This window comes from Setaria viridis, chromosome 9 (assembly GCF_005286985.2).
Source record: "Setaria viridis chromosome 9, Setaria_viridis_v4.0, whole genome shotgun sequence".
In the NCBI taxonomy this organism is placed as follows: Eukaryota; Viridiplantae; Streptophyta; class Magnoliopsida; order Poales; family Poaceae; genus Setaria; species Setaria viridis.
In genome coordinates, this window is record NC_048271.2 from 44,340,738 (window position 1) to 44,407,041 (window position 66,304).

The following is a 66,304-nucleotide window of genomic DNA, read 5'->3' on the forward strand; positions in this document are numbered from 1 at the left end:
GTTGAGAACCCTCAAGATGACATAAATCAAAGTATGACATGGATGAAGACTTACAAGCTCAAGTGGATGATATTGTGTTTATATTTGTTTTTAAGTATAGTATGCCTTACAAGAGGGTTGCAACATTAGCCTATTGACAACACCAAAAGTGCTCTTAGCTGACCTAAGTGAGAATAGCCTAAGAAAACCCTCGAATATGCTAACTGTCCCAGCTCAGCTAACAATGGTCGTTTCAACCAGTGGGTGGACCGAGAGTGAGTGTTTGAGAGTTTTTGGGCTAACATAGCCAAACCGGTCTGACCAGTTAGGCAGACCAGTCTGACCGGTCTAGGAGTTCAGGGAGCTAACAGCTAACTCAGCTAAACACCGGTCTGGTGAAGCCCAAGCCGATCGGCCTAGGGTCTTCTGGCCTCCTCCGATGCTCATTTTTGGCAAGCACTCCTCCAAGATTACTTAAGGGCTAAGTTTGTGAAGGTATCATAAGATCACTTCAGGATCAAAGAGGAATCAAAGAGGATCAAGCGGAGATTTAGAAAGTTATTGAAGATCAATCTCATCCCGAAGCTACCGATGTGCTAGGCCCACATGCAAGTGAAAATAAGACTCCAGGATACCTAAGAGGACTTGGGGATGAAGGAGGGCGCGAGAGACCACAAGGAAGGGCCAGATTGATCATCTTGGACCTCCTAGGCCGATCGGCCTGGGGCTTTCCTTACTCTTCTCACCTTCCAATTTCTGCCACATGCTCTCAAGACTATAAATACTCCGATATTTCATCGAGCACGCAAATCAATCCACCAGAGCTGGACGAAATCTAGGGCATTCACCAGAGGGAGGTGACGGTCACCGCAAGTCTTCAGAGTTGTCTACGAGATGGCTTAGGCCAGACCTAGCTGCCATGGCCTCCTTGCGCAGTTGTGCCATGGTATAGATCAGGAGCAGGAGTAGATTATCAATGATATATACTCGAAAGTGATGATCTAAATACATCTATTATGTGAGCAATGTTCTTCATATCATCCGATCTGTTAGCGACTCAATACCCCCTTTTATGCTTTCTTTCTATCATGGTGGATATGTTTGATTCTTAGTCTAATTCCAGATTAGACTATCTAGCATTCCAGATTCTTAGTCGATCCTTCATGATAGCTAGACATGTTCACTTGTGTTTGTGTCCTTAAACTGTCTGCGCCGATAGAGAGGATCGTGACAGGATCTAGCTTGTGTAAGGTGGGGGTTTTCAGGAGGTTGACTAGAGGTAGTAGTTTAAATATTGCTTTGGATGAGATGCATGATTTGCTTGCTTATTAGCTAGATCTACAACTAGAAAGCGATAGGCTCTTGTTACCCTTGGTATGCTATCTCATATGTATATGTGGATGTGATCAATCTACACTCTATCATTCATATGTATTAGGTTTACCCTTATATGCAATCGATGCTTCATGTTAGGACTAATTCATTAGATTAGATGGAAATCCCTAGTTAGTTCGCTACCGATCCATAGATTGATAAACCTTAGATGGAATACTCTAAGGGAAAAGCTACGATGATCCATGCGCTTGCGGTTCACAACTTGGCATGTTAACTATCGTCAACAAGTTTTTCTAGCGCTGTTGCCGGGGATCGGCAACTCGAACCCTGGGGCGATCTATCTAATTTTTTGAACTAACCCTAATTTTTCTATTGCATATATCCTATTTTTCTTGTTTGTGTCCTTGAAAGCAGGTAAATGCTAGACGCCGGATGATCGAATATGGACTTTCATCAAGTCTAGATTCACTCCGATAAGATGATAACAACATCAAACTCGACTCTTTAGCAGTAGGTGCTAACTTTGTTAGTGGCACAACATCTGCTATTGAGTCCACACCAATGAAGATAATACAAATGTTGATAATTAAGGTATACCACTGTGTCAATTAAGTTATAAGACTAATTTTTCTTGGAGATTTGTTTGTTCAAGTAACAGGTGTTGGAAGCAACCATGTCAAGCAAAGAGGAAAAATTGTAGGACCTCTCTGCACAGAAGGTGACGATTTGGATTTGATCAATATTGGAGGCAACAATATTAGAAGTACCATGGCACTACCAATTTTCTCCAGTGGGATCTCAAGAGCTTCTAATTGAGTGATGCAATCAAGAAAGAAAACTACTCAGATTGTCGACACAAAGCGCAAGAGCCTCCTCTGATCCTGGCACCTTGGCTAAAGCAAGAATTATGGAGAAGAAGCATCATTGCCACCATGCTACTCGCAGGTGCAGCAATGGTGATGACCTTGAAGCTATAGGATGTGTGACATAATGTCCCAAAGACCATAAGATTAAAATCATCAACATCTCCGAATCAATTCATGAGAAGCTACTGTTGTCATCAAGATTTTTGCTCGACCTTGGAAGAAAACAACATAATAGTTTTGGATCTTCAGAAGCCCCATAAAGTCTATGTTCCAACGAATCAAGAATCAAGGAAATTGGAGATTCCTACAAGTGGGTATGGCCAAATCATCTAACATCGCGTGTCCTGAAATCAGTCTGGACAACACATAGTGTTAAAATAAAACGTGCATAACTCTCTCATTTGAACTCCATTTAAGATGAATGACTACTCGTTGGAAACTTAATTTCATAAACTTTTCAATAGATCTATATTTCGGCATATGTTATATTCTAGATATTGTGGAAAATCCATGAAGAAGAGGCAACAACAAGTGATGAGAACAAGACGAAGGAGATGAAGATGACAACAGTGAAGAGGAGCTTAAGCAATACTTTCATCATGGTGATTAGATGTAGTATGTTGATTCTTCATGATAGCTTGATATGTTCACTTGTGTTCATGTCCTTAAACTGCCTGCGCCGATTGAGAGGATCGTGACACGATCTGGCTTGATTTGGGAGGTTGACCGGAGGTAGTAGTTTAAAGATTGATTTGGATGAGATGCATGAGTTGCTTGCTTATTAGCTAGATCTACAACTAGAAGGTGATAGACTCTTGTTACCCTTGGTATGCTATATCATATGTATCTATGGATGTGATCAACCTATGCTCTATCATTCATATCTATTAGGTTTACCCTTATATGCAATCGATGCTTCATGTTATGACTAATCTGTTAGATTAGATGGAAATCCCTAGTCAGTTCCTTCCTGATCCATGGATTGATAAACCTTAGATGAAATAATCTATAGGAAAAGCTACGATGATCTGTGCACTTGCGGTTCTCAGCTTGGCGTGTTAACTACCGTCAACATGGTTACACACACCTTTGACATCTTCTAGTGACCAGAAAAGCTCTCCCTAATCTCTCTTTGTGAGAGTTTAGTGATTCTTGAGAAATCTTTGAGTTAGGTTGAGAGAGTGATCTTGTGTGAGCATTAGAGAGCTGAGAAGAGTAATCCATAGCTTGAGCACTTGTGGTTCGTGTCGAGAAAGCCTTTGAAGCATTTTTTTACCCTTAGAGGTGTGCCTCCTAGACAGCTAGGCGTCGCCGGCTAGCTCCCAAGGTGTGGTGAGCATCGGTAAGTTTTTGAGGGCTGCGATCTTGCCTCCGCGAGGAAAAAGATTAACTAGTGGAGACGAGGAAAGTGGTTGAATGAGACCCGGCTTGTTGGAAGGGAGTTGAAATAGACTCGTATTCCTGTAGGGTCCTCAACGGAGATGTAGAATTCATTGCAGTAAATCTGAACATCGGAGAAACAAATTCTCATGTCTTCATTTGGTTTGGTTCACTTGTTGATTTCTAGCAATTTACTTGTGCTTCCGCTTCGATCTACTTGGATGATCTTGTCTTGTGTGCAGGGACTACTTTACTTTGCTAGGCATCATCTACAAAAGCCACTCTCCAAGTTCAGTTGGTGCTAGAAGTAAAGGAGGAACTCGAGCAGCACTTGGTGTGCTCACTGCCTTGGACTGGTCTAACCGGTCTGGGAAACCGGTCTAACCGGTTGGCCCCGGTAGTGCTGCTGAGTGGAGTGAATTTTGAAGAATTAGTCAACTCGCCTATTCACCCCCCCTCTAGGCGACATCAAAGTCCTTTCATACAAGCTCGCGAAAAAAAAGATTTATACAATTGCTGTGTTTGAGAATAACTATTGAACTATTCACTTCAAAAAAGAATAATTATTGAACTATGGAACAAAATGAATATGCATGGGCCGAACAAACAAACATGGGCTAAAATAATAAGAGAATAACCGGGTTGCATTGTCTGAGTGTGAGAAAGGAAGAATTCGGCCTATAACCAGTGGACCGAGCAAATTTGGCTAGTAATGGAGAATGAGGTGAACATAATATATCCGTACCTATGTATATATTCATCAGTTGAACTATATAATTATACATGTGATTTAAGTCATAGTATGATCGTTTTTCTTATTCTGACATGCCGAACATCTCATGGTGCAGGACACAAGATAGATGACCCAGAGGTACTGGCCTGTTGATGGCAGTTAGCGTGCCAATTCGTGAACCGCAAGCATATGGATCAGTTGTAACTTTTCCCTTAGAGTATTCCCTCATGGTTTATCAATCCGTGGAACAAGTGGATTGCTGGCTCTCACTTTTTACCAAACTTGCTAATGAAATTGAGTGCATGTATTGTGTAGAGAGGCAAACTAAACTAATAACAGAGATTGAGGCAATATAGCAAAGGTTAACACAAGATAGGAGATAGAGATAGATATAAGTGTTCCCTCCCTAGGATCTAGGTTCACAAGATTATGCATCTACTACATAGATGGATGCTGCCCTCACTAGCTATCACAGTGGTTACGTGCTCGCTCGGCCTTTTCCCCACTGCATACTATCACTACGTAGGGATAATCAATCACCTCGCTCACACACACTGCATCGAAGCATCTGCAGAGTTAAGCTAATCACCACGATTACTGGAAACTCTACTAAGAACATATGTTGTACAGGATAGAGATCTCACATATGTAAATGAAGCATTGCAACAACATAGACCATGGTGCATTAATGGGCATAACGAATATATAACAGTTACATATCAAGGACCATATCAACCCTAGGATGAACAGAGAATTTACTCCCATGATCCTACACATGTTGACGAATAAAGGGGGTAAGGAGCACCTGGAGAACACCCTGATAGAAGACGAAGATGAGGGGAGGCACGAGGGCCTCAGGCGGATTGGCTTGGGGCACCCTCCTCTGGAGGTCCCCTTCGATGACAAATCTCCTGATTAGATCTAAATCCCTATTTCTTCTCTTGTAGTGGCAGCGGCTAGGTGTAAACTTGTCGAGATCCTCCTCGTTTAATGTCTTGGGTATTTATAGTTGGCGGTGTCGGTTGGGGTGCCTTCGAGGCCAAGTATCTAGAAAATAAACCTAGAAACATCATGGGCAACCTCCTGGTGAAAGGGCGCGACGATCGGGGACGAAAACGGGCCAGACCGATCGGCCTGGACCCTCTGTGCCGATCAGCCTGCCCTGTTTTGGGCTACAATGCCTGAGTGCTTCATACGAAAGTTGTAGATCTCGTCGAGCTATGCAATTTTTCGTGTAAATTCGGCTCAATCAGAGTTCAAATGAGGAAGATATGACCCGTGCAAGTTTCAGCTCCTCCTGCGGGCCTGCAGTTCAATGTTCATGTTTGGGCCTTCCAATATCCAAAGTCCTGGCCCAATTACAACTTGTAGAAAAACCCTTCATTTATATTGTATTTCCTGTGATTTTGCAATATGGCCCAAAACACAATACATATGCAAATATGGGGTTATTTTAGGTACCAAGTGGCGGGTTAGTATAAGAATATGATTGAAAACACTAGTTAAATGACATTAAAAGTGTGTCAATAACGAGCGTCAACATGACCCTAAAGTGATGGACTCTTTAGGGCAAGTACATCACTACACCTCAGCGTCTCATATGGTGCCACGTAGGATTTTTGATGATGTGGAGGAGAGAGAAAGATGTCGTTGCTTCATGTCATTAATGCATGAGGACCCTATAAGACCACATCAATGTACTTGCCCTTACATTTGTGCTTGTGCGGTGCCGTCTAAAAGGACAGTCCACCAGACCACCACTATGAAAGGGCACACCAAAAGCGGAGATGTTTTTTCCCTGTAAATTTCCTCCTTTGCTCATTGGTTGGAAAAAGTCAATACTACTCTTATAGCACTATGCCAGAAATGATTTGTGCTGGCACAGGCAAATTAGCGTCTGACGGGTGTGATTGGCACCCGTCAGCACAAAGCTTCCTTGGCTGACGGGGGAGCGCCCACCAGCATAGTGGCCACTGTGCTGGTGGGCAACGCAAGCACCCGCTAGCACAGATGCACCCCATCTGTGCTGGCGGTGGGCTTATGTCGCCCGCCAGCACAGCGCTCGCTATAAGTGCTCCTGTTCATCTTCTTCCCGAGGCAACCTTCCATTTGGATCTTGCTCGAGAGGAGCTTTGAAAAGCTCCAAAAACACCAAATCTAAGGGGGAAGGTTTTGCTCTTAATTTCTTTGGAGGAGGTGGCTATATAAGGTGAGTTTGTGCTATTCCAACCTTCTTTTTTAACTTCTATTCATCATTTCTAGCTTCATTAGCTTATCATCTAGATCTAGATCTAGAACTAGGAGAGAGAGGTGGGAAGAGAGAGAAAAAACTAGAAATGGATTATTTTTGTAAATAAAATTCTATGGTCATATTATAACCATTACAATGCTATGTTTGTTATTTTAATGTAATATAAAATTAAGTTTGATTATATTTTTCCTACTTATTAATTATTACATCTATAGTTTTAATTAATGAAGTTGATTATCTCAATATATAATTGAGTTTGATTTTTTCCCTTCTTCTTATGAATTATTACATCCATGGTTCAATTGATTCTCATTTAGGGTAATATAGAATTGGTTTTTATTAAATTTTTCCTACTTATTAATTATTACATTCATAGTTTTAATTAATGAAATTGATTGAATTAATATATAATTGAGTTAATTTTTTTTCCTTCTTCTTATTAATTATTACATCCAAGGTTTAACTGCTCGGGAAAAGCTCAAAAAAGACCAAATATAAGGGGAAGGTTTTGCTCTTGATTTCTTTGGAGAAGGTGGCTATATAAGGTGAGTTTGTGTAAGTACAACCTTCCTTTTCAACTTCTATCCATCATTTCTAACTTCATTAGCTTGTCATCTAGATCTAGATCTAGATCTAGAACTAGGAGAGAGAGGAGGGAAAGAGGAAAAAAAATCTAGAAATGGATTATTTTTGTAAATAAAATTATATGATCATATTATAACCATTTCAATGCTATGTTTGTCATTTTTAAGTAATATAGAATTGAGTTTAATTTTTTTCCTCCTTATTAATTATTACATCCATAATTTTAATTAATGAAGTTGATTATCTTAATATATAATAGAGTTTGATTTTTTGCCTTCTTCTTATTAATTATTACATCCAAGGTTTAATTGAGTTTCATTTAGGGAAATATAGAATTGTTTTTATTAAATTTCTTCCTACTTATTAGTTACTACATGCATAATTTAATTTAGTTTATGGAATAGCTCTTTAAATTAGTTAATGTAACATAGAATTCTTCTCATAGGTTGTTAAAGATGGATCATAGAGCATGGATGTATGGCATATGGAGACATTCACTTACTTTCATCTCGGAGGTATCGAAGTTTGTGGAGGCTGCGAAGAAGCACGCTCGCATTTGCAAGACAAAGCAAATACATTGTTCGTGTTTTGACTGTAGCAACAATATTGTATGGGAGGACACTAATATCATCAAGAGGCATTTAATAAAGCGAGATTTTGTGGATGGATACACAATTTGGTCCCACCATGGTGAGGCAGGAGGTACTTCTAACAACACAGACATCGATACTGGCTGTGATGAAGTGGGTGGTGATGATGCAAACGACAATGATCATGTTATGATGGATGATATTACGATCGTGGAGATAAAAATGGTGATCAAACAGATGTGCGTGTGGAACCACAAGTGGACGAGGAACGTGATGTTGATATGAAAGACATGTTGCGCCACATTGAACCGGAAGTGTTGCTAGGGAGTGCTAAAGGGTTAGAGAATTTTGAGACACTCAAGAAAGCAGCAAAGTACCATATGCATATGGGATGTAGGAAGGGGTGGATAGTGCTGCGTTTCGTCCTTCATCTTCTGTTCCTGAAGGCTAAATTCGGCTGGTCAGACAATAGTTTCAATGATCTCCTTACTCTGCTGAGAAATTTGCTCCCGAAGTCTAAGTTTGTGCCAAAAAAAATCATACGAAGCAAAGAAGATTATCAATCCATTGAAGATACGTGTGCAGGAACCACTGCATATTGTACCGCTGTGAGTACGCGGCATTGGAAAAGTGTCCAAATTGCGATGCTAGCCATTACAAAAGTAATGCCAATTACTGTGAGGACTGTGCCGGTTCCTCCATCAAGAATAAGAGTAAGAAGGTTGCAAAGAAAAGTGCTGGTGCTCAAGTGGAGGACGAGTCCTGTATAGGTACTGACACGACGACTCAGTGCAGAGTCCCTACCTTGGTGATGTGGTACTTGCCGGTGGTGGAACATCTGAAACGTTTGTTCTCAAACCCAAATACCGCTAAAATGATGACTTGGCATGATGAGTAAAGGATGACGAAAAACTTTAACAACCTTCCGATGCTCGCCAGTGGAGGACCTTCGATGCCAATCATCTAGAGTTTTCATATGAAAAAAGAAATATACAGTTCACGTTGAGTACAGACGGTATGAATCTATTTGGTGAAAGAAGCAGCACACACAACACATAGCTAGTGCTGATGACCATATACAACCTTCCTCCATGGCTATGTCACAAGAGAAAGTTCCTTCTGCTAATCATTCTCGTACAAGGCCCGAAGCAGCCTAGCCTTGACATAGATGTTTTCCTTGAGCCATTGATGGAAGATATGCAGAAGCTTTGGGAAGATGGGGTTCGGATGTGGGATGAGTACAGACACGAGCACTTCACACTAAGGGCCATTATCTTTGTTACCATCAATGATTATCCCACCCTATTTGCCCTGACAGGTCAGGTAAAAGGTAATAAAACATGCGTAGTTTGTTTGGATGGAACATCATGTGTGTACCTTAAGGGATCTATGAAGACAGTGTTCATGCAGCATAGGCGCTTCTTATTGAAGACGCACAAATACTGCAGGATAAAGGACCTTTTTTATGGCACCAATGAGAATGACTTTGCTCCAAAACTAGCTATTGGTAAAATAGTATTTGAAATGTGCGTGAAGATCAAGTTCAAACTTGGTAAGAAGTTATTAGGTGGTGCTGATAATTTGAAAAGGGGAAGGAAGCAGGCTGAAACTACAGACGTCGCAGACGTGCCATTTAAGAATATGTCAATCTTATTTAAGTATTTGTCATACTGGCGAGAGTTGGTGGTGCACCATGCCATTGATGGGATCCCCGTCTTTTGGTGCCAATGGGTCAAACACCCGAATGACGTTACAGATGACAATTATGGGTTGACACTTGTAGACCTAGCCAATGTAGGTTACAAAGATGACCCATGGGTACTCGCTGAGCGTGTCGCATAGGTATTCTACATAACTGACCCTATGAATGCAAAGAAGCACATTGTCGTCTCTAGAAAACAAAGGATCCTTGGAGTTGAAGGTGTAGGGGACATTGAGTATTACAATCAATATGAGGAATTGGACCTTTTCAAAAACCATGAACGAAGAATCAAGTGTGTTGAAGCAAACATTGATAAATCCCTGAAGCTATGGTTATGTACTGTACTGACTGTGAAGGAAGAATTGTGAAAGAATAAATTACATTTATTTTCTCTTATGTTAAGACTAATTAATATTCTTGTAAGACTTATTAATTATCTTGTAAAACTTTATTAATGTGGATTAGACTTTATTATCTTGTAATTGACTGCCAGTATAAGAAAAGGGTAGTCCATGCCACAATACAATATAACCAGTTCTGATAATAGTGCAAGTTATTACATCAATAATTAAATGTCCTAGAGAGAACAAGTTCAAATGCATAAGAAAAGGACAGCGGTACAACCATGAATGTTACATATTTCATACTTCGGCTCACCTCCTTAGATATGGAATATAGTTAAGGTCTCCAATCGTCCAGCCAAGAACTTCATCAAAATAAGTTAGAGCACGGATGAGTGCACTCTCCTTCGCTTCACATGGACGACCACATACATTACTATAAACGGAGAACATAGTAGATATTAACTGATGTGGCCTATAGAAAGTGAGTTGAGCCTGGAACTTAAAATATGGTGTGAACATCGGGTTTCGACCCATGTAAGTCAAATGAAGACTTTCCATAACTTGATCCAGAATCGCACGAAGGCTCGCTTCGGCAATGGTAGTACCATTTATATCCTAAAAAAGATGATTAGAGCATGATGAAAGTTAAAAGAGGTAACACTACTGAAGTTAAAAGAATGATAAAAGAATATTCCATACCATGTCATGAAGCTGAGAAAGCCTCTCAGTAGTCACAATCACATTGTTGTCTCCCTTCTCGAGCCATCTAATTCGAAAATATCACAATCACATTGTTGTCTCCCTTCTCGAGCCATCTAATTCGAAAATATGAGAAGTCTGGCACAAAGTACCCATGATCCTTAAGCTGCTCTAGGCAAGCCTCCACGACGGTCCTGTCAATAGTTACCCTAGATGGTGCTTTGCTACCCCATGCGGCAATTGAAACCATCAGGATGGGCTGTCCTAGTGACAACGAGGTGAAATCTGGATCTCGAACAGGTACTTGAAAAGAAAGATGCTTTCTTTCCATATTTGGTTCACCTACGTCCTCAGTTGGCACCACAGGAGAAGTACTACCTAAAACTTCGACAACATCTTTGAGCCATCTAATATTATTGATAACCTGCCATGGAATTGAAGAATATTACTATATTGGGAATTGTTCCTCTGCTTTGATCGTCAAATGGCAAGTCAATGGCGCCATGGAATTGAAGTCCTGGAAGACTAGCGGGAGTGTCATCGTGCCCGAAATGTCCCATGCCACCTCCACGGCTGCCACCACCACGGCAGCCACCTCCACGGCCGCCGCCACCACGGGAAAAAGAACCACCACTTGCCATAGTTAGTCCAAACTATCCACATAAAATTTACAAAATGCTCAGAATAAAAGATTATCCAAAATAATGGAAGAAATTTATAATTGTTGGTTTAGATCTCATGAACAATGTTATAACTAATCATAACATATTTATTATCATTTTGCAATTGTATGGAATAAAAAAAGGTAGAATGTAACAACTTTTATTTTCTCACACAATCCTTATGTAAACAAAATTTACACTGTCTATATGAAAAAATAATATATAGTGGAAGCAAATAATTTAGAAGCAATAACGCAAAACTTATTTGAACAACATATACAACTAAACGATTTACACTAGAACTAGCAAATTATAGCAATTGCAATGTAAGTAAAATTCATATAAATAACCATATATATGTGGATAGAATTTCAATCAAATAATCAGATCTACTTGAAAAATAGGAAAAAAATGGAAAAAAAACATCAACCGGCCGGTGAGGAGGATGGCGATGCTCGGAGGACGCGGCGAAGGAGTCTCGGGCGAGGAGGAGGGTCCGCGGCGATGACGGACGGGTAGGACGGCGGCCTGGCGGAGGGGAGCACAATGCCGGGCCGGGCGGACAATGCCTCGGGCGGCCAAGCAGACGCCCGGCGGCGGCGCTCGGGGAAGAGAATGACGGCACTCAGGGATGAGGACGGCAGCACGAGGGAGGCGCGGCGGAATCCGGCAGCTTGACTGCATGTGTTGCAAAACCGCTGAGAGTTAGAAAAATTTGGTCCCCCGGCCTGGGTTTATGTGTGGACGCGGCAGTGCTGGCGGGTGCTAACGCGGCCCGCCATCACAGCTCCTCTGCGCTGGTGGGAGCGACGCCGCCCAGCGCTGAGCCTCTGTGTTAGCGCCCGCCAGCGTAGAGGAGCACTACTGGCGGGCCACATTAGTGCCCACCAGCGCAGTGGTGTCAAGAAATTTTCAACCGATTTAAATACTTGATAAATGATTTCAAAATTGTTTCAAACTTTTACACATGAACATAAATATTATTTAGTGAATGTAAAAAATATAATTTCATGCATAATATAATGAGAATGACTAGTTAGTTCACTTGTCACTATAGGTTGAAACACCTCATGAGTTATAAGGTGATCATGACTTGCATATAAAATTATCGGACAATCATGATATTTGGTATATAACCACTTTAGCAGTGAACCAATATGGATCAAAAATATTAACACAATTTTGAGATAGTTTAGCAGTGCGTCCTTCCCAAATGGATATCAAGTCATTTTGCTAAACCATCGTCACTACGCACGTCATTATTGCCATGTAAGAAAAGATGTACATTGACACCTCAAGTCAGACAGGTAATCCTCGCTGAGGCGAGCGAGGTTAGTAAGCTTTTCGCTCGCTACCAATAAACATGCATGCAATACTACGCAGCGCTGAGCAAAGGCACGTGCCAACTTTTCAGCACCGGGGATTAACGGCATCGGCAGCAGCTGCCAGCCTGCGCTGCCATGCATTCATCATCCATCCCGTGCCGCCACCACGGGCAATTAAGCACATGCATGCATATCTACACACACGTCAAGTGGGCAAAGCAAAATTTGTCGCATATAATTAAAGCACTTGTGCGTATAAAACCAATGGATCTGCATGCACCAATTTAATTAATTTGTCATGCTGTGCACATCGATCTAATTAAGTTATAGTACAAGTAGCTAGGAGTACATGTACGAGTACATACTGGTCGCTATCGGTGTCTTCTTCATGATCAGACCATCATTTGGCTTCCACTGCATTCTGTTCTTCCTGCTAGCTTTAAGTCGTAAGAGACATCATCTGTAAATTTCCTTTGTAAGATCACGGCAGCACACCACAGCAGCTCGGTTGCATGGTGTCGTAGTTGTAAACTTAATTTTTTCTTCTTAATATAAAATACATGTTCAGACACGTTCTCCAAAAAAAATTTGACAACGGCACCAATATTTAAAGTTTTGTTAATACTTTTAAAGTACCAGTATATTTTCCTTTCTTATCCTTATTGTCAAAAAAGAATTAAATAAATTTACACATAATTAAAAAGTATCATAGTAATTTCTTACTATTTTTTACTTCTTCCCACCAAATTAGTACTTCTTGATACTTCTCTTTTGATATTTTATGGTACTTTCTTTTCTTTATTTTCACCGTTGGATTTTGCTGGATGGACGACTTAGATTTTGCTGGATGGACGGCTCTCTTTCTTTTTGTTTTTGAGCACTCTACAATTCCTCCAATATTTTTTTCCCGAACACGACGGCATCAAGATTTGCGTGGTCGATGGCCGATAGAGTGGGCGTTGCCTTGCTGCCCCCTCGTTGGTGCTATATATACCCGCCACCACCGAGGGAGCTAGCAGCACCAAGCAAGCAAGCAGTACAAGACTACTAGCAAGCACTAGCCGGGAGGTGTAGCCATGGACGAGTACTTGTACCAGTCGCTGCTCCTCTCCGTGGTCGCCGTGGCGCTGCTGCAGCTGGCGAAGCTGGCCCTGAAGAAGCCGGGGGCGGCGGCGCCGCCGCTGCCGCCGGGCCCCTGGAAGCTGCCGGTGGTCGGCAGCATGCACCACCTCGTGAACGTGCTGCCCCACCGCGCGCTGCGGGACCTGGCGGCGGCCCACGGCCCGCTGATGCTGCTGCAGCTGGGCCAGACGCCGCTCGTGGTGGCGTCGTCCAGGGAGGCGGCGCGCGCCGTGCTCAAGACCCACGACGCCAACTTCGCCACCCGGCCCAAGCTCCTCGCCGGGGAGATCGTCGGCTACGAGTGGGCCGACATCCTCTTCGCCCCCTCCGGCGACTACTGGCGCTGTGGCGCAAGCTCCGCCAGCTCTGCGCCGCCGAGATCCTCAGCCCCAAGCGCGTCCTCTCCTTCCGACACATCAGGGAGGACGAGGTGAGCACTAAGCAGCAATGTCCATGCATTGCGGCGTAATAATTAACAAATGCATGGTTGCATAATAGGGAACAGAAAAAATTGCCACAAATAGAACTATAATTATGATGATGACTGCACAGTCACCAAACACGGGTTGTACGTAATGATTCTGACGTGGACAGACTAAAGTACATCAAACAAAAGTGACTTTTCAATTTAAAGGCGAAAGGAAACAGATAAAGAAACAGGATAATGAATGAAGAACAGGAACTGCAGTAATTTTGCTGTAGTATGCATTATGCAGACGTGTTCACGCCCATGCATATATACTATATGCAGGTGATGCGGAAGGTGGAGGCGATCCGCGCGGCGGGGCCGTCGGCGCCGGTGAACCTGAGCGCCATGTTCCACAGCATCACCAACAGCGTCGTGTCCCGGGCCGCGTTCGGGAAGAAGCGGGAGAACGCGGCGGAGTTCCTGGCGGCGACCATGGCCGTCGTGGGCCTCTCCAGCGGCTTCAACATCCCGGACCTGTTCCCGACGTGCACCACCGTGCTGGCCAGGCTCACCGGCATGACGCGCAGCCTCAAGGAGATCCACAGGACCGTGGACACCATCCTCCAGCCTCCAGGAGATCATCGAGGAGCGCAGGCCGCCCGCGACGTGAAGATCGAGAGCGGCGCCGCCGCCAAGGACGTCGACGTGCTCATCGGCCTTCAGGAGAAGGGCGGCTTCAGCTTCCATCTCACCAACAGCGTCATCAAGGCCATCATACTGGACATGTTCGCGGGTCGGACGGGGACGTCGGGGTCGACCATGGAGTGGGGTATGTCGGAGCTGATGCGGAACCCGGCGGTGATGGAGAAGCTGAAGGGGCAGATCAGGAGGCGTTCCGGGGGAAGGCGGCGGTGACGGAGGGAGACCTGCAGGCGAGCAACCTCCGGTACATGAAGCTGGTGATCAAGGAGGCGCTGCGGCTGCACCCGCCGACGCCGCTGCTGGTGCCCCGGGAGACCATCGAGGCGTGCGAGCTGGGCGGCTACACGATCCCGCGTGGGCTATCGGCCGCGACCCCGAAGGACGTCGGTGAGTTGGTGACCCAAAATCTGCACGCTTCTGCATCGAACAACACGGATGATATGGGAGCTTTGTTTAACTAGTGCAGGCTCCAAATCGACTCGCGACTGGTGCAAGGCGCGCCAGTCAATTTGATCTGAAAATTGACAAGGTAAACATTAAATTCCTGAACCGATCGGCGGCGAAGCCTTTCGAACTCATGGGTAGGTGTTCTTGAAATAAACATTATAACAGATAGATATTTATATAAGTATTTGGTGTAAATAAAATATTAATGGCATGTACCATCGGCTATGTCAGCCGACGGAAAAAGATAAAGCATTGTAACACAACAGCCATAGAAGGGGAGCTCTTGTTAACCACATGCTTATCAAATAAGCTAACAGATCTAGCCAATATCTTTATAAGTGTATTGAACTCAGACAAGGCAACACGAATGAGAGACCATTAGCATAAATTTACTAACTTAAAAGATTACAACATAGCAACAAGGACCAGCCGATGCTGACTGTAAACAAGCCAGATACATTATCACATCTTAATTAATATCTTGACAAGTGTATTGAATTTAGACAAGATAACACGAATGAGAGGGCATTAACCTCGATCTGATAACAAAAAAGACTAGAGCACAATCACCAAAAACCTCTTGCCTACCGCTTATAAGCCTATTAAGGTAACAAAGTCTAATCAATATCTTGACCGTGTAATTGAACTTAGACAAGGTAACATAGTGAGAGGGTATTAACTTTAACCCGTTAATCTTAACAGACAGGCTCGCGGCAGCAAGGCCTCGCATGCGCCCCTATCGGCTCAATGATGTCACCATACTTCCGTCAGATACGAATAAGACCCGACCGAAGCATCAGCTCTCAATGGTAGCACGCTAACATCAAAGGTCTAACAGTTAACAATACGAGGGGCGGGGTAAAGATCTATCAAACCTAGAATATATAAAGCAGTAAAAGCATGCAAAATCTACCAGCCGATACGATCTGATAACTATGAACGTTTAAACAAGACAAGGGAGCCGATCGATAACTTGAGCAACATCAAAAATAAGCAAAATATTGGACAAAGCCTAGAAAGTTCTACTTGCAATCTAAGATAACTCGATAACTAGCCACACAACAATATCAGAATATAAGACTTAACTTAGAAAGTTCTGATAGAGGTTGTAATGACTGGGTGACGGTACTTACAAGCTCGCCTAAGATTAAAGCCGATGCAACCTTGCGTGCTAGAAGGAACTCATCAAATCTACTCTACTCCTACTCCTAGGGTTTTGGTGGCGTGGCGCTGAAAGGTTGTATTGATTGATTGATTGATTTTACAAGGCTCACGAATTTATACTTGGAGCAAGCTAAAATCCTACTCGATTATGACATGACTATTATAACTATTCCTAAAAACTACTAAATATAAATCTCCACGCTTTATTTTATTTGGTGGAGTTGATTCTACTTCGGACTAGGCCCGTTAGTCTTCCATTGGTTCCCGAAATCATGGTCAACAGCGGTCAGTCTTGGTCAACGTGGCTTCATCGGTGGCCCTTTTCTCTCTCCTTCATCGGCTGTTAGAATCTTATCCACAGCGGTTGACTCTGGTCAAAAACTGATGTCAACACGAGTTCATGCCAAAGCGGTTTGAGGACGGCGGGGCGACTTCACCAGCTGCAATTACAAGTTCCTGGCCTTCAGCTCCGGCTGCCGGATGTGCCCCGGCTTCAACTACGGGCTCACCAGCATGGAGCTCGCCCTCGTCGGGCTTCTCTACCACTTCAACTTGTCGCTGCCGGAGGACGTCAAGAAGGTCGACATGGAGGAGGCGCCTGTGCTCGGCATCCACCGCCACACGCCGCTGGTGCTCTGCGCCACCCCGTACATCCCTCATGTTGCCACCTAGCAAGCTACATCGTATAGTTTGGCCATAAGGCACGAGGCCCGTGGGCCGGCCCACGTCATGAAAATTTAGCCTTGTACAAGTTCGGCCGGCACGGCCTTCTCCGTGCCCATGGTGGCTCGACTCGTGCTTAGTACCAGGCCTAGGCCGCTGCGTCAGCCCGTGGACTTGCTTGGCCCAACACGATTAATGGGCAGCCCGCTAAGGCTCGCTAGAGGTACATTTAACGGCCTAGCCCATTACGGCCCGCAAGTCTTTTGAATGTATTCGTGAATGCTTTTCATAATCTAGTTGTATTTTTGTATATGCTAAATATATATGTATATGTGTTTGTATAATGACTCTAATTTTTTGCCTTTGAAAATCTAATTTGGTAAAGGTTTTTTTATGGTTGAGCCGGATTGGCTGTGCCATGGTGTACCTTCGGGCCACAGGAAGGCCCGGCACGACTAATAGCCCTTAGTGCTGAGCGTGAGCTACTGTGTTAGCCCGTGGGCTAGTCCGTCCTGACATTATTACGCTTCGTGCTTCACCGGACGGGGTCTAAACATGCTGAGCCAAACCGTGCATGGGCAGGCCGGCCACTGCATGCGAAAAATCAATTCCCCGGTCGTTATTCAACCGGCTTATCAGCCATCAAACAGTATTTTCCTCTCACAACAAATCAGCCGTTTCAGCTTTTCAGCCGGCTTATAAGCTGAAGCGAACAGGCCTTCTCACCCACCTTCTCACATGCGCCCTCCTTTATTCTTCCATGTGCTCCGACGCTCCTCCGACGACAAATTTGTGCATGCAACTCTCTCTCTCCCCAAAAAATCAGCTCCACATGTACATGCACACACACGAGTTATCATGGCCATTGATCCTCCTCCTGCTGCACGGATCTTGATGCATGAATATTCAATCTACCATGATTCTTTCCACCTACCTCACTAATCTCAACGCAAGTTGAACTGTGTATGGCCACATGCACATGTGATTTTTCCATGTTGCTCTCCCTCTCCCTCTAATGTAAAGCACGCACGAATTTTGTCGAACTCTAAAACGTTTAGCCAACAACGGTCATTATATTGGTGATTAAACTAAAAAAACTATATTGGTGATTTGGTGATACAAGAAAGCTGCAGCTTAATTCGCGTTCTAATGTACATTTCTTATGGTCATGATTCTGTAGCCAATAACTAACATAAAAAAAATTGCGCAGATCACTCACCGAACAAAACTCTACCTCAGGTATGCCGATGCTTCGTACTCGTTGCTAGTAGGATTCCGAGTAGCACACGTTAGTGCGGAAGATGCAATTGCGACTCGAATAACGAAAGAAACTCGTTTGATCTCAGTATAGAAGACGAGGACTGGGCCGTTCCTTGGCCCAAAGACATCTCAAATGTCAGACTCCTATGAGGTGGGCCTTTAACAGATTCTGGAATTCGTTATGAATTTCAACTATTGAGATATAAAGGACCCTACGCTCTCAAGATATAAAGGACCCTACGCATAACCTTGATCAAACATCCAGTTTGCTACAAAGGCATTTGGACACGTAAAGTTCGTTGTTCAGCCCAAATCAAACCGACCAGAATTCTTTTCCTTACTGTTTCACTAAACTCTGTTACTGTAAGCAGGAAGGCAACAGTGCAAGTACAACACAGTTCCATAGTATTACACCACAAAAATTTTATCCATAAGACCACAGCAGCTCAGATGCGTTTAGAGGTTCACCATCACGTATAACAGAACAGAGGTTGGTTCTACACTAGTAGGACTGCATTGATGCAACCATCATTCTCTGGATTGTTAGTAACTTGAGCGTATTTACCTGCACCATGGCAAACAGCGATTATCGAAGCTGACAAGGTAACGCAAAAAATAAACAGATCACAGCAAATGATATCTTACCCCAGACAACTTTTCCAGCAGGAGTCACAAGACCAAGTTCACTCACATTAACCTGAAAGTTGATTCTGTAAGCTAGGCATGTGCAACTAAAGAACAATTGTAACACCATGATTTAGTGCAATGCTGATCCATGAACTAAGCAAAATGCACGACATACCTCAATGATGGTACCCCTTGTCATAACACCAAGAGATGTATACATTGGACCATTAGGATTTTTCTTTACTGAGATAATGTCAAGATTAAACGTGCACTTCAATTCAGGATGGGTCACATGAGCTTTGGTGAAACGCAAGCCAGTTGGCCGGATGAACCGCTCATACTTTGGGGGCTTCCTTGTAAATCCAGATCCAACAAATGTTGCTTTTGTGACCATTCTCTTCCACTGCTTAGCTGTACATGAAAATAGGTTCACAAACATTATTTAGTTTTCCATTACCATAGTTTCAAAATCATCATATTTTCTTTGAGTTTTCATGTTGGTTCAGCATGGCAGAGTCCAAATGAAAATTGGTTGCAGGGTTACAACTCTAGAAATGATAGTGCTTACTAATAGTTTCGGGAAGAGATGATCGCCTACCATGTTTAGTGTAGATATTACAGGCCAAGTGAGCATGCGTTATTGTTAATTTAGCTAGTCGAGATTAATATTCACCCATAGGAATTTTTCCCCTTCCAGAATGCACTTTGTTGTGGAAGGAAATGATATGGAAACCATACAGATGCTCAAAAAGATTACAAGAAAACTTCATAAAAGTTACTCGACACATGATTAATCTTTTGCAGACATTAGCAAAGTTCATCAGCCATCAGCCATACGAAGTTAAGAATAATTCTTCCAATACAGCAATACTTACTTTTCCGTTTGCCAGTCCGAAGAACTTTGAACATCTCTTCTTCTGCCACAGGTCTAACCTGAAGAGACATTAGATTAAATTGCCGTTAGTCAATAAAGGAATTGCAGGCTGCTTGTATTCTTTTAACTATCTAGATGCTTCATTGCTTTAAGATTTTGCACAAGACTATCTTGGTCATTGAAAAGTAGGTGGTGCTCTTTAGAAAACTGACCTTTGGCAAAGGAACATCCCATTTACCAGCTTTCTCCTTCCTCTTTTGCTTAATAGTGTTACTAAGAACCTGCATGCCATAAAATAGAAGTGGTCAGGTATACTTCTTAAAAGTGAATGCAAGAGTAATACAAGGATGATGCAATTACCTTTGCTCGTTGTGTCTGATCACGATCAAGTAGATATGGTGGGAGAGCTCCTTCCTGAACATCCTCAACCTTATCTCTATTAGTTGACTCATCGTGCATTTTCAGACTGCAGAAATTTGTCACCAATAAGCACATCATATAGCCAGCATTGTGAGTTACATCATTTTAAAGTAGAAACACGCCATATAATTTACACAATCAGAAACAACATAAAAAAGCAACCTATCTCTGCAGCCTAAATACTGCGCACATACAAATTAGTACCTACAGATAATGAGTCTAGGTCCACAATTACAGTTTGAGTTTCCAAACAGAATATGAAATCATCAATCACGTTTAAATTCCAGTAATCAGGAGCACCTACGCAAAACTAGAAGTATATATGTATTCAAATGACATGTGCTTTAGGTGCACATTGAATTTAATGGATTAAACATTTTGGAAATTGCTGCGCAGAAACTTAATGCTCATCTTAGTAATCCCTCTTAGGTTTCACTCCCTATTCATATTTAGGGGAGAAGATAGGAGGACCACTTACGTCTTCTTCATCTGCGCCTTCTCGGCATACCGCTTCTTAGCAAACCTCTTGCCCTTGGCACCAAGCAGCTGTACCACCACGAAATTAAACAAACACAAGCGCGAGCATCAGCAACACAATCCCAGTAAAAAACAGAATACCAAAAGAATGACAGAAGAGTGGCACAATTCCTCCGATTGGGGCCCACCCGCTACCCACCTTCTGGGCCTGCTTCGAGTTCTTGTGCACCTCGCGCGCCTGGCGCTTGCGCTTCCGCTCCTCATAGTCAGGCCGCCGCCCATGGCGCTTCTGATGCAGCTCTATGTAGTCTCCCTGCGGCTGCAGCGCGATCCCCAGCACAGGAAAATTCAGCAAAATATCGGGAAAAATCAACCAAAAAATTGAGAGGAACCAATGCATTCATCATGTTTCGGGGCGGATTGGAGCGGAAACTGGGAGGATTTCGGCCCCAGGTAAAGAGGACGGGACTTCGCACTTACCATGGCGGCGAAACCCTAGCGGCGCCCGGTGCAGAGGAGGGGGAAGGGAAAAAGGGAACGAGCCGTTGCGGCGTGGCTATTTATACGTGCCCGCTCCATCCGGTGGTGCGCGATCGGCACGTGAGAGTCACGTGAGGCTATACATGGGCCGGGCCTAACGGGCCGTGAAGCAAAAACTTTCTTCTCACCTCTCGGTCGAGGATCTATTTGCAATTTCTCAATCTCTTCGAGGGAAAAGGACTAAAGGATCATCGGGCCGCCGTCCCCTCCGTTCCTCCCCCCCCCCCCACCCCCCCCCCCCCCCACCCCGCCCCGCCGGTCGCCTTCTCCCCTCCCCTCCCCCGCGAGCTCAAACCAAACCAAACCCCTGCTAGGGTTTGCGCTCCGGGCATGCTCCCCTCGTAGCCACCACCTCCTATGGCCATAGCCCCCTCCTCCCTGCCATGAACCCCGCCACTCCCGACCTCTTACCCGAGCGCCGCAAACGCCGCTTCGACGCCTCCCCCCTGCCCCGCCGCTTCGACGCCCCACAGAGCCACGGCCGCCCAAGTCAGCGCCGCCGCCGCTGGCCCTTCTCCCCGCTCCTGCCAGAGAATTTCTTCGCATTTGACATGGGCAACTTTATTTCCGGCCTCTTCGGCGGCCGGCGGCCCAAGGACGATGGGTTGGGGTTTTACAAGGGATGGTGCGATGCGCGGTCGCGGGATCTCACGGTGATTACGGATGAGGAGACCGGGACGGGGCAGCACTTGCTGGGCCGGACGACTAAGGATTGGTCGAGGAAGGCCGCCTTGGAGGCGGTGAAGGGTTCACAGCGGCAGAAGAGCGAGCCGTTCTACAAGAAGGCGCTGGGGGAGGCGAGACGGAATGACAATAGGTTGGAGGAGAGAGGGATCAAGGTGAGGCTCGAAGAGGAAAGGCTTGCTGACATACGGAAGCCATACAAGGCTGCTGAGGAGGTAATTTGATCCTTTCTTTATCTTCCTCTTCTTTGCTATTATCATGCTCGGTGGATTGGAGAAAAATCAGGGATCAAGTTTGCGTCTTGCACTGAATTAATAGGGCTTTCATGGAATCTGTGCTCTGGAACAGAATATTCTTAAGCGGGTTGTTTTCAAATTGTGTCGAGTTGGAAACTTCAACATTCCTGCCTTGCATTAGCATTTTGGCTCTGCTAACTTCACCCAATTTTAAAAAGGGGTCGTTTTGAATTATGTACAGTACAGGGGCAGAATTTATTAGCGCTTTTTTCACCAAAACAACACCAAATTTACTATATAGTGATATTTGAGATATTTGCAGGTCAGAGGAAAAAATAAGAACATTTATATAGCGAACTACATATAAAAGGGATTAAGCCATCTTTTAAGAAATTTTAATTGACAAAAAACTTAGTAGAGGCACGGGTGTTTTTTAAGAAAAAACTGGGATAAAAGCTACATGCCTGTCCAAAGAGCTACTTTCCCATTTTATGCACATGTTTAATGACCACCCTGCACCAATTTTCTAGGCTCTATCTAACTGTTGGTTTGTTGCGTTCATCTTTCACTATTCTAGGATTTATCTGAACTATTTAAACCTCTCACTGATGAGGAGGAAAAGGAAGTTCGTGACTGTTTCCATGCTAGAGGTCCAAGGTACTTTTGACTGCCCTGCTTGCATGTCATTAAAGCTTTCTATATACCATATAAGCTTAATTGAGCGCCTTGTTTTCCCGTATCAGTAGCAAAGTCCTAGTGCTGCATGAACCATCGAACATTGAGGTTAGCAAAGAGAAATTCCAGTGCTTGATACCCGGTCGCTGGTTAAATGATGAGGTAATACTCTTGCTGAGTATGCTAAACAGACTTCGCTGATTCTATCTTTTACAAAGGTCAGTTACTACATTTTTGCGTACATGATGATGATAAATATTTCTCTTGTAGGTTATTAACCTCTACCTTGAATTGTTGAAGGAGAGGGAAAAAAGAGAGCCGAAAAGGTTTCTGAAATGCCATTTCTTTAATACATTCTTTTATAAGAAGGTTAGATTGTATGCTTCTTTATTCTTCAACTATTGCATCTGCAGGATGTTCACATCGCTTTTCTGTACTAAAATTTTGTCCTTTTTGCATATATTCTCCCTGAAGCAGTTCTTTTGTTTTGTTTCTTTAGTAACTAGTCAATGTTGATTTGGATTTTCTGCATTGGGTCTTGTAAGAAATTTATATGTTATGATGAACATTTGAATGATACTTTAGTTCTGTAGTAGTTTATGTTCATGTATCACGTCGAGCATTTGTTTATGTGTGAATATTGTAGCACTGCTAATCCTGTATAATTCTATATCAGTTAATACATACTATGGCAGTACTCTTTAGGCAAATAAATTTACTGCTACAATTTTAATGCGATCAGTCTGCAATGGTATATTGTAATTACAATTGGCAAAATTTGATTGCATGACATACGTTTGTAGACACCAGAATTAGCTACTGCACTCCTTCATTTCTGTGGAGTTTGTTTTCTTGGTTCCCGTAGATTGTATTATTTTTTTCAAACACCTTAGGTTGTATTATTACTTGATTTGCACCTTAGTGTGCTAATGTTTACATATATATTTGACCGACTCTGTTCATGCTATTCTCACTTCATTTCATTTTCTTTCTTTTTGTTAGTTGGGTGTAGCCTAATTGTATGTAGTGAAATTAGTGTCTTTGCTACCTTTTCACTGACAGACGCGGACTTTAGTGTTGCATTTATGCCTTTGGTTTTCATTTACAAGAAAAATAATTATTACCATATGAACATCCTCATTGACTTCCTGAATTGTTGCTCAGCTTGCTTGCGGAAAAAATGGTTATGACTACAAATCTGTCAAAAGGTGGACTACCCGTAGGAAGTTGGGATATGACCTCATTGAATGCAATAAAGTAAAGTGAATGTTGCATTCTTTATTCTTTATATCGTTAGCTGTTTCCATCCTTTTCTCTTTGGCTTTGCTTTTTCTCAAGGTGCTTTCTTAATTTCATTGTAGATCTTTGTCCCGGTGCATAAAGATGTGCACTGGTGTTTAGCAATTATAAACATGAAGAAAAATACATTTCAGTACCTTGATTCTCTTGGCGGCATGGATCATAATGTACTAAACATGCTGGTAAGTATATGTGATGTGTCCAGAGTAAAAGTTGACCTAAAAAAAAATTAAATTCCAGCTTTGGCAGCTAGAAAACTATGGCCATTTGCTCTTATTTTTGCATGCTAACTTTTTAGAAACGTTGTTAACTGCAGAACTATTTACTCCTTTTATGTGAGCATGTATTTTTATTGATATACCTTTCCAATTCTCGTTAGGATTGGTGAAATACAAAACTAGATGAATGTGGACTTTGGCATATATGTTCTGCACTTTCACATGGTCCTTGGGACCTCTAGTCCTTGTTCTCTAACCCAGTCTACTCTAAATGAAAGCAAACAATTAGAATTAGCTGGGTATGTTGGTAGGTTGTTTAATATCGTAAGTGCAGATGCTTTTACATTAAATGGGACTTAATGAGTTAATGGTGATATACATGTGTTTTCCACATGCAGGCTCGATATATTGCAGAGGAAGTGAAAGACAAAAGTAACGAAGTAATTGACACTAGTTCGTGGCAAGAAGATATAGTTGATGATATTCCTTTACAACAGAATGGGTATGCCTTGTTTATACTAATAATTTTCCTTCGCAAATCATGTACCAATCAGTGGACTAGTTAGTATGTGGCTCCCCCACTTAGATAACTCCTACTATATAGACCCCTACATACAATTCTTATGAATCCACCTGCATCTAATGGAGATATGGAAACTGATAAGTTTTGGCCCAAAATCAACATAAAAGTTGTTGATGCAGTCAGGAGTTTTTCTCACCCTTTAGACATTAACTTTACGGTCATATGTGTTAGAAGCAACAAGAAGGTTAGTTTTAAGTGAATAAAACCTTTTCCCCTTTTGGGTTTTACTTTTGCTTTATCATTTTTGAGAAATTCTCATTTTTAGTATTGTCCACATAAATTGTTTGAACTTGAAGTGGTTTCTCTTTTTTTTTCTTTTTTGCATGGCTGAGTAAACTTTGAGGTGCATGTGCCTCTATGTTTTATTCCTGAATTTGTTAAATAGTAAGTTCAGTGCCACTGGTACGCCAAAATGTTTCCCTACCTCTGCAGAATGTGTTTTTCACGAGACATGCAGCTTTGTTCTGAATCTTCTTTTAGATGGATGGTCATAGGCAGTGTTTTTTCTGTAACCCAAGTACTAATAGGGAAATTTATGGTGATTGATAGAAGACCCAATAATATAATTATAGCTTGCTCAAGCATTTATTTTTAATTGTAACAAGTGACGAAAATGTATGTGACAGAAGCGTCTTTTTGTTGTAACAGGTGGGACTGTGGTATGTTTATGCTCAAGTACATTGATTTCCACAGCAGAGGATTGAGCTTATCTTTTCGTCAGGTGGGTATGCATGCTTAGGCTAGGCTGCTAGGGTTTAGCTATGTGCTCTTTTGCCTGCCTGAAGCTGCTTGTTTTAGTCATCAGCATTGAAGAATGATGTGTTTGTTTTGGTGTGATTACCCATAATGATACTTATCCAAAAGAATTGCTTCTTTTGCAGAAAGACATGGAATATTTTAGGAAGAGAACAGCAAAGGAAATCTTAAAATTAAGAGCTGACTGATGGATACACATCCTTCTCTTTTTCAAATAGAAGCTGACTTCTTGTACTGTGTTTTGGGAACTAGAATAGAAGCTGATTGCAACGTCACTGTGCATGTTGAGGGTAATTCAAACCTGTAAATCCTTGTTGGATTTTTGTCGCGTGACACAGAAGCGTTCGGCGCTGGCGTCCAATGATGTAAAGGCTACCGATTTTCTGTAGAGCGATTTGAGTGGGAAAAACAGTGAAGTAAAGTTAGATGTAGCTACACTGATATCTGTCTGGTTATAGTTATTTTGTGCTAGGATAATTCTTTTTTTTGGTCATGTTTGTAAGTCTGAATTTAATACCTCTGTGGCATCTGTTGATTGCGAATCTTTCATCGCTCCTCGAATTGAGCTGAACTGACGAAGCGAAAAAAAAATAGAATTACATGGGAAATGCATGGCGAAGTGGAAAAACAATTGAAAACAAACAGAATCAGATGGAAAATGCATGGCCGAGCGCAACGATCAAACGAAGTACATGACGAAAATGAGCGCACGAAAAAGGATATCAAAAATGGAGATGCGGGGTATCGATCCCCGTACCTCTCGTCCGAGCTACATCCCCTTTGTGCTCTGGATGCTTTGTGCAAATCCTCGTATTTATTAAAGTTTCGATGATTTCCTATTGATGTCCATCACTATTCAGTACGGAGTATATACCATGTTCCCGTCTCCTCTATTCAGTGCAGACCATGCTATGCTGAATACCACGTCATGAGTTGATGCATTGACGTTGCGCGCGCTTCCTGTCAAGGTTCGCGGATCACTGCGACCCGTCCCGAGCCCGCGTAGCCCAGCGCCGCCCTGGCACGGCGAGCATGCCGAGGGGACACGCGCCTGCGCCGCACCCAGCTCGGGCGGGTGCCGGGTCGGGGGTCGGGGTGGTACGTTGCGGCGTCTGTCTACACACACAACAAAACTAACTTCCGAAGGCATGGATTTCTCCACTTTTTCTTTGCTTCATGCGACATTTCCAAGACGGTGTGCAACGGAATCTGTGTGGTTTTCTCACAGCCCGGGGGACACGGGTGCTGCCGTCACGCTGCTCACAAGTCGCACAATCCTGCCGGTGCACAGGAACAGCCTGCGTCATGCCTTCCTAGCACTAGAAGATCTTCAGTACTGCGATATCAGATCGATCGGCGCCATTACATTTGCTTCTTGCCTCGCCATTTCGGTTACCCGGCGGCGCAAGCGTGAAGTGAAGGAGTACGTTCGCGCGGCGGCGATGGCCGGAGACCGCGAGCTCACCCTCACCCAGGTGGGGGACCTCCCGGAGGTCTGCCTGGCGCACGCCATCGCGCTCACGTCCCCGCGCGACGCCTGCCGCTGCGCCGCGGTCTCCCCGGCCTTCCGCGCCGCCGCGGACTCCGACCACGTCTGGCGCCGCTTCCTCCCGCCCGGCCACCGCGGCGCCACCGTCCTCCTCCCGCAGGGACCACCGGCCAAGTCGACGGAGACAAGCAAGGACGCCTACCTCCGCCTCTGCGACGCCGCCGTCATCGTCGACGGCGAAGGCAACGGCAGCATGGTAATTGTTTATTCGGATGTTTTAATCATTTCACGTGCTGGCTTCTTGCCTTCTTGGTACGCAACAATGAGCTAGACCTCGTGCACTGCAGAGGATGTGGCTGGACAAGGCGAGCGGCGCCAAGTGCTACATGCTTTCGGCGAGGGCGCTGAGCCTGCCATGGGACGACGGCGAGTTCAGCTGGAGGTGGACGCCACACCCGCTCTCCAGGTTCTTCTCGTCGATCACTCCTCCCTTCCTAGCTAGACTAGATCCAGCGGAAAGATTTTGGTTATTTGCTGGTACAATCTTCTCGGAAGTCTATGAAGAATGGAAACATAATACAATTGTGAAAAATCACAGAGAGAGAATCAAATACCAGAAGAAATAAAAAACCAACATAAGCATGAGCCAGGCGATCTGAGTTCTTTTTTTTAGCTTCGTGATACAGTGCGGCACAGTGATATTACAGTAGCCGTGTCAGTGATATCACATTCTTGTTCATGCGGTCCTTGTACGGCGATCTGAGTGATGTACGGCGAGTAGACATGCAGTACTGCTGAACTGCTGAGTTTGCCTGTAAACCCTGCTTCCATGTCTGTCCTTGACTAGTCGCATGCAAAGTCTGCAATGTTCTTTCAGCGGATCCAGTGCAGGAGAAATTACAAAACCGTGTAGGAATCAGGGCAACGCCGGGTAATCGCAGCTGCTGCGATAACAGGTGGAAGCCACGCACGGCACGGTGCTTCGTGCAGGTCAACTTCCAGGACGGACGGTTACTTAGCTTGTACTGCCCATGAGTCATCTCACCCTGAGCTCGATAGCGGCCGGCAGATATCGATTGATCCGTGCTGCTGCTTAGATGCCAAGATGTCACTGGTGGTAAAAGTCTTTTCATACTCAAGATTTTCTCGTCGAAGACGTTGACATCAATGTCATATCATTGCATCTCTATCAATAAATAATTCTTTTATTTCTTTGCCAGCTCCTGTACTCTTCTTCTCTGTCAATGAAATATGTACTGCTAATCTTTCATCCGTCCTGATTTCGCTGATTTGGCAGCCATGTTGTAATCAGCGTTGCGATCGTTTACAGGTTCGGTGACGTGGCCGAGCTGGTGGAGTGCTCGTCCCTGGACATCTACGGCCGGCTCCCGGCCGCCGAGCTCACGCCGGCGACCTCCTACGCCGCGTACCTGGTCTACGGCGTGGCGGAGGGGCACCGCGGCCTGAGCTACCCGGACCAGGAGACGACCGTGGCGCTGGGCGGGGGCCTCGTGGCGGCGGCGCGGGCGCGTCACGCCGTGTGCCTCCACCCCGCCGAGGAGGCCGAGGCGCGCAAGTTCAGGGCCGTGTCCCGCGGCGCCGGCGAGGACTCGCCGAGGCGGCCGAGGCTGCGGGAAGACGGGTGGTCGGAGATGGAGATGGGGCGGCTGCGCACGCCCAGCGACGGCGGCGGGCAGGAGGCCGACCAGGAGGTGGTGGTGAGCTTCGAGGTGCTGGGGTGGTACCCGAAGCGCGGGCTCATTGTCGAGGGCGTCGAGTTTAGGCCCGTCAACTGATGTCGGCCTTTCTAGCTTGTCGTCTTCGACTCTTCGTGTAACGCTTGGTTGAAGGGAAATTTATGTAATATATGCCCCTGATTAATTTGGCAAACAGGTAACATGCTCTTGTCCGCAATAGTAAAATTAGTGGTATTTTCAGGACAACTTTCTCAAATCAATGTTATTTCCATGTGAAATTTTTTTCCAGATCGGTGATCTAAGATTGGGCAATTAGTTATTTGCGAACTACTTATAAAAAAAAAATTTGTTCTCGATGTCTCAATGGAACACGAGGTCTATATGTGTTCCTGACAATGACAAACAAGAGGTCGTGCAAAATTACGGGATATCAGAACACACTATGATACCACCTAATGGTATATAACGAATAAAATTAACGTTTAAAAAGAATAAACAAATTTGTGCATCTAATGTAAGCATCAAGGTGCTCTAGGAAATGTAAAACCTTTTTAGAACCTACTTTCTCTACTTATATCTAACAATCCATCCATATGTTAATGATGATGTTATTAGTAGGCCAGGCTCAATGGGGAGTTTCATGTCATTAAATTCAATGGTATATCAGCAAAATTACTGACTTGGCAAGGTAATTAATAGAGAGAGTTTCATCCGATGAAAGAGAAATTTCATCCCCATGACACTGATCTGGTACAGTTACCCAGTTCTCAATCCAGGTACCTGTACAATAAAACTATACACTAAGACTAACCTTACATTATACCTATACAAGACTAACCTTACATTATATCTATACATTAGTAGTAGTTGATCCTTAAGTCCTAATAAACTAGGCCGACGTAGTCGAGCTCCACTGATCCCAGCCATAGCTGGCCGTCCTTTTCGGCAACATCGCTAAGCGTGACGCCATTGGCCGCCGTAAGCTCCTCCACCTCCACGCCGTCCGACCCGAGCCGGACGCCCACCAAGTGCTTCACGGGAGCCGCCGCGTCGAACCGCGCCTTCTCCTGGTTGAGCGCCACCCAGTAGCCTCCCTTAGCGTCGCGCCTCACATTATCCGGGTACCCCGGCAGGTCCGCCATGAGCTCATACTGCCCGGCCTTGGAGCCCTTGAGCCAGTACCTGAACGCCTGGCACGGCACCGTGTGCGCTACCACCACGTGTGTCCTGTCCCCGCTCACTGCCACGCCGTTCGGGTACGGCAAGCCGGCCCGGAGCACGGTCACCTGCTTCGCCCGCGCGTCGTACTTTAGCAGCCGCCCCGTCGCATCGGCATTCATCATTATCTCCGTGTTGAACCGGCGCGGGTACGTGATACTGCTGTCGGTGAAGTAGACGTCGCCGGTAGCCTGGTCGACGTCCAACCCGTTGACGAAGTGGAATGGCACGCCGTCGGCCTGGGTCGCCAATACCTCCGCCTCGCCGCCATCGGGCCCAACCTTCATCAGCCCGTGGTACGCGTCGGCGATGTAGAGGTCGCCGGTCTTGGCGAAGAACTGGAGCCCCAGCGGACGCCCGCAGATACTCTCCGTCTCCTCCGACGGCACCACGGACGCCGTGCACAGCGGGATCTTCCGGTAGTTGGGGCTGTGCGCGAACGTGGTCCAGCCGAGGGTGCTGCCGCCCCACTTGAGGACGCGACCGTCGGAGACGCCAGCGTAGGGCCCCTGGCCCCGGCGGTCGAAGGCGAGGCTCTCGGCGCCGGTGACGCCGTTGGGCAGCGGAAGATGGAAGCTCCAGAGCGTGGGCGTGGTCTTGATCGGCTGGGCGGCGGAGAACGACGACGTGAGAAGGAGCGCGAGGGCGACGGCACGCAGGAGCGCCGCCACCAGGTTCTTAATGCGCGCCATCTCGATCTCGATTACGCTGAGAGCAGCTTTGGTTTGATGGGACGGCGTGGTGGGCAGGTAGCTGCCGTTTTATTGGCCAGGCCGAGTATGCCGGCGACGGACTCGGACGCGGACTCGAGCTCTTCTTCTTTCCTGTGTCCGGTGCGCTGTCCGAGCCCAGCTCGGGTTCGTTTTGGTCGGTGTCCCGTGTCCGACTCGGCGACTCGCCCGGGATTCGCCTCTGCTTGCAACGTTTCGGCGCCGCAAACCGGGAGGAGTCCGTCGCGCGTCTTCGCCCTTTCAGGTGTCTCTCTTCTGACGGAGTGGGTCTTGTGCACGTCAAGCGGTTTTGGATTTGGCGAAATTTTGCGTTCCGCTGTTGCTTCGGTTTGATCGTTCCTCGCCGGTGTTAGCACCACAGGTAGCACAGCAAGTCAGCAACAGGATATAGGAACAGAGAATTGAATTGGAGATAGGAAGAACAGAGCAAGGGTAGGAGAACATAAAGGAAAATGAATTCCCGTTACAATGCTACTACTTCGTAGTACATTGTAGATTCAGTTTACATATTGGACCTAGTTTATTCTGGACCTCACTTCGACATTGGCTTGCCTGGCCCGTTCACCTCGGCGACGGCGAGGCCCGTTTGCTTCCACTCGTTTTCTCTTTCTCTATAGGCAGTAACGATGGGTTGGTTCTTGGTGATGGCAGCTGGCGCGCCAGAACAAGTTTTATCTGTGACTCAGACCCTAACAAATGTCCTGGTAACCGGGGATCTGCGTTTGAAGTTCCTCGCTCACGAAGTCACGATTGTACTCATATTGAGTGATAGTATATCAAATTTTTTGGTCAAGTTTAAGAGGGAAAAAAAAGAGAACACTTGACCTAGTTAACTAGTACTACCTCCAGATCAAAATGTTTGACGTTGCTTAGTTCATCCCAACATCCAGGCTACCCATTTTTTAAACCCAGCACCTGTAGTCTTACGCTCCTTCTGTTCTTCTGCCGACCAAGTCGCATTGACTGCGTTAACAACTGAAAATCGCCACGGCCGCCATTGTTCCTGATAAAGTTCAGGCCAAACCAGGCTTCCACAGTTTGGTTTTTCTTTTTAGGCAATTTGGTTTGGTGGGAAATGGGCTGCGAAGGCTATTGGTTTGGTTGGATTGACTCGATTTTGTTCAAGGAGGGAGGTGGACTACTCAATTTTTTTAGCAAAATGGACTAAAATCTATTAGAGATAATTCAGTATATCAGTCAGCTACTTTGTGCATATTAATGCGGCTGAGTCAATTTAGACCCTACTTTAAAAGGTAGACCCTATAAGTAAAGCACTGCATTCACGTCATAAATTTTAGCAAAATTAACTGGGTTTTGTTATCATTGAAGGGAGAAAGAAGAGAGCGAACTTTAGAAGTTTGAAACACTGGTGTATACCGTCATCTTGATTATGCTCTGCTAGCTGATTACGAAGTTTGATACTTTATATATGTTCTTGGATAGATACGGGATGATGCCTTACCTCAAAGCAAGACTTTCACCTCCATATCCTTCCAGCGATATCATCAGTGGCTGCTAAAATAATGCTATGTAATGTGATTTATTGTTGCCGCACGGAAGGCGTAGAGGATGTATAAAACTAAAACGATAATAGCCAACTTGGAACACTTCAGCGGCTCAAGATCTTTTTAGAAAGATGTTTGATTATAGTTTGGTTTGTAACCGAACGTGCACTTGTGTGTACATTAACTCCACACGCCCGAGAGTCAGAGACACTACTGGAGATTGGAGAACCTGCATTCTGTACCTGTTGGCACCCCAGGTGATTTGCAAGCGGTACAGGAGACATGCATGGCTGATACCAAAGAGGAATCTTTGGTACCGGTTGCGATGCATAAAAACCTTTTAGCACCGGTCGAAATTCATGTGCACGCTGATGCATGGGAACTCCTTTAACATATACTAAGGGGTCCTATTTTATTTTTTATTACTTATTTTACGTTGCACCACTACGTGTATGCAACATGCGTACCACATATCCGTCTTGCACTATTATACGTTCATATATATTGTTATCGATCGAGTTGAGAACGTATAAAACTAACTAACATCATGTAATTAAGGGCATTTCATATATCCCTATATAATATACAATATATTATATACATATGCACAATATATTATGCATTTACTACTATTTTGCTTAAGAAGACGATTGTGGTAGATGAAGAGGATGGCTTGTAGTGGAATTCTCTTGTGGTACTCATGACCTCATCCATGAGAAATCCATGTACTTGAATTGTGGAGATCCTATCCGACATAAGGAGTTCTTTCTTCATCTTCACCATTTGCAAAATATGAATAAATTAAATCAACGCTTGAACACACTGAGAAATAATATATTGTTATTGGTGTTTACGTACTTGGATATCTGAATTCATTACCTTATCACCTACAGAATTGTGAATGAACTCACAAACATAGCATATGTTCCCCACTTCCTATCTCAAACACTTTAACATGAAAAGAAATTATGAAATATTAGTAGCATAGAACAAATAAGATGTGCAACCTCTATACATACCGGAAAGTCCATCTTAACAACAAGTGTTTCCTTAAATTCACCGCATACATTTAGACGAAACCGTACCCATGTTTACTTAAGGAAGTATAAGAGAATTTGAAAACTTTCCTTTAGTTTCCTCAATTAGTGATCACATTAGTACCAATAGTGTTACCAACCGGTACTAATGTGTGTTGCACGATATTCCTGTACTAACATATGCAGCCGTTAGTACCAGTACTGATGCAACCAGCAGGATCGGATCTATAGTCGTATATATCACGGATGGAATTTCACAGTTCGCTCATAGTGAGAGGTCCAACAGCAACTGCAGGCATGGGTAAGGAATCCACCTCGGCAAGCATGATGACACGTTCTCGTTATTGTAGCTGCTCTAAGCAGGTCCGGCTGGAGGAGGCTTGGAAGCCGACTGGAGAGAAAGAAAACAGCAGCGCCGAAGGGAGAAAGAAGAGAGCGAATTTTACAAGTCAGAACGACTAATGTAATTCCTCCAGTTATTTTGATTTTTCTAGGTGCATAGTTTTTGCTATGCACTTAGATGTAGTATATGTCTAGACGCATAATAATATATATGAACTTAGAAAAATCAAAACGACCTACAATTTGAAATGGAGGGAGTATACATAATCTTTAAGGGCGGATCTGCAGGTGTAATATTAGGCAAGTCCTCATGCACATAAGACATGACGCTAGCTGAAGTGCAAGTCTCAGCACCCCTTTGAACTGATCCTAGTTCCGCACCTTATCATCTTGCTTATACTCGGCTGATTACGAAGTTGATACTTTATATATGTTCTTGGATAAATACAGGATGATGCTCATCTCAAAGCAAGACTTTCACCTCCATATTCTTCTGGCGATATCATTAGTGATTCAGTGGCTGCTAAAGTAAAGCATGCTATGTATTCTGGTTCATTGTTGCCGCACGGAAGGCGTGGAGGATGTATATGACACTAACAATGACAGTCAAACTTTGAACACTTAAACTGCTCAAGATTTTTAAAAAAATACGTTTGAATACAGTTTAGTTCATGACCTAGCGTGCTCTAACGTCCATTTAACTCCGCGCGCCAGAGAGAGTCCGAGAGCACCAACAGCAACTGCAGCCATGGAGGAGGAATCCACCGCCTGGTCCACCTCGCCGCTGCTCCTCCTCGGCACCCTCCTCTCCCTTGTTGCCTCGCTTCTCTTCTTGCTTCGCCGTGCCCATGGCTGCAGGAACGCAACGCCAGCAAGCAAGGGGCAGCTCCCTCCCGGCCCGCCGGCGCTGGTCTTCCTCGCCAAATTCTTGGCGCTCCGACGATCGATCTTCGACCTCGGCCCGATCCTCCGCGAGCTGCACACGCGCTACGGCCCCGTCATCTCCGTCCGCCATTTCCGCACGGTGGTCTTCGTCGCCGACCGCCGTATAGCGCACCGCGTCCTAGTGCAGGGCGGCACCACCTTCGCCGACCGCCCACCCCTCTTCGATCCGGGACGCCTCCTCTACACCGCCGGGGCGCGCGACATGAGCAGCTCTCCCTACGGCCCCTACTGGCGCCTCCTCCGCCGAAACCTCGCCGAGGCACTGCACCCCGCCCGCGTCAGCCTCTACGCGCCGGCGAGGCGGGCGGCGCTGGACGTGCTCGTGGCCGACCTCCTCCGCGCGCGCGGCGGCGACGATTCGAACCCCGTCCTGCTGAGGCCGGCGTTCCGGCTCGCCTTGTTCCAGATGCTCGTGTACATGGGCCTCAGCGCGAGGCTCGACGCGGAGGTGCTCGACGAAGTCCAGGACATACTGCTGAAAATCCTCCGGTCCATCACCTGCTTCCCCATCTTCTCCTTCTTCCCGGCGATCACCAAGAAGATCTTCCGCAAGCGGTGGGAGGCCTACGTCGCCGTGAGCCGCAGGCTGGACGAGATCCTTCTCCCGCTCATCCAAGCTAGGCGTGCGGCGCGGCGTGGCGACGACCCGCCATGCTACGTGGACTCCATCCTCGCGCTGCGCCTGCCCGACGAGGGCGACCGCCCGCTCACGGACGCCGAGGTGGTCAGCCTCTGCTCCGAGTTCCTGAACGCCGGCACGGACACAACGGTGACGTTGCTGGAGTGGATCATGGCGGAGTTGGTCAACCACCCCGACGTCCAAGCCAAGGTGTACGAGGAGGTGAAATCCAAACCGGAGCTCAACGACGACGACCTCCAGGAAGCGCGGTACTTGAAGGCCGTGGTGATGGAGGGCCTCCGCCTGCACCCACCGGCGCACTTCGTTCTCCCGCACGGCCTGCAGAGCGACGCGGAGATCGCCGGCTACACGGTGCCCAAGGGCGCCGAGGTGAACGTCCTGCTTGGAGAGTTCGGCCGCGATGAGAAGGTGTGGACGGCACCGCTGGAGTTCCGGCCAGAGCGATTTTTGGACGGCGGCGAGGGGTTCGACGTGGACATCACGGGGAGCAAGGAGATCAAGATGATGCCTTTCGGTGCCGGGCGACGGATGTGCCCGGGGTACACGCTGGGGATGCTGCAGGTGGAGTTCTTCGTGGGGAGCCTCGTGAGGGAGCTGGAGTGGCTGCCACTGGCGGAGGGGGAGGCCGTCGACATGACGGAGAGGCTGGATTTCACAGTCGTCATGAAGCACTCGCTCCGGGCTCGCATCATACCGAGGAATTGAAATCATCAACGCCTGTTCTGAAAAAATCGAAATAATCGGAAAAAGGCTCTCAAGTTTGCTGACGTAATTTTGTTTTATAGATGTATCTCATGTTTTTGTTCGACGTAATAAACACGTATGCAATGTGCAACTTGATTTGAACTGAACTTTCAAAATATGTCCATATACTTAAATAAGTAAAGAAATTGTGGGGTTTTCAGGTTTATTCCTGCATTGCTATTGGTACACACGCGTTTAGTGGTACTGCGTGTTTTCCGTGCAATGAGGGCAGTAGGCTCTCTAGTCTCTTCTTTAGTGTGTGTATGAACGCGCACGCGTATGTGCGCGTTGTGGTGTGAGTGTGATGTGCGTGGTTGTGTGTGTGCTATGTATGTACCCTCTCAAAAAAAATCTACTCCTACCATTTCAAAATGTACGTCCAAGTGGAAAGACGTGTAAGGCTGCAAGACGCGTAAGGCGCGTGCCCCCGCGTCGCTCCCTGTGACTCGGGTGGCGACCAACCAAGCCGCGCCGCCACCTCCCCCGTCTTCCTAGCCTCGCCGTCGCCAGAGCAAGTTAAAGGAAGCCCTCTCGGCTCGCCAGGATGGCGGCGACGAGGCAAATCGACCGGATCTGCGCATGGGACAGATGCAACCATCATGGCGGCGGCGCAGCCGAGTGATGCGGCTGGAGTGGAGTGGGGTGAGCGGTATCCCAGCGACGGCAGGGGCATGGCCACGGAGGCCCGACGGGACTGCATTCGGCTCGGGATGAGTCCTGGCTAGATTTGGGCCGCGTTGACGACGATGTGGCATCGGTGGCATACGGGCATGGCGGCGGCGCATATGGGCAAGGAGGAGGACTGCTTCTCTAGGACCCTCACGTTGCTCCTCGCGGGCGACTCGGGCGGCGCCCAAGCAGCCGCGCCACAGCGCCCTACCCCCACGTCCCTCGGGGAGACTTTCTCTACTTCGTCCCCGAGTTCAGCTGTTGCCGTGGATTTGCGGCGACACTCTTGGTGATAAGCCTCCAGCGATCTAATCCGGTATATTCAAGGCCGAATCCAGTGACTCCTTCTGGATCTACACGGGGATATGTCGTTCCTACCAGTGCGTGGGTTCGAGCAACCTTGTGCCCGGATCCTATGACTAGCACCCTTCCAGTCAGACCTCATCAGATGTGCGACGGGGTGGCAGCATAGTTGGACCTCATTAGATGTGCGATAGGGTGGCAGCATGGTGGACTTGGCATAGTGTCAGCCATGACACGACACACGCATCTAGGCCTTGCCGCGACCAGCCTCCTACCCTAGCATGGTGGTTGTGAATCGCGACGGCGGCGGATGGCTCTCGATAATAACAGATGCAGTCGCGGGTGTGCTCGACACCATCAGCGGCTCGGTGAGTTACCTTTAGTACCTTTTTGCTTAGGTTGTTGTTGGCATGGTGTGGTGGAGGTCGGGGGGAAAGACTTGTTGGTGACGCTTGCGAGTGCCACTACCTCCTTAGAGGCAACTTGTTTGCACCTCCGCACATGGTCATGTTTTGATTCTCTAGGTGTGAACCCAGCCCAATACTCGGGCCGACAATGATGGCGCTATTCGTATCATGTTCTTCATGAAGGTGTTGTCGTGGAGATCCATCTGGTGTTTCGGCATTCTCTATTTTTGCTTAGCTGCTCGTGGGTGATCTTTCTACGTTGCTTTGAGGTTACCTTTGGAGAACATATTGGCTACAATTTATTAACGTGGCGTGAGGACATAAGTGAGACCGTCCATTTAACAAGCAGAGCAATTGAGGCTTTGGATTTTCGTCAAGAATGGATGGACATTGCTTATAACTATTATCTTTTTACGTACTCTTCTGCTTTTATTTATTTTTTTGATAATCAGCTATTGGAACTTGGTTGTGTGCGTTTTTCACAGAGGCCGGGTGTATTTTCATTTTCTAAAAAAATTCAAAATGTACATGTTTCAGTTTGCGCCGGGGCCGCACATTTGGTTTGATTGATCCAATGGTACTGACCCTTGTAAGATGTAATCCAATTTGGTTTGCACTTTGTTTCAGTCGATAGGTAGATCAGCAGAATTAGCAACGTACTCGTCACAGCTGACAACCGGCGGAATTGATGGTGCTTCCGTGGCTCGCCGCGCCGGTTGCCGCATGGCAGCAGGAAGCGACGACGAGCGCAACACCCAACCGGGCAAATAAGAGGGTGTTTGGATACGAGATGCTAAATTTTAGAAGGTCATCGAATATTTGGATGCTAATTTTGGATGCTAATTAGGAGGACTAAATATGAACTAATTACAAAACTAATTGTAGAACCACTGGGCTAATTCGCGAGATGAATCTATTAAGCTTAATTAGTTCATGATTTGACAATGTGGTGCTACAGTAACTATTTGCTAATGATGAATTAATTAGTCTTAATAGATTCGTCTCGCGAATTAGATTCTATCTATGCAATTAGTTTTGTAATTAGACTATATTTAATACTCCTAATTAGTATCTAAACAAACATCCGATGTAACAGGTGCTAAAGTTTAGGAGGGGGAGCCAAACAGGCTCTAAATGCAGCCCTTAACAAAAGAAGTAGGGGCTCAAGTAACTGGGCCTCCGCTTGGCCCAGCAACACAGCCGCGTCGTTTCAACAGATCGAATCGTAGTCGTAGCCTCTGGATCCGACAGTCTTCTGGATCCCGGGGTGGACGGTAAATGAAATACCGTCCACCCCGACCCTCCCGGCGCGCGCTCTCGCCCTCGCCTCGCCCTCGCGCTTGGCATCGCCGGCGCCCACGACGTCACAATACGTAGCCCTACTAGTGGGGGATGTACCCGCCCCTCACCCACCCCTAACTGCAGCAGCTAAGGATAATCACCCGCCCCAACCCCACCCAAAAAATAAATTAATCACCCCGCCCCACCCCGCTCCATAAAAATGGGTACCCATGGCAGTTGCATGCTATTAATTTATTTTTCCAGAGCTACAGCTAAAAAAACAAGTGTTTTAAGCCAAGTGTCTTAAGCTACAGTTAAAAAAACAAAACAAGTCTCTTGATCTACATAATAGACACTTCAGAAGCCTCAAGAGTTTCTTTGTCATTGAACTTCGATTGTCACTAAGAATCCGACCACTCAAGCTGAATGCTGATTCAGAAGAAACGATGTTGAGTGGAATTGCTAAGAAATCGCGTGCCATCGCTGACAGCACAGGGTACTTGTTGGAGTTTGTCTTCCACCAAGTCAGAATTTCAAAATTTTCATCTGTTCTCACTGGTGGTTCATCTAGATATGCATCAAGTTCTGATTTTTCAATCCAAGTCCCTCTCCTCTGATGCCTATATTCAGCAAATTCTTGTTCTAGTCTTCTTTTTCCAAGAACTAGCACTGGAGAACGGTTCACCATGCTCCTGGACGCACCAGTTTGTGATACTACATTTGTATCATTTTGTCTAATAACCTCTTCATACTTCCTGAAATATAGGCGAAGCCACTCTTTAGCCTGATTTTTGCTCAAGTCAATGTCAATAAAGTTCCTGCACACCTTCTCATAAAAAAAGTCTAAGAAGTCAACTTTTGTTCTTGGATCAAGTATGCTGCAAATAACAAGGACCATATTGTAATTTCCATTCCAATACTTATCAAATTTTCTCTCCATTGCTTTTGCCAAATCTGCGATAACCTCATCCTTGTACCATTCTGGACTATTTAGAGTTTGATGGATACAAAGCACATTATCCAGAAACATGTGGGAAGTAGCGTATCTATCAGCTGAGAACGCCCTGGTAGTTTCTTCAAAAACTCCAAGAAACTCACCAATATACTCAACTTTGCTAAACTCATCTTCAGTTGGAAATGGTTGCTGATTTGCTTGGGCATATCGCTTCAAGACGATCTTGTACTTTACTGCCTCCATAATCATGGCATGGGTTGAGTTCCAACGGTTGGGAACATCAAGGACTAAACCAGCCTTTGCAGCGAGATATTCCCTTTGAGCTATCTCATTGAAATCTTGGATACGCAATGGTGATGAGTTAACGTGCCTAATCAGGTCTCTTATCAACTCTATCATAGCACTAACTATGTTTATACCATCTTGGACAAAAATGTTGAGTATATGAGCACAACATCTAACAAGAAGATGCTCACCACCAAATAACATGTCAGACTTTCCGCTTTCTTGCAAAAGATCACAAGCTGCCTTGTTATTTGCTGCATTATCGAGTGTGATGGTAAACATCTTCTCTTTGATACCATAATCTGTCAGAACAGTTGTAATGGCTTCCTCAATAGCTACACCCGTATGTGGATACTTCAGATCCTTAAATGCAATTATCTTTTTCTTCAAAACAAAATCAGGGCCAATATAGTGAGCTGTCACACAAATATATCCCAACTTTTGGTTTGATGTCCAAAGATCAGATGTGAAGCAAATGCGAGAGTTAAGACTCTGAAGTTCACTTCGCAATTCTATCTTTGCTCTCTTAAACTTAGCAACACATTCATCACGAATCATTTGTCGCCCTATGCATCTAAATGCAGGTTGCAATGACTCCATCCAAGGCTCAAACCCTTCATCATCAAACTTATTGAATGCTACATCAGCTCTAACACACCATGCAATCATCAAGTCACGACTTCTCTGTTGATTAAAGGTGAATGAACTATCTACAGGCTTTTTCTTCATTGTAGCGACAAATTTGTTCCTATCATTACTAGGGATTGTGGGGCAATGCTCTGCAATGTGAGTTCGAAGGCTGTTTGTACCTGATTTTCTGTTCGCAGTCAACTTTGTTCCACAGTACTTGCAAATTGCTTTTAGGACACCATCTATCTCGACCAAATCCGGCTCATAATACTCCCAGACTGGTGCCCTTCTATTTGGTGTTTGCGAGGAATTGTTGTTGGTGCTCTCACTAGTACCAGAGGCCTCTAACCGATGAGAAGACATCTGTTTCAAAAAATATAAAGTATAAAGTAGAAGCAACGTTGTGTAAAAGTAGAGTGACATCTGTCAAATTAACAAACTGATAAGATTTCGTAATGAAACAGATGAATTGACAATAGCACAAGTAGAAGCAACGCTCTCTATTTAACAAACTGACAAGATTTCAGCTTAACTTGTAGCACTAGCAGAGAAGCACCAAAGACCCTCCATGTAGTTTCTGTAGCACTAGCTGGGCTCATTCATGGTGTGAAAATAAAGGTAGAGTAGCAGAGAAGCTTAGACGAACCAATAAACTTTTGTCCTAAACCTTTTCTTTATTGCTATACATACTGACATCATTGGTCGTTGCTTATTTGTTAATCAAAGAGTTAAAAATCACTTTGTTATACCGGTACAATGGAGTCGTATAAACCATTTCTTTAAACAAACTAGGAAGGAAACTTGTCGATTATGTTAAAAAGAAGTTGTGCAAACCAATTGGATGCAGAGCATTTCCCCTTTTTACTAGTCAAACACATAAATTCCTCAACCTAATGCCTGTTTTCCATAACCTGAAGCTTTCTGAAAAAATTGTACTGCCTAATTTTCCATGTACAATAGATGCTTGTAACCCTTCGTAAAACTGTCAAACTGACCCCAGGTCGTGAACTAACTAACAATAATCGAAATGGAAGAATCAATTTGGTCGGTTAACTATGCATTCCTCCCAATCATGTCACTCGTGCAGAGGTTTTTTGCCGGACAAAGATAGCGCACCTGTGTGTGGGTACTGTGGCTGGCGATTTAGCCTAGCCCTGCTAATGGGAGGAGGACGGCGCGAGGGGCCTGGATCCGGCGCCTCCCTGCAGATCAAGCAAGAAGAAGGATTGAAGGCTGACAGCTCCGTCTCCTCGGTACCTCCCCTGCAAATCGGGATGAGTTGATGAGGAGAAGAAGGGGAGGGGTAATGTGGAGGGGATGGAAGGTGGGAGGTGCAAGAAGAGTACCTGGATCTGCCGCCGTTGTTGGAGGAGAGCGGCGGAAGCGGGGGTTGCGGCAGACGGTGCTGGCACCGGCGGCGGCGCCGGAGCAAAGGGACAAGGGATTCCGGACTCGGCGGCAGATGGAAGAGCGGCGGATCCAGAGTCGTCGGATCCACGGACTCGGTGGCGTATCCAGAGAGGGCAATCGGCAGGGACGCAGGGTGGGGCGGCTCGCCTGGCGACTCGGCGACTCGCGTGCGGGGCTGCGGGGTGCTGGCCGCATGATGTGGGAGGTCAACCCGCCCCCAACCCGCATTTCAGTACACCCAACCCGCCCCAACCCATTAACCTATGGTACCCATTCCTACCCATCCTAACAAAACCCGTGCGTGGATCCGCCCCAAAATACCCGTATCAACCCGCCCCACCAGCAGGGCTAACAATACGCTCCCTAATGCCATCTCCGTAGCCTCCGACGCCGCCTCCGCCCTTGAACGCGCACCTCCCCCTCACCGCATTGCGCTCCACGACGGCGGCCGCCGTACGTCGTCCTTCGTGTCCGTGCCCGTGGCCAGCGACACCGGAGACAGCACCGACAGCCCCGCCGCACGCATCTCCGCCGCCTGCAGCCCTTCCGCGTCAATAGACATGGTCCAGATCCGCTGCTTGGCGGAGGTCGAGGGTGCGGCGTTCTTGGAGCGGGCTGGCCGGGATCTGGCCGCGGCAACACAATAAGCGAAAACAACTCCTTTTACCATAAGCGAGCAACTGGTACATGAGGAAGACGAAGAAAATTATAGTAAGAAAGCTACTGATAAGCGTGGATGTTCGGTTAAATATGCAGTGTTTCTGCACTTCATTCTCTTTTTCTCCAGCCTCGAGAATTCAGTGCTTTCAGTTATCCTTGCAGAGTTGCAGTACTATATTCAGTTAATCAATGCTTTGCTTCATTATTCTCTTCAATCATCTCTTTTTTTATTGATTCTGTTACTTCCTTGTTTTCATTCATTTTTTTTTTTTGAACGGGTTTCTGTTGTATATTCGGTTGAAAAAGATGGTTGCATCATCCACTTTTTCATTTTTCCGAAATATATATAACGTGTCATTACATTGTTGGTCAAGAAAGTGATTGAAACAAAATCCACCGGATGGTAGGTAGACATTCCCGAGGGAAATTTGGTGTTATATGTTCGCCTGACTAATTTGGCAAACATGTATCATGCTGTTGTTCGCAATAGTAAAATCACTGGTATTTCAAGTACAACTTTCTCAAATCAATGTTATTTCCATGCGATCTTTTTTTCAAATCGGTGATCTAAGATTGGGCAATTAGTTATTTGCATCGTGTGTTTTTTTTGCTTAAGATGTCTCGATGGAGCACGAGGTCTATATGTGTTCCTGACAATGACAAACAAGAGATTGTGCAAAATTACAATGAAGGGATATCAACCATGGACATATGACAAAGTAAGATTGCTGAAACCTGAAAACTGCTCAATATGCTACCACCTAGACTACGAATAAAATTAATGTTTAAAAACGCTGAACAAATTTGTACATCTAAATATAGCATCGATGCAGGTGCTCTAAGAACTATTTCCTAATTGAATCTACTTTTATCTAACAATCCATATGCTAATGACGAGCGCTACAACTAATGCATAGCTATCTTATATTCCTCACTACTACTAATAAGGCCCCCTTTGGCACGGCTCAGGCCAAAGGGACTTTGGCTTCGCGCTACAGTAACATGCACTATTTAGCACCGTATGTTACTGTAGCACGAAGTCGGAACAGATACCAAGATCTTAAAATGAACTGGGAAAGAGATAAAGCTCAAAAGGTGGCTCTCCATGACTTCGGCTTCGCTTGCTACAGTTGCGAAGCCGAAGCCCCCAATCCATACCAAATGAGCCCTAAACTAGTCCGACGTAGTCGAGCTCCACAGACCCCAGCCACAGCTGGCCGTCCTTCTCGGCGACGTCGCTGAGCGTGACGCCCTTTGCCGCCGTGAGCTCCTCCACCTCCACACCGTCCGACCCGAGTCGGACGCCCACAAGGTGCTTCACGGGAGCCGCCACCGATGCCGTGGCGTCGAGGCGCGCCTTCTCCTGGTTGAGCGCCACCCAGTAGCCTCCCTTGGTGTCGCGCCTCACGTTGTCCGGGTACCCCGGCAGGTCCGCCATGAGCTCGTACTGCCCGGTCTTGGGGCCCTTGAGCCAGTACCTGAACGCCTGACACGGCACTGTGTGCGCCACCACCACGTGCGTCCTGTCGCTGCTCACCGCCACGCCGTTCGGGTACGGCAGGCCAGCCCTGAGTACGGTGGCTTTCTTCGCCCGCACGTCGTACTTGAGCAGCCGCCCCGTCGCGTCGGCGTTCATCATGATTTCCGTGTTGAACCGGCGCTGGTAGGTGGTGCTGCTATCGGTGAAGTAGACGTCGCCGGTGGCCTGGTCGACGTCCAGCCCATTCACGAAGTGGAACGGCACGCCGTCGTCGGCCTGGGTGGCCAGCACCTCCGCCTCGCCGCCATCGGGACCGACCTTCATCAGCCCGTGGTACGCGTCGGCAATGTAGAGGTCGCCGGTCTTAGTGTAGAACTGGAGCCCCAGCGGGCGGCCGCACATGCTCTCCGTCTCCTCCGACGGCACGACGGACGCTGTGCACAGCGGGATCTTCCGGTAATTGGGGCTGTGCGCGAACGTTGTCCAGCCGAGGGCGCTGCCGCCCCACTTGAGGACGCGGCCGTCGGAGACGCCGGCGTAGGGGCCCTGGCCCCGGCGGTCGAAAGCGAGGCTCTCCGCGCCGCTGACGCCGTTGGGAAGCGGGAGGTGGAAGCTCCAGAGCGTGGGCGTGGTCTTGATCGGCTGGGCAGCGTAGATCGACGACGGGAGCAGGAGTGCGAGGGCGACGGCGAGCAGAAGCGACGCCGCCACGTTGGTGCGCGCCATCTTGATCGCGTTCTTCGTCGATGGAGCTGAGCAGCTTTGGTTCGATGGGACGGCAATCCGGTCGCGCACGCGCACTTTATAGTCCAGGGCGTGCGGCGGCGCGTCAGACTCGGACGCGGCCGAGCGTCGCCGTCGGTGTTGAGGACTCGAGCTCTTCTCTTTCCTGTGAGGCTGTGTCCGACTCCAGCTCGGGTCCGACTCGCCCGGGGTTCTAGCGGTAGTGAACTTCGCCAGACAAAGAAGACAAGGAACGCGCGAGAGGAGATTGGGCTGCAGAGAAAACAGCAGCACTGAAATGGAGAAAGATGAGAGCACATTCAGTAGACTGTCAGATGAAGACACCCTGAATTTTAGGGAGATTGATGTATAAGCGTATAGCATCGCCACTAGTTTATGCCTCTTTGCCCATGCTCGACTGATTCCGAAGTTTTTTACTCTTTATATATATGTTCTTGGATAGATGTAGAACGATGCTTTATCACCAAGCAAGAGAGACTTTCACCTCCAAGCCCATTCCGGCATTCCGCGATAGCGTCAGTGACAGCTAGTACAATGCTATTTAATCCGATTTACTGAAAGTCACAACGGAAGGATTGGTGGATGTATAAAACTCACGACGATAGAAATAGAACGCAACTTTGAACATCCAAGCGGCTCAACATTAAAAAATGGTTTGATCATAGTTTAGTTTTTAGACCTAACGTGCAGTAAATGTATTTAACTGACGCCCCACCCAGAGAATCAGAGATTCAGAGCGGACGAACAGCAGCTGCAGCCATGGAGCAATCCATCGCCTGGTCCACCTCGCCTCTGCTCCTCCTCTGCACCCTGCTCTCACTTGTTGCCTCGCTCCTCTTCTTGCTTCACCACGCCCATGGCCGCAAGAACCCAACGCGAGCATGCAAGGGGAAGCTCCCTCCCGGACCACCGACGCTGGTCTTCCTCGCCAAGTTCTTGGTGCTCCGGCGATCGATCTTTGACCTTGGCCCGCTCCTCCGGGAGCTGCACGCGCGCCACGGCCCCGTCATCTCCATCCGTCTCTTCCGCACGCTGGTCTTCGTCGCCGACCGCCGGCTAGCGCACCGCGTCCTGGTACAGGGCGGCGCCACCTTCGCCGACCGCCCGCCCCTCTTCGATCCGGGACGCCTCTTCACCGCCGGGGAGCGCGACATCAGCTCCTCGCCCTACGGGCCCTACTGGCGCCTCGTCCGCCGCAACCTCGCCGCTGAGGCGCTGCACCCCGCCCGCGTCAGCCTCTACGCGCCGGCGAGGCGGGCGGCGCTGGACGTGCTCGTGGCCGACCTCCTCCGCGCGCGCGGCGGCGACAGCTCGAGCGCCGTCCAGGTGAGGCCGGCGTTCCGGCGCGCCCTGTTCCAGATGCTCGTGTACATGAGCCTCGGCGCCAGGCTCGGGGAGGAGGTGCTCGAGGAGGTCCAGGACATCCAGATGCAAATCCTCCGCTCCATTACCAGCTTCCCCATCTTCTCCTTCTTCCCGGCGGTCACCAAGAAGCTCTTCCGCAGACGGTGGGAGTCGTACGTCGCTGTGCGTCGCAGGCAGGACGAGATCTTTCTCCCGCTCATCCAAGCCAGGCGCGGCAACGACCCGCCGTGCTACGCGGACTCCGTCCTCGCGCTGCGCGTGGCCGACGAAGGCAACCGCCCGCTCACGGACGCCGAGGTGGTCAGCCTCTGCTCCGAGTTTCTGAACGCCGGCACGGACACGACGCTGACGCTGCTGGAGTGGATCATGGCGGAGCTGGTCAACCACCCCGATGTCCAAGCCAAGGTGCACGAGGAGGTGAAATCCAGACCGGAGCTCAACGACGGCGACCTTGAACAGGCGCGGTACCTGAAGGCCGTGGTGCTGGAGGGCCTTCGACTGCACCCGCCGGCGCACTTCCTTCTCCCGCACGGCGTGCAGAGCGACGCGGAGATCGCCGGATACGCGGTGCCCAAGGGCGCCGAGGTGAACGTCATGCACGGTGGGTTCGGTCGCGATGAGAAGGTGTGGACGGCGCCGCTGGAGTTCCGGCCGGAGCGGTTCTTGGACGGCGGCGAGGGGTGCGACGTGGACATCACGGGGAGCAAGGAGATCAAGATGATGCCTTTCGGTGCCGGGCGACGGATGTGCCCGGGGTACACGCTGGGGATGCTGCAGGTGGAGTTCTTCGTGGGGAGCCTTGTGAGGGAACTGGAGTGGCTGCCACTAGCGCAGGGGGAGGCCGTCGACATGACGGAGAGGCTGGATTTCACCGTCGTCATGAAGCACTCGCTCCGGGCTCGGATCATACCAAGGAACTGAAATCATCAATGTCGGAAAAAGCTCTCATGTTTGCTGATGTGCTTTCGTTTTTTAGGGGGTGTTTGGGAACACCCTGTTAAAGTTTAACACCTGTCACATCGGATGTTTGGATATTAATTAGGAGTATTAAACATAAGCTAATTACAAAACTAATTGCACAGATGGAGTATAATTCACGAGACGAATCTATTAAGCCTAATTAGTCCATGATTTGACAATGTGGTGCTACAGTAATCATTTGCTAATGATGGATTAATTAGGCTTAATAGATTCGTCTCGCGAATTAGCACAGGGTTCTGCAATTAGTTTTATAATTAACTCATATTTAGTTCTCCTAATTAGCATCCGAACATCCGATGTGACACTGTTAAAGTTTAGCACCCCGTATCCAAACACCCCCTTAGATAGATGGATAGATGTCTGTGTTCGACGAAACAAACACGCAACGTGCAGCCTGTTTTGAACTGAGGGGGTGTTTGGATAGCAGGTGCTAAATTTTAGCACCTGTCACATCGGATGTTTGGACACTAATTAGGAGTATTAAACATAGTCTAATTACAAAACTAATTGCACAACCCCTAGGCTAAATCGCGAGACGAATCTATTAAGCCTAATTAATCCATCATTAGCGAATGGTTACTGTAGCACCACATTGTCAAATCATGGACTAATTAGGCTTAATAGATTCGTCTCGCGATTTAGCCTAGGGGTTGTGCAATTAGTTTTGTAATTAGACTATGTTTAATACTCCTAATTAGTATCCAAACATCCGATGTGACATGTGCTAAAATTTAGCACATGCCTCCCAAACACCCCTTGAACTTTCAAAATATGTCCATATAATTAAATAAGTAAAGGAACTGTCTACGTATCTCATGACAGATTTTTCCTACTAAAATCTACTTGTGTAGACATTTTAGTTTGGTTCTATACCCGTAAAGCTGCTAATGAGATGACGTGCTCCACACTGTTCTTCAGTTTTAGTACATAGCCAAACAAAACATTTGATGATATTGTAAAGGATGACTGTAGAGGAATTCAGAAGTTCGATAAAATAAAAGAAATGGCCGCTCTAGAAATGATATCAGCACGTAATTACATGCCATCGATACCAACTTGCAAATATCAGGCAATAACCTCAATTTGTAGTTAATTTTCAAGATAACTGAAGCAACTCTAACATCCTGGATCCATTGGACTTCTGAAAAAAAGAAGGCACAGAACTCGTGTTCACATGTTCGGCAAAGACGCCAACTTGTGGGAAAAGTACTTGATTTCTCGTGACGATTTAAAGTATCATACAAATCTCTCCCCTGAATGCATATTTATTCCAACAAACTCTGGGGGCGAAGGGTCCGGTTACATCAGTATTTGCCTGCACTTCAGGTAAGTTCTAAACAAGGACGCTCACACATCAAAGACTCGTGTAACTACTGCCTCCTGAAACGGGAAGAGCCAGGGTCAGCTATAAACAAGAGGAAGTAGCTAGGGGCGGTAACTGAAAGTCTGAAGCAACCTCCTGCTAACTACTAGTGGTCAGATTTGTTGTTATTTTCTCCTTGCTGTCCTATGATGTATAACCCACTGGGGTTAAAGGTTAACCCCCTCCGTTGGTCAAAATCAAAATCAATTAACCCACCAACACTGACTGCCTGCTAGAACCATCTGCGCAATCTGGACTCAAATGACCTCCGGGGTCTGTTGTACCTTGTCTTAGCTAATCCGCTATCACTAACACTACCACCCACAACATGATCATGAGCTTCTGAAAATTCCTCTGACCATGGTTCTAGGGGAATATGACTGTCATCCTTTGCTTTCCTCTTTTGCTTCTCGAGCTGCTTGACGTTTTCAGAAATTTGATGAATTGTCTTGTTAATCTTCGTAAATCTCCGCTCCATAGGCTCCACAACATGGGAAACTGTATATTTTACGTCATCAACCATCTGAAAAATTGCACCATAAACAAATTAGTTGACAGTTATGATGGATAGAATGTCAGGCAAAAGCAACTTGAGTATCAGGAGCATACGATTTCGCCGCTCCCCAACACAACATCACGAACGCTCTGAGGAAAACTCAACCGCCTGTCTTTGGTACCAGGAGGAGTTTGCAATACTGTTAAGCTGTCAATCCCTCCTCCGACTTCTTCAGGATCTGGAGCTCCCAGAGAGGCATAATCAGACATGACAGCAACATTGCAAACACTTCTTTCCCCACGTCTGTAAGGTTTAGCTGGAAATACTTTCAAATGAACCACAGCTGCAACCCCCATCTGTCATTCAAGAGAAAGTGTGTTATGGGTATGGACTTCAACACAACATTTCTTAACATATGAAAGGAATGACCAGGATATGAGCAACAAGGGTAACAATATTACGAACAGAAGTCAATGTACACATGCGCCCCCAAAAATAAAAAAGTTGCACTATCATGACAGGCACAGCGCATATTCCAACAATACTGAGACATGAAACTGTCCGTCCATTCATTCAATAATGAGCGCGTACAGCATAAAGGAAAGTTGTGGAAATTAAATTTACAGGAAAGATTCGTTGATATGAAGATATGCATCAAAATTTTAACAGCAGAACAGAAAATACAATACCGGGATTTTGCAGCCTAATACATATAGAGTAACAAAATATTATGATATCACAAAATTCAAGGTAATAATTAGTGCTAGCATACAGAGAAATTAAATAAATTACACAAACAAATGTAAGCATGCCAAATTGATATAGTTGACTACTAGATAGATATAACTTCCTAATAGAACAAAGAATGAAATGACCGGAAAGGTAAAACAAACTTTTGTATCATATGGATAAGTGAACCAACCGAAAATGAGCATAATCAAAACCCTGACAGTGGATAAAAATGGCAGATAAAACACACCTCAAGGCATATAATGTAATCCTGGATACGTGTTTGCAATCTTTGTGCCAAATGTCCTTTAAAAAGCCCAGTTGAGAAAAGAAATGCAACAGCAACACCTTGCCACCAGGTCAAGAATACAATAGATTTGAAAGTAAGAAACTTAGACAGAGGTTTAATAGGTTCCAGCTTCTCCTTGGTAGCAGTATAGAACTGTATAAGGCAATATAACGCCCATGTCTGGCTGAAATTTAGTACAACAGCCAAATATGGATACCTGCAAATGAATCAATAAAATTCATGAGAATGCAGAACTGGAAATAAAGGTCATTGGGTACAGAGTTTTGATAATTTTAAGCATGATGTAGATTAGGTATTGATGAAACATACAAGGATCAGTAATGTTATGGAAAATTCCATAATAAAGAATTCAAAAGAGCACTAGCATAAAAACTATGTAATTGATCCATACCCATATTTCCATGCAAACTTTCCTTCTCCATAGATTCCTAGAAGCTCCATGAATATTGCCAAGACAGCACAAATAGGCTTAAGGATCATCTAGAATTAAGAACCCACATAATCGATCAGAACAGATGAAATAGGAATGAGCAAAGTAGACAAAGGTTGCCGATCATGCATACATACATATTGAACAATACCAATCTTCACAGCATGGTAGAAGTCGGGACCAAGGTACCAATTTCTCATGAAGCAATTCAATGGGAAAGGATGCTTCACAATGCCATAATCATAATCATAATCATCATCTAGCAGAGGCGAGCTCTCACTGATTTGAAGCCGACCCTCCATAAACCTAATGGTACTTTCCTCCCCACCTTAAATGACAAAAAAACTTTGGGTCAGATAAACATTGTATATATAAAGAAATAAAGGAAACTGAAAGAAAGCTCCATAGGCTAAAAAACGAAATTAGAACCAAAATAACTTCCATCCAAATTAAGCAGGCCCATGCACGACCAAACTAAAACAAGGCTTTTGGTGTTTCAGTTTCACCAACTTTTCTGACCTCCCTATGATCATTTTTTTATTTCTGTAATTCTAACATTTGAAGAGCATAAAATAATACCATTCCTTTTGCGTTTCACAAATATTCAGTTCAATTATATTTTTTTCTGTGATCAGATATATTAACAAACTGTGACATAACACTAAGCAAGTAGTTTTTTTTTTCTAGAAAAACACTAAGCAAAGTATGCACTAGAAGGTTGCAGCAGGACATAACAAGCCTCACAGCAAAGTGGAGGCGCTTGAAAAAGGATTTAGGGGGCCAAACTCAGATATAGTATCTCCTAAAGAAATTTCTGTAGTGGCCACAGTCACCCTTGATCCACATTAAGATCTGCCTATGGGTACACTACAACGCACCACACAAGCTGCAGCTCAGTGGCATTACCTTCTACCCACAAGGCTACATAACACAATCAGACGACAGGAAAAATGATAATCATATCTGCCAAATTCCTCTTTTATTATTCTGCTGAGAATAGAACTATCAGTTTTCAGTATGCATGATTTCCAACTATTGGTTAGCTGAAGATGATTTCCAACTATTGGTTAGCTGAAGATGATTTCCACTTTCTAACCGAGATTCAAATACTCACCTAAGCATGCTATCAAATATCTCTCGAAGCAATACATGGCAAATGCCTCGTAACAGTCCCGCATCAGTTCACAGATGAATGCAACATTCGAATTCAGTAATGAGAAGAACTGCAAAAAATAAAAAGTGTTACACGTTTACACCAGTAAATAATGAATTACAACAAAGAAGAAACTAAATCAAGGTTTTCAGAATTTACTACCTCCACTCAGAAATACATGATGTTGAGAATTTGAGCAGTCAAGGTTCCACAACTTTGATAACTTATATATAAAGAAATTGATGGGAAATACAATATTTTAATAGTTTGTGCCAACATATTACTATGAAAGCCCATAGCCAAAGTTGCTTATTAGTGACCATATGTGGTCCAAAGTTCAAGTTGGTAAAACATTAGCAACAATATTTCATAGTTTGCACTAATGCATTATGCAATTCTTGAACACATGAGTACCATATGTTCAGGTTGGTCAAAGCCAAAATAAGGTGCAAGAAAGGAATAAAGCCTTATAAAGTGTATCAAAGAGGGCATATTTCAAAGATTGAATCGCAGATGGTTGAAAATGTATGTAAAAGTTCGTGTGCTTTCATCTTAAAGATTATCCAGGAAGTTATAGTGTTCCAAAACTGAAAAGGGATGTATTATGACGTAATGTTATGACTACCGATCAGTTGAGAACAGAGAAAGGCCTATGTGTAGAAAAAATACACAAAGGACAATCGACAGAGATTGTAACTTATTTTGTACCACTGCAATATATATTCGCGGCATTCAGATTCTCACTCCAAGTATCACAACTATTACATGAAGAGTAAAAAAATTTAGGAAGCACAAAGGTGACTTGCAGAAACACTGGGTAGAAAACAAAATCAGCTGTGCCTACTTACTGATTGAACAGCATATACTGGAACCATCAGAATAAGGCCAATCATGAATTTTTGCTCCTGCAATATCCAAAAGTAATTAACTGAATCAGAAAGTGAAATGGCTGAAAAAAACAGCACAAAATAGTGAAAATTCTAGAATAAATGCTACTCAGACCCATATAAATTATTAGTATAAAATAAATCAAACCAGGGTATGAAAGAACAGCACCTCAGGTTGATGGTATGCACACAGATGCTCAAAGGTTAGAAACAACGACAGAACAAGAGCAACAGTTACAGATGTTCCTGCACTCAAAATTGGCCAGCCTGGTAATGACTTCGACGCAGAAACAAAGCCAGGAGAGAACATGTTCCCTGATCGAGCCAAACAACTGCTCACATGGGTCAGCACCAAAATGAAACGGATCACATTTTTCAGTGCCATGCTGTTGGAAGAGGTAATGAGGGCTAATGTGTTGTGATTGTCGTCTTTAGTCAGAACTCCTGGCTTTGTTCTTCAACAGACTAGAGGATTGAAGGACTCAGAAGCTGAAGGGCAAATCTTTTTTTGGTAATTCTGCAATCTTCCCAAACTCCTTTTAGTCTTCTGCAACACTTCTCTGTAGAGCATGCTGATTCTTCCCTATAAAGAAAAGGTAAAATCTTTAAATTTCTAAAGCATAACAACAAAGAATGCAACATATTAGAATGCTTTTGCCATTTGCATTCAAGCCACTGCAAAATCTTTGGTAAGCAACAGCATACAATATTGAAAAATTCTTCCATTCAACATAGTCCCTCCAATAGGATTTAAAACATACATGGCCAACATAAATGTTGAAAATGCATTAGACACCACTAGAAGCCTATATTTCTCTGATAACTCCACTGTATTCCCCAATATCTTAACATAATTTCTCCAAGGATTATGAGTTTTCCAGAGGATGGTAGCTGTACAGCTCTATTCTCCAACAAAAGAAATGTAAGAATGAAGCATAAGAGTACGCTCTTTTCAGTATCAAAGTCTGTTTGTTCGGTAAAGGTAACAATAGGCCAACTACATATTATTGGATGTTTTAATGATGTGAACTAACCAATAATTCCTTCTGGTTGATAGAACTTAACAATGTTCCTGGATAAATGTCTACGGAAAACGAGCTGAAAAATTCTGCATTCCTGTACTACGAGATGGTAATCAACAAATGACCAATGATGCAGTGTTTCTACTGTAGATAAGCAACGCAACAGGAACATTCGCAAAAGCATATTACTGATCGTTTAAGGTTCTCATGTTCCAGTTACAAGAGTAAAAAGCAATCAGACCCTACAATGAATAAGGGTGTCGCAGACATCTGCACAGAAAAGCAACCATATGAACACAGCAAACAACTACAGCCATTGCTCTGCCTGTGTTTTCCAGGCTGGTTCTACATGAACATGAAAATGCATAGTAGGAATTGAATTTCTATCAACTGTTCTAAAAAAGGTAAGAGATCTTAGCACTCCCTCCAATTCAAACAAGGTAATGGCAGACTTCTGAACTACGGCCTCCTCAACAGAATAGGAAATACTACATTGCCAATTATAGAATACCATGGAAATCAACAGCGAACTGGTAGGGCCAGCATTGGCGTGGGGCATGGGGTTCAGTTAAACCCCCAATTTTTAGTTTGGGGGTAATGGCACCCTAATCCGTGAACTCGAATACTGAGACCGATCCTGCGCGCAGAGGTAAGAACCGAATCTAACCGTCGACGGGTCAGGCTAGCACCGCAGCACCCCACAACTAACTGGAGACATTGGAGCAACCCTCCGCGACGGAAGAATCGGAGCCGACTGCTCGCGGCCGAGCGAAGGAAAGGGAAATCGGGGCAAATTAGAACGATCCGAGCGAGTCAGGGGCTCACCAACCAGTCCCGAGGGATCCCCACTCGACGCCGCCGTTCGGTGGAGAGGTGGGGGGAGGAGAGGAGTGGCCGGTGGAGGAGGGCGCGGTGTCGCCCGCGCACGTGAGCGGGGAGGGGGATCCGAGGTGGCGTGCTCGGGCGGAAGGAGACCTGGAGGCGTGTTCGGCGGAACGGGCCGGCGGAAGACGGGAATAGGCAGGCTGCCGCTTCTTCGCTCTTGTTGTGTGTGACGACGACGACGACGATGGCGTGCGGTGCGGGGCTCGGCTTTGAGAGCCCGAGGAGGAGAACAGTGCGGGGTGGGCCCCGATGGGCTGGGCAACTGGGCCCGGGGACTCTATCCTGATGGTTGCACGAGTTGGTTCCTTGTCTTGTCCGAAGCAAATTCACTTAATTAATGCTAGTATATGGGGTAAAATAAATAGATAGGTAATGACTCTAAAACAATATGATAAATGAATAAATAGTTGTTTTTAATGCAAAAAAAGATTACTCTCGAATAGGCTAACGTGCTTCGTTGGAGTGGTAAGCTCTAGGTTTTTCTGATGTTGGATTTAGGTATGCGAGTATGCTTCGTGTGATTTTATAATTAGTAAATATTTGTAACTTACAAACATATATGAATTTACGAGACAAAAGGTTCTTTTTACAAACAATACAAGCCAAAACGTTTAACAAAGTTTAGCCATGTCATATATACCCCCGAATTCGTAAGGGATTTAACATATAGCCGATTTCAGTTATCTGATTTTGTTCTCAACCCCAACCAGGCAGAATAAAAGTACGAGCAGCTGCAATCTACCGCAAGTTCCAACCACTGTTCTCAACCACCAGTTCACACACGAGGCCACAACTAGTCAACTACCACTCAATATTACTGGCGTCGTTCGCTACGACGCTACTGCTCAAGCTACCGGCGTCATTCGCCGCCATTCGTCATCGCTTGCCGGCTTGCCGCCGTGGAATCGTCATTTGTCGGCTGTCGCTAGCGCTTTCCGTTTGGCCCGAAGCTGCGACGGGACTGGTGGTGACGGATGCTGAATAGCTGATGAAAGGCCCCAGCCCCGGCTATATGTTAAATCCCTTACGAATTCGGGCTTCGTTTCTCGCTAAAATCGCGAATTCGCAACTGCCATCGTCCTGTGGAGTGTGGACTGAAATGGCTTCAATTCGGATGGTTAACCTGGCTACACTAGTCTGATCAAGGTTGACCAGAACAGGGAGTATATACAGCAGAAAATTCCCATAGTAGGTTGCGACCAGAGCGGGGAGTCAATTATTATACTATACCAACATACCGTCCAAATACAGCCAACCGTCCGAACTCATCGTTTTGCTCTAGGATGGTACCATCCGCCGCTAGCAATTGCAGGAGAGTACGCACTACAAATCAATACTCCATTCGTCCGTCACTACAAATCAATACTCCATTCGTCCGTCTCCTAGATTGTAGGTCATTTCAACTTTTCTAGATACATATTATTTTGCTATATCTTTTACTATGCATTTGCTATATCTTTTACTATGCATCTACACGTAGATTAGATAACAAAACATATGCATCTAGAAAAGCTAAACCTACGATTTGAGACAAATGGAATATCAAATGAAGATCAGGACAACGCTTCATCGGTGTTCAACTAGACTAATCATCACAAGAGGTTCACAAGCAAATTGTGCATCATCCGGCGCAATGCTATCTAAGCAAACCAGGAAACCGAAGCAAAAAACATGTATGAGGTCCATAACATGATTCAGTCAACATAGCCCAAATCCACATAGCATTCAAAAGTCACTAATAGTCGAAGTAAATGAGCCCTTCCGCGGGCTAGACAACATAACAGTGGAAAGTAGGGGGTCCATCGATACAAACTGAGAGTTAATATCCAATCTCGTTGCACAGTTGCTAAGACAGTGATGGTACTGGAACAACATGGAGGACATCAAGTGTCCAGACAAGACGAGCTCTGGACTCCATCTGCAATGCCTCGACGGTGTGGCAGTTCTACTCAGGCTTCGCCTGCAAGTTTTGATTGAAACACTGTCAGATAGCTGTGCTTGTTATTGACAGTACAGCAAATAAGAGAAGCAAAATCATTTTACATCAGGGGAGCGGGAGCCTGATGGGCTTCTGCTTGGGCTCTGCTTCTTGGGGCTTGCTGCTGCTTCACCATTCGCCGGCTGCATAGCCATTTTAGCAGATAAACTAAGCAAAAGAATAACAAAATTATTTCAATTGAAGAAGGAAACTTACAGAAGCATTAGGAGATTTGGATCTTGCTGGTGATCTGCAAAAGGTTCCAGAAACTGAATTCAATATCCGAAATGCAGCTTTAACAACTTGATTCCAAAAGCCATGACGCCTCGCCCAGCCGAACGAAAGCAATAAATGCTCATCGAAAAATAGAAGCATTCAGTTCCATGCAATAATGTAAAGTTGCGGTATCATAATGCCAACAGTGCGTATGAACTACAGCAACCATCTGAAGTGTGCCCGAGGTAGGAAGAAACTCATTCCCCAAGCATTGAACTCCAAGTACATTCCTAGTCACTGTACCACCGTAATCCAGATCATCAATCCTTAACGCTCCTATGTCCAGTATTCCAAACAATGCGCTATGCCCAAGCTCTGATGGTAATCAGTTACAGTACATTAGGTAAATCAACGGGACGATTTTAGCTTTCCATAGAAGCTCTCAATTAACAACCATACCTTATAAAACCAACTGAATTGTAGCAAATTGCGAAAATCCCATCCTCAATATCCTAATGCGCAATCCCCAGATCGCCACACAATCCCAGATAAAACGGCGAGACAATTGAGTCTTCAAAAACAAAACAGAACAGACTAAGCAGTTCATATAGTTCATTAGAGAAACTGAGCACTTGAGAAGGAATCCCAAGCAATCAGACTGTACAGCAAGCCACCATCATTGTATACATGCCTGGGAATGTAGCTGTGTTCACTTAATTGATGGCACCAGGGTGCTGACATGGAAGAATGTTACAGTGTTCATTAACAAATTTTAGGTACCAGATGAAATCTCCTATGTAAGTCAACAGGACTCCATTCAGGACATTAAAGATCTATAGAACAAAGCTATTATTTTAATAAAGCTTGTTAACCGGTGTTTTCAAATAAAATAGCAGCAATCTTTGCAAGAATGCCAACAAGTTAGGATGATACAAAAGTAGGCATACTAATGCATTTATCATATTGTCTATCTGTTGTTTTTTGCGGAACATAGCAGGTTTCAAAGCTCAAAAGCTGGATTGGTGTATGTTACCTTGACGGAGAACGGCCTTTTGATGGAGACCTTGAACGGGAAGAAACAGACCTAGACCGGGATCTAGATGCTGAGCGGCGAGCCCTGGGTGATTTGCTGCAGAACATATTCAATATTAGGTAGTTACAGACAAAGTTACCCAGGGACATCATGATACGGCAGCATACCTCGGGCTCCTGCTTCTGCTGTAGCTACGACTTGGGCTTCGGCTACGTGAGTCAGAGCGACCACGTTTGCCATCATATTCCTTCACCTGTGAGGAGTAAGGTGCATGGTCAATAACAGAAGTACAGAAATCGTCCTCAAGACCATACGCTAGTAACAGGCAACAATGCCTACCCTTATATAAGCTCGCCCAAAGGCGTTCCTGAATTCAGTATCATCCAGCTTCTTTATCTGCAAATGGTTGTCAAACAAGAGGATTAAAAACACGGTTCTAGGGCTAAACAGAAGGGATAGAACTAATAGTGACAGATAGAGAAACAGTCCCAGGTCAGGTATTGCAGAAGGTCAAACAGAAGAGAGCATGAAAAAGCTGTAGAATGAAATGACCAGACAATGCCAAATGGACTTACCGCATATTTCATGTCATCATAGTTTGTGTAGTCCACAATTCCTACGGTGCCTGTAACAAAATAGAAATACATGTGAAGAACTTGCCGCAAAAACCATATTCCTCAGAGAAAGGAAGGATGACCTCTCAATAAAGTGATGAAAAAAAACTTCACAACAGATGATAAGAGATATTAGCATTATGCCATGCAGAATTTATGTGTCCTAGCACAGCAAGTCAAGAATTTGTAACAGGAGCTCAAGGGGTCAATAACCCCAACTAAGATAAGTCTAATTGCAGATTTGAAAGGCAAATATCCTTCGAATCAGGAAGTCAATTCTCAATCTGCTTGAGCCATAAGGATTAGTTATGAAAGGTGCATTACTCCAATAATGGAAGTAAGCTAGTTGTCATCCCATTATACTTGATTTTGTTCATGTTGTGCTATGTTTAAATTGTGCCAGTACTTGCCTGTTCCCAAGCAGCTTGAACTATCTTGTTATTTGAACTGTTGCTAAATTTTTTAAACAACTAAGTAATTAATATTATATCAATCAAAATTTTAAAATATCAAAGGCTAGGGTTTTTTTGTTCTGGACAATGACAACAATAACAGAAAAGGAAATGAACAGGTATCAAATGTTGCTTCCTATGGCCTATGCCATGCATATGGATGCGCGGTTAGTTTTTTCATGGCAATGGCACCAAAGACCAAACCCTGCTTTGTTTTTTAAAAAAATAGCACCATAAATATATTTTTCAGGCCTGCGCTTCTAAAGATGTCTAATGATTAATGAACATTTCAGATTCAAAATCGCAATACAGCAGCTTTAACCAAAATACAACTTACCACCGCCTTCACGGTAAACTTCAGAGAAACAAACATCTCCAGCCTTCCGCATATGATCCTGGAAAGAAATATTTAGCGTCAATGAGATGAAAGAATAGAGTCTTATGCAAAAAACTTGAGGGGGAAAGTGTTTGCCACAAACCTTCAGATCCTGCCATGATGCAGAAGAAGGCAGTCCAGTGACAAGAACTGTTTGCAATGATTCAAGTTAAGGTTGCAGATATAAAAGAAAAGTAAGCATTGATTTTCAACACAAATCCAAACCATACCACGATACTCCGAGTGCCTTGACACACCACGGCGTGCCCCACCACCAAAGCCACCTGAACCACGATCATGTGAGGAAGCATTACCTCTACCACCATGAGCAGGTTCCACCTGTACACAGTAGTATGGAGTTCAATCAACAAATTGAACAGAACGGAAGTAGTTAGCTTATCAAAGCACTGATTAGCTTACTCTTAGGCGGTGTCCATCAAAATTGTATCCATCCCGCCCAGCAATTGCATCCTCAGCATCACGAGGATCTTCAAACTACATGATTAGCAAATAATCTTATATTTTCTGTTTGTGACTCAAATCATCAACCAACACCACGGTCATCTGATAACCATGTTATTCAACACATTCAGGTGTATCTTACCTCAACAAAAGCATAACCAGGTGGCCTCGGGGGGACCTTCAAGTCAATGTCAACAATTCTCCCATACTGCATTCACAAGATTTATAATATTAGACATTAGCATAAACGTAAATGCTACCTTGCAAAAGCATGACAACTACAGTCACATGTCTTAGCTTGAGGTTCCATAGTGAAGTAGAGAACAACTAGGTGAACCCCAATAGTACAAGTATTTCCAAACAATCAGTCATCTACAACATCGTGATACTGAATCTAGCAAGCACATGGTATCCGGGCACAGCCTAACATGGTAGCAACATTTCTCTCTTTCTTAAGATTAATAAACCAAAATAAGGAATTAAATTATTAAAATATGCCTCACCTTGTAGAAGAGATCCTCCACCTCCCTCTCCCGGATGTCGCCGGGAAGGTTCCCGACGTAGATCGTGCGGCTCCAGCGCCTGCTCATCTTCCCCCCGCTGCAACCTACCAGCAAGGCAAGCATCAATCAGCAAACCAGCTCCGCCGCATCCGCATCTCCCCAATCCGACCACAGCCCCCCGAGAGAAGGTTCGAAAATCGAAACAAAACGTGCGAGACGGTGGGGCGTGGGGCATGAATCACCCAAGGGACAAGGAGAAGAGGAGATTTTTACCTGAACGCGCGGTGGCCGGAAGGGCGGGTCGAGGCTAGGGTTTGGCTGCCGCGGCCGCGAGCTCGAGAGATGTGGTGTGGGGATGAGAAAGAAGAGACGGGAGGCGAGGCCGCGAGGGTTTATGACCACTCGAAAGGAGACCGAGACCCGGCCCCAAAGTAAGAGACGGCCGGACCGCGTCAGGTTCGGTCCGATTTCTCTACGCTGTGGGCCAGCTGTGGCGAGCCCGTTCGTGTCTCTTGCCGCTGCTGGGCCCGTTTGTATTTGGGCTCCCGTTTGGTGGGCGGGATGACGATCATCACTTTTTTTTATAAAGAATACGATCATCACTTCAATTTCATCATCCAATCAACGAAAGTCGATGAAATTCAACTGAAGGCATGATGCATTTGGTTGATATATAGGTAAAACAAGAACTTGGTCACGGGATAAATAGATTATTTCTCTCTTTATATTTTAATATTTGCTATAAATATACTCTAGTTTGACTACCCGTTCGCATTTCCTCCGAGCCTTTAGCCCGGTGATCAAGTCAGCCGCTGTCCTGCTCTCTGTTGATGTGCCTAAGGGCAAGTACATTGGTGTCATCTAATAGCCGGTCTCATGCATTGACACGTAATCTTGAGATGATTTAACAGGCAATCCGTACAATGGGTTGTCCTATAAGTTGTCTGGTAGTGGTATATAATTCCTTAATTTGTGCATAAGAAAAATAAAATATTATGAGTTGCATGGCAACAATAACTCGTACAATGGTTGTTAAGTTGTCTCGTAGTCCTACAATTTAGCTCATAAGGTGGTTGTTTCGCGAAGCAACGACCTCTTTCTCTCTCCTCGCTCTCTCTCCTCCACATCATCAAAAATCATACGTGGCACTGCATGAGACAACCTATGAGACCGCTCAGCAATGTACTTGCCCTAAAGGATGGTCCCTTCATCAAATCAACATCATCAGTGGCTTCTTGCACGATGAATTGGCCAAGACTCCTTACACGCAACGGCCGCACCACTTCGAAGATTCTTGCCAATTGCCACCCATCATGGCATCATATGTGTGCAAGCTTCAAAAGTCACTTTTATGGGCTCAAGCAATCTCCTCGCGCGTGCATATACGTCACTCCTTTTTATTTTCTCTTGAGATCATGTCTCCATTTGCATGCTTGTTGATGTTGATAACAGTTTGGTTGTCGCCTCCAGTCGCTGGCTATATAATAGGGCCGTCCTGTGGATCAGCTTTCCATCTCCTTTCTAGCGAAAAATCTTGGTCCTCTCAGCTATTTCTTATATCCCCTAAATTATTTATATATATAATCTCACATGGACAGCAAACATTGTAATTATAATCTAGATTATATAATTTATACCCCTAGATTATCATAATCCTAAAAGCTGCCCAAAATATGCTTATTTCAACGATCTTTTACCATACCACTTGAATGAAATTACCCTCAATTGCCATTACAAGAACATTTTAGGGAATAAATATTCCAAACCAATAATCTAGACCTCCATTAATCTAGGTTGCCAAACACCCCACAGCTTATTGTGTCCAGCTTATTTTAATCTGGATTCTACCCATATAATCTAGATTATGTAATCTACCCAGGAAACAAACAGGGCCTTAGGAACCAAGGTGGCTTGCAATCCCATTGTCAGTGTTCTTTGATGCTGCCGCGCGAAGTATTAAGATAGTATTTGGTTCGTGCTAAGGTAATGTAAACGCAAAGGGAATCCAATTACAGTGTATTTGGTGGGGAAATGGGTGATTACCATCTTTAGTTGCACTTTGATAACGTAATCGAATTATGGTGTAGGTACTGTATTTGATTACGGTGGAGGAGGGGGTAACAAGCTTGTATAGATATTATTTAGGTAAGGAATTTGATTACAGTGTCAATTGATTACAAACAAACGCAGTGGGATTCATTACATTCAGTACATTTGAGCCAACTAAACACCATCTAAAAGCATGTCTCAACTCCTACGGTGCTCCGTGATAAATCTTGTGATTTCTGGTACAATGCTAAGTGTTGAATATGCTTTCCAATATCCAAACAGCGTTAGCAGCTTGCAAGTTGCAACATATCACTCCAACTAGGCCTGTCATTGCATTTGCCGGTAACAAGATCTGCTAGTTTCTCTCTGCACCCACTGAAACTCACGGCCAAGTATTGATGAGAGGCATACTAGCTACATACGAGATCAAGTTTCTCGAGGGAATTCATCCCTTTCAACTAGCTAGTATATAGGTATATAAATTGCAACACCAATTCTATATTCAGTACGACTCTTTGTGCTCAACTTCATGGGAACGAGCTCAAGAGAAGCGCGCTCTGCTTTTTTTTTTAAGCTCCAGTTCTGATCCCACAATAATAAAATCGAAATCATTATCCTATATGGAACTGTGTCGTGTGGGAGGCTCATTCTGAAAAACTCTCCATTCACCTCAATCTAAATAAACTCTCCATTCTCGTCATTCTAAAAGATCAACAAGTATTTCATTTGTACATAAAACTCATTCTAAAAACTTTTCATTCTCCTCACTATAAAATATCAACAAGCTAGTACTCCATTTGTAACATAAAACTTATTCTAAAAAACTTCCCATTCACCTCACTCTAAAAAACTCTCCATTCTCCTCGTTCTAAAAGATTTAAAACAAGTACTTCATTTATAACATAAAACTCATTTTAAAAAAATCTCCATTTTCCTCACTCTAATAAAGCAACAAGTACTCCATTTGTAACATAAAACTAGATCATTCAAAAAAAACCCCTAGAATACTATGACCAGAGGACGGAGAATGAAGTTGCTAACCGGTGTAGTGAAGAAGCTGGTCAGGTGAAGAAAAACAAAGCCCGAGCAAATGGTTGAGCCTGCTCAAGGAGAAAGCTAAGGAAGCAGCTCATTTATAGAGCAAATGGTTGACATTAGTACCAGCTGGTAACTTCAACCGGTACCAAATGGTTTCAATTAGTACCGGTTGATGCTACCAACCGGTACTAAATGGAATTCTCACCATTTAGTACCAGCTGAAACCACCAGCTATACTAAATGGCTTCCTGGGGAATCTAGCTGTCGGCCACGCGGTCGACGTGCCGCCATTTAGTACCAGCTGAGGCTTCAAACCGGTACTAACACCGCGCATTAGTACCGGATGAAAAAGCGTCCAATACTAATGTGTTGGATGAATGCTTAGTTTTCTAGTAGTGTACATCGAGATATCAAGTATCTCGAGGTAATTCATCCCTTTCAACTAGCTAGTATATAGGTATATAAATTGCAACACCAATTCTATATTCAGCACGACTCTTTGTGCTCAACTTCATGGGAACGAGCTCAAGAGAAGCACGCTCTGTTTTTTTTTAAGCTCCAGTTCTGATCCCACAATAATAAAATCGAAATCATTATCTATCCTATATGGAACTGTGTCGTGTGGGAGGCTCTCCATGAATACGAGATTTTTACGAGCATGAAACGAAGATTTACAGGGCAAAAGAGTAACGCATTAGACACTGTTCATTGGGAAGCACGCGGAGAAGAGATCGACTGCTCTCTCAGTACACAGGTACACCCAGCCCAAGCGGATGGTCACGGCATGCAGCGGAGCTCAGCCCCGCTTGACGGGGTCGAAGTTGGAGACGGCGACGACGGCGCCGACGATGGCGACGAGCACGACCCCGCCGGAGACGATGCTGAGGAGGAAGTTCTTGAGCGAGGGCGAGATCCCGGGCTGCGCGGCCTCCGCGACCTCCGGCAGCACCAGCGCCGCCGCCACGGCCGCCGCGGCCGCCCACTCCTTGGCCGGGTGCTGCGGCTGGCTGCTCCGCGCGGACGCCCGGACGACGGCCGCCCTGCGGGGCGAGACGACGCGGAGCGACGACGCGCTGATGCCCCCGGCGCCGCAGAGGGGCTTCCCGAGCCCCCGGGCCACGGACAGAGACGCCGCGACGGCGGTGGCGGCCATGGATCCTGGGCTCAGCACTTTGCTCTCGTGCGTCGCTGGGGTTGGTTGGTTGCTGCACGGGAAGCGGAGCGTACGTGTGATGGCAGGAGCGGCTGGCCGGGGGAGAGCGAGACGGATATGTAGATAGGGTAGGGGAGGAGGAGGTGGAGGGGGTGCCAGGTCAGCGCGCTCGGCTGACGTGGGTGGCGATGGGCTCACCAAGTGGCCAAGCAGGATAAGGTCTTATCTTTGACGGCGACCTGGTGGTGTGGCTAGCGAAGGCGTACGTACGTGAGCGTCAGGTTAGTGGGCCGCTGACTGCCGCATAATGGGCCGAACATCTGGACTTCCGTTATGGTGGTGGTTGAGAGCCGGCCTGTGGGCTCGCACGTGAAGCGGTGCTGTGTGTGTCAGTCACTGCGGTGCGCCGTGCACCATTCCAATCAGCTCATCGCCACCACCGCTACTGCCACGCCCAGTCGCCCACTACGTCGGCTGCCTCTCTGGTTGACACGGCCGCGTTACCGACAGCAAGCGCTGGCCCTGTCCAGGCCTCCATGTCCATGGTCCATGCAGTACAGTGGCGCAGTAACCACACGAGACGAGGTGGTGCGCGCGCCACACATATATATGAGGAGCTCCACGATAGGCTGCGTTGGCGTGGTCCTGAGCCACGGCGCCCCGCTTTCATCTTTCCTGCAACTACTCATACAGTAATCAGTAGCTTGCTAACATAGAGCTCCTTTGTCACATGATGGCTAGAACTCTTCCGGGTCCCTGGTTTTCCCTGGGTACGTAAAAGCCGTTTGCTCCGCGCGGCTGATCGAATAACGTGAGCTAGTGCAGATAGATCGAAGGCTCCACGCCACCGGGTTTGGTAATACTTCCACGGCTTGTTCACCGGCCGAAGCATTCATCAACCTGACCGGCGGCAGTGTCATTTTCGGTTCCAAGTCAAGGCGCCTGCTAGCTAGCATGCATGCATGGGCGCGCACCTAGCCGGCCACCGGCCAAAACAACTTTACCTTGTCTTTGGTCCCATCCCTTTTTGCGGGCTCTGTACTTTCTCCTGGCCGGGTGTGGATTCACTTTCACGTTCCGCCCACTACTTGTACAGAGCGTCTGCACGTACCACGTTGCCTCGGCGCTTAGCTCGTGCTAGTAGAGCCGCTAGTTACTAGCGATAACAGAGAGCCCCGATCCAACGTGCCGTGCCCACGCCCCTGGCCCTTGCTAGCACGAGCTAAGCGCGCGGGACGACTTGAGTACGGCTCCAATGTGTTGGGAACGTAAGCTTGGTGGTCTCCTACTACAAATTACGTGATTTTGCGCAGGTCTAAGCCTAACGGGAAACCATTCGTTGTTTCCTGTAGAAAACGGGAGAAATGCAGTTTTCGCGGCAAGCGGGAGCTAGCTGAGGGTCGAACTGCATCGTTTGCCTTCAACCGAACCGATGCCGGGTCTGAAACGAGAACACCAAGGCCTGGCATGGAGGTGCTCCTGCTCGGTTGCACTTGGACACGGTTGAACTGAACGCGATCCGAAGCTTCCAACGACTGGCCACTGCATCGGCGCGATTCGAGGGAACAGGCCCTCTGCCCTTTCGCAATTTCGCGGCAGCTCGTTCTCACGTGATCGTAGTGACTAGTGAGGCAACCGGTTTGTTCTTCACGCGGCTTCCTGCAGAGCAGAGCAGCAGGCGGCTTCCATCGTCGCCTTTGCATGCTGAATTCACGCCGCCAGCCAGGACACGCTGGAAAGTTCGGTGAAAGTGAACAGAGGCCGGTGGTTTGAGGTCCTGTTTGGATTCCACCGGATTCTTAGAATCCAGCTTCTAGAATCCGGATGGAATCCGAACGCTCCAGATTTTATCTTAGATTTTGAAATCTAGATTCTCAAAATCCTAGAATCTAAAGTTAGCTAGCTTTTGCAAAATTTTGATAAGTGAGGGAAGATAGAATCTAGCTTTTTAGAATCTATGGATCCAAACAATCTCTTTAGATTCTACCCAAAATCTTTTTTGGAATTTATCCCAAAATCTAGTTTTTAAG

General features: G+C 45.7%; 11 protein-coding genes and 1 pseudogene across 17 annotated transcripts; 5 read left to right on the forward strand and 7 right to left on the reverse strand.

The window, feature by feature from the left end:
• Positions 1-13,520: 13,520 nt before the first annotated feature.
• Positions 13,521-17,165, forward strand: LOC117841002 (premnaspirodiene oxygenase-like; annotated as a pseudogene).
• A 1,333-nt stretch (positions 17,166-18,498) lies between these two features.
• LOC117835071 (uncharacterized) lies at positions 18,499-21,252 on the reverse strand. The gene is made up of 9 exons (XM_034714431.2): positions 21,097-21,252; positions 20,816-20,935; positions 20,618-20,685; positions 20,080-20,185; positions 19,932-20,000; positions 19,721-19,778; positions 19,021-19,256; positions 18,864-18,915; positions 18,499-18,783 (listed from the first exon to the last, which is right to left on the reverse strand). Exons 1-9 carry the CDS (start codon positions 21,097-21,099, stop codon positions 18,716-18,718), a joined length of 780 nt encoding a protein of 259 aa, XP_034570322.1. The 5' UTR covers positions 21,100-21,252; the 3' UTR covers positions 18,499-18,715.
• A 155-nt stretch (positions 21,253-21,407) lies between these two features.
• LOC117840503 (putative ubiquitin-like-specific protease 1B) lies at positions 21,408-26,178 on the forward strand. Of its 2 annotated transcripts, none has more exons than XM_034721013.2 (9): positions 21,408-22,055; positions 22,654-22,733; positions 22,820-22,913; positions 23,022-23,120; positions 23,916-24,008; positions 24,113-24,232; positions 24,667-24,770; positions 25,500-25,572; positions 25,733-26,178. In XM_034721013.2, exons 1-9 carry the CDS (start codon positions 21,540-21,542, stop codon positions 25,793-25,795), a joined length of 1,242 nt encoding a protein of 413 aa, XP_034576904.1. In that variant the 5' UTR covers positions 21,408-21,539; the 3' UTR covers positions 25,796-26,178. The 2 variants fall into 2 exon arrangements, with proteins under 2 accessions (XP_034576904.1, XP_034576905.1); XM_034721014.2 differs by having other exon boundaries at positions 22,823-22,913.
• A 453-nt stretch (positions 26,179-26,631) lies between these two features.
• Positions 26,632-29,099, forward strand: LOC117837346 (putative F-box protein PP2-B8). The gene is made up of 3 exons (XM_034716955.2): positions 26,632-27,352; positions 27,444-27,562; positions 28,427-29,099. The coding sequence occupies exons 1-3, from the start codon at positions 26,756-26,758 to the stop codon at positions 28,890-28,892; spliced, it is 1,182 nt and encodes a 393-aa protein (XP_034572846.1). The 5' UTR covers positions 26,632-26,755; the 3' UTR covers positions 28,893-29,099.
• A 348-nt stretch (positions 29,100-29,447) lies between these two features.
• Positions 29,448-30,703, reverse strand: LOC117835716 (protein STRICTOSIDINE SYNTHASE-LIKE 10). The gene has a single exon (XM_034715052.2). It carries the CDS (start codon positions 30,701-30,703, stop codon positions 29,675-29,677), a length of 1,029 nt encoding a protein of 342 aa, XP_034570943.1. The 3' UTR covers positions 29,448-29,674.
• A 3,580-nt stretch (positions 30,704-34,283) lies between these two features.
• LOC117840461 (cytochrome P450 89A2) lies at positions 34,284-36,057 on the forward strand. The gene has a single exon (XM_034720970.2). The coding sequence runs from the start codon at positions 34,375-34,377 to the stop codon at positions 35,914-35,916; it is 1,542 nt and encodes a 513-aa protein (XP_034576861.1). The 5' UTR covers positions 34,284-34,374; the 3' UTR covers positions 35,917-36,057.
• A 2,861-nt stretch (positions 36,058-38,918) lies between these two features.
• LOC140221218 (zinc finger BED domain-containing protein RICESLEEPER 2-like) lies at positions 38,919-42,457 on the reverse strand. Its single transcript, XM_072290535.1, has 4 exons — positions 42,353-42,457; positions 39,318-40,848; positions 38,970-39,278; positions 38,919-38,923 (listed from the first exon to the last, which is right to left on the reverse strand). The coding sequence occupies exons 1-4, from the start codon at positions 42,455-42,457 to the stop codon at positions 38,919-38,921; spliced, it is 1,950 nt and encodes a 649-aa protein (XP_072146636.1).
• Positions 42,458-43,284: 827 nt separating this feature from the next.
• LOC117840594 (protein STRICTOSIDINE SYNTHASE-LIKE 10) lies at positions 43,285-45,158 on the reverse strand. The gene has a single exon (XM_034721116.2). The coding sequence runs from the start codon at positions 45,140-45,142 to the stop codon at positions 43,724-43,726; it is 1,419 nt and encodes a 472-aa protein (XP_034577007.1). The 5' UTR covers positions 45,143-45,158; the 3' UTR covers positions 43,285-43,723.
• A 286-nt stretch (positions 45,159-45,444) lies between these two features.
• LOC117837007 (cytochrome P450 89A2) lies at positions 45,445-47,529 on the forward strand. The gene has a single exon (XM_034716541.2). It carries the CDS (start codon positions 45,473-45,475, stop codon positions 47,063-47,065), a length of 1,593 nt encoding a protein of 530 aa, XP_034572432.1. The 5' UTR covers positions 45,445-45,472; the 3' UTR covers positions 47,066-47,529.
• A 771-nt stretch (positions 47,530-48,300) lies between these two features.
• LOC117839778 (protein LAZ1 homolog 1) lies at positions 48,301-54,592 on the reverse strand. 3 transcript variants are annotated; one of them, XM_034720196.2, is made up of 9 exons: positions 54,345-54,592; positions 52,663-53,076; positions 52,455-52,511; positions 51,568-51,676; positions 50,591-50,781; positions 50,415-50,503; positions 49,964-50,219; positions 49,098-49,340; positions 48,301-49,011 (listed from the first exon to the last, which is right to left on the reverse strand). In XM_034720196.2, the coding sequence occupies exons 2-9, from the start codon at positions 52,876-52,878 to the stop codon at positions 48,721-48,723; spliced, it is 1,452 nt and encodes a 483-aa protein (XP_034576087.1). In that variant the 5' UTR covers positions 52,879-53,076; positions 54,345-54,592; the 3' UTR covers positions 48,301-48,720. The 3 variants fall into 3 exon arrangements, with proteins under 3 accessions (XP_034576087.1, XP_034576086.1, XP_072147370.1); XM_034720195.2 differs by having other exon boundaries at positions 54,341-54,592; XM_072291269.1 differs by having other exon boundaries at positions 54,491-54,509.
• Positions 54,593-56,076: 1,484 nt separating this feature from the next.
• Positions 56,077-60,465, reverse strand: LOC117838984 (serine/arginine-rich splicing factor SR30). 4 transcript variants are annotated; one of them, XR_004636759.2, is made up of 16 exons: positions 60,308-60,465; positions 60,035-60,138; positions 59,674-59,739; positions 59,490-59,564; positions 59,300-59,408; positions 59,173-59,219; positions 59,031-59,088; positions 58,203-58,252; positions 57,967-58,023; positions 57,795-57,880; positions 57,628-57,723; positions 57,286-57,328; positions 57,054-57,165; positions 56,595-56,969; positions 56,444-56,521; positions 56,077-56,360 (listed from the first exon to the last, which is right to left on the reverse strand). XR_004636759.2 is itself a non-coding variant. In XM_034719204.2 (14 exons), the coding sequence occupies exons 2-14, from the start codon at positions 60,119-60,121 to the stop codon at positions 56,346-56,348; spliced, it is 858 nt and encodes a 285-aa protein (XP_034575095.1). In that variant the 5' UTR covers positions 60,122-60,138; positions 60,308-60,465; the 3' UTR covers positions 56,077-56,345. The 4 variants fall into 4 exon arrangements, 1 of the variants encoding a protein (XP_034575095.1); XR_004636756.2 differs by lacking the exon at positions 57,286-57,328; XR_011897317.1 differs by lacking the exons at positions 56,077-56,360; positions 57,286-57,328 and having other exon boundaries at positions 56,595-56,628; positions 56,821-56,969.
• A 3,276-nt stretch (positions 60,466-63,741) lies between these two features.
• On the reverse strand, positions 63,742-64,381 carry LOC117835538 (uncharacterized). The gene has a single exon (XM_034714896.2). The coding sequence runs from the start codon at positions 64,272-64,274 to the stop codon at positions 63,918-63,920; it is 357 nt and encodes a 118-aa protein (XP_034570787.1). The 5' UTR covers positions 64,275-64,381; the 3' UTR covers positions 63,742-63,917.
• Between the last annotated feature and the right edge of the window lie 1,923 nt (positions 64,382-66,304).

Excerpts from the sequence above, each read along its gene's own strand:
- LOC117835071 (XM_034714431.2), bottom strand. Across the intron at positions 20,686-20,815 it reads ACTCGAAGCAGGCCCAGAAG|CTGCTTGGTGCCAAGGGCAA; the intron begins GTGGGTAGCGGG and ends GTGGTGGTACAG. Across the intron at positions 19,779-19,931 it reads GGGATGTTCCTTTGCCAAAG|GTTAGACCTGTGGCAGAAGA; the intron begins GTCAGTTTTCTA and ends ATGTCTCTTCAG.
- LOC117840503 (XM_034721013.2), top strand. The coding sequence starts at position 21,540 with ATGAACCCCGCCACTCCCGACCTCTTACCCGAGCGCCGCAAACGCCGC. Across the intron at positions 22,734-22,819 it reads TTCCATGCTAGAGGTCCAAG|TAGCAAAGTCCTAGTGCTGC; the intron begins GTACTTTTGACT and ends TTCCCGTATCAG. Across the intron at positions 24,233-24,666 it reads ATAATGTACTAAACATGCTG|GCTCGATATATTGCAGAGGA; the intron begins GTAAGTATATGT and ends TTCCACATGCAG.
- LOC117837346 (XM_034716955.2), top strand. The coding sequence starts at position 26,756 with ATGGATTTCTCCACTTTTTCTTTGCTTCATGCGACATTTCCAAGACGG. Across the intron at positions 27,353-27,443 it reads GCGAAGGCAACGGCAGCATG|AGGATGTGGCTGGACAAGGC; the intron begins GTAATTGTTTAT and ends CGTGCACTGCAG. Across the intron at positions 27,563-28,426 it reads ACGCCACACCCGCTCTCCAG|GTTCGGTGACGTGGCCGAGC; the intron begins GTTCTTCTCGTC and ends GATCGTTTACAG.
- LOC117835716 (XM_034715052.2), bottom strand. The coding sequence starts at position 30,703 with ATGGCGCGCATTAAGAACCTGGTGGCGGCGCTCCTGCGTGCCGTCGCC.
- LOC117840461 (XM_034720970.2), top strand. The coding sequence starts at position 34,375 with ATGGAGGAGGAATCCACCGCCTGGTCCACCTCGCCGCTGCTCCTCCTC.
- LOC140221218 (XM_072290535.1), bottom strand. The coding sequence starts at position 42,457 with ATGTCTATTGACGCGGAAGGGCTGCAGGCGGCGGAGATGCGTGCGGCG. Across the intron at positions 40,849-42,352 it reads GCACGGACACGAAGGACGAC|ATGTCTTCTCATCGGTTAGA; the intron begins GTACGGCGGCCG and ends TTTTTGAAACAG. Across the intron at positions 39,279-39,317 it reads AAATGTAGTATCACAAACTG|TTCTTGGAAAAAGAAGACTA; the intron begins GTGCGTCCAGGA and ends CTCCAGTGCTAG.
- LOC117840594 (XM_034721116.2), bottom strand. The coding sequence starts at position 45,142 with ATGCTATACGCTTATACATCAATCTCCCTAAAATTCAGGGTGTCTTCA.
- LOC117837007 (XM_034716541.2), top strand. The coding sequence starts at position 45,473 with ATGTATTTAACTGACGCCCCACCCAGAGAATCAGAGATTCAGAGCGGA.
- LOC117839778 (XM_034720196.2), bottom strand. The coding sequence starts at position 52,878 with ATGGCACTGAAAAATGTGATCCGTTTCATTTTGGTGCTGACCCATGTG. Across the intron at positions 50,504-50,590 it reads AGATTGGTATTGTTCAATAT|ATGATCCTTAAGCCTATTTG; the intron begins GTATGTATGCAT and ends TCTTAATTCTAG. Across the intron at positions 49,341-49,963 it reads ATTACATTATATGCCTTGAG|ATGGGGGTTGCAGCTGTGGT; the intron begins GTGTGTTTTATC and ends CTTGAATGACAG.
- LOC117838984 (XM_034719204.2), bottom strand. The coding sequence starts at position 60,121 with ATGAGCAGGCGCTGGAGCCGCACGATCTACGTCGGGAACCTTCCCGGC. Across the intron at positions 59,565-59,673 it reads CTGGTTATGCTTTTGTTGAG|TTTGAAGATCCTCGTGATGC; the intron begins GTAAGATACACC and ends CTAATCATGTAG. Across the intron at positions 56,522-56,594 it reads CCAAATCTCCTAATGCTTCT|CCGGCGAATGGTGAAGCAGC; the intron begins GTAAGTTTCCTT and ends ATGGCTATGCAG.
- LOC117835538 (XM_034714896.2), bottom strand. The coding sequence starts at position 64,274 with ATGGCCGCCACCGCCGTCGCGGCGTCTCTGTCCGTGGCCCGGGGGCTC.